Below are 60,948 nucleotides of genomic sequence, written 5' to 3' on the forward strand. Positions count from 1 at the left end.
GCAGTAATGTTGTTCATTTTAACTGAGACGTAAACGTAGACGTTAAATTCGATGTTAGATCCTTTGTATCTAATATTAAATGTGGATTACTTTCCCTCAAATTCTGCTACATTGTGTTTTTATGCTCTTTGGATACTCAGCTATGGCAACAAATGCACTATAAATGCTGTGTACATGGCTAGCCCGGTAATTAAAATGCGTTTAAAAAGAACATATGAGAAAAATTAAGATGTCAAATACTTTCTGTAAAAGCACAATGTACTTTGAGTCCTTTTTAAAGAACGACCTTTTCAATGATCTCTAGGACAAAAGACTTCAAATTGCTTAAATTCTCAACCTCCCGAGGAAAAGCCAAGATAAATGAAAGTTTTCCTCTCTAGAAGGTAACATGTAACACTTGCCATGATTGCGATTTTCAAAAGAAATTGCCTCTCCGGTTCTCTGTGCTCAGCTGCATATGAGAAGCTATGAGGTATACAACAGGGAATGCTAACTGTATCATTAAGAAACTGCTTTATAAAAATATGACCTATGAAGTTTCAACTTCCTGAGAAAATTAGAAGAGCAGTGCCATATCCTCATGAACCAAAACAAGTCAGAGCTTAAGACCTAAAGACTTGCCAGTATCCTTTTGAAAACTAGGATTAAGTTTTGCTAACAGAGAGAGGGTGAAGTAAGCTGTCATTATGTTTTAAATTACCCCCAATACAATAAATATTTGAGTAATTAATGGAACTTTGTTTCTATGTGCAACAGTTCCTGACATCATCGAAATTTTTCAAAACAATGTAATTTAATCTTCTGGGAAACTCTACTTGCACTGCCATGTATGGTCTTACACAGAGGACTGACAGTACTGGTTTGCAAGAAGAAAACTAGAAGCTGTAATGGGATTTCTCCCTTCCCCCTGACAAGCTGTAGACGCAAGTTCAAGGTCCATAACTAAGATAAATACACAGCACTCAGCTGTGCTCACCATGGCATTAATTTTGCATCAGTACAATTCCACACTCCCTTAAACAGAAGTCCCCCTGGTTTACACCGTTTAAAGCCATCACTAGGCCCACAGAATAATAGTGAATCTATATTTCGGTTTACAGTCTTAAATAAAGCATCAGCTTAATATAATAATCAACATTTACTTGAAATTACGTTAAAATAACTAAGTTGAAAAACCATATAACATAGAACAACTATAAGCCCAGAATTAATTTACTTGACTGACACTTAATTTACATATGTATAATTTACTTTCATATGTAACTAACTTCCAAATATGCTCAAAATCTGATTCATAAAATGATCACATTGATTTCAGGGAAATGTATGTATATGAACACTAAAGCATTTTGCCTTTCTGCATAATAATGGCATTTTTGCCTTTTTTTACCTCCAGATTCTTAATCAGCAAAATAACTGTATAGGATGCATTCCTACTGCACTGTTTTCTTTCTAAATAGCAAATCAGTTCTTGTAATTGAACAGCAAATAGCCCAGAATAAGGAAGGGATTCCAGTGGAAAAACAATCACTGGATCACAGAAATAAAAGCCAAGGGTCTTCGTCTGTCATCCAGCTAACTTCCTTGCCCTTCAACAAGTGAACTTTTTCCAACATACTATTTATAAATATCCAGGGGGTATCTTCTTCATTAGCAGCTCCATGCTTTAAGTGCATTCTACTTTAACTTAAAATATTTGTAAAGTCTTTAATAGTGATCAATATTTACTGTCTGATCTGAACAAATTCATTTATACAAATGGATATACACATTCTAACCAAAGCCTGTAGAAGGTTTCATAATCAAGGAAAAAAGCCAGCAAACAAATAGACATTAGATTAACAGTAAATGTTAAAATGGACAAAATCCCATTCACAGCAGGCAGCTGGGTCCTACCTTATAAGACCTGCAAGACTTCAGAAAAGCACAGCACCTCCAGCTACTCATATGGAAACAGTGACAAAGTGGGGGTGAATTTTGCACAAGCAGCAGTAGGCAAGTCAGGAGAGACACTCCTTTTGCATAAAAGCCTTCTGTTAGAACAAAGCCTAAAGCAACAACAACAAAAGTTAACCTTCCACCAAAAGTTTACACAATAAAAATAGTATGACTTTTTGCAAGGATTTTACTTTATGCCAGACCTTAACAGCATGTGGCACATAAACAACAAAATCTGAGCGAGGCTGAAGTCAGCCACTGATGCAAAACAGACTCCCTACTCCTGTGCACAGGTTAGTCATGGACACAGACCTCATGCTCGAGGTGCAAATTTGACTTTGGTTTTACATTGATGACCTTCCCACAAAAAGCACTGGAAATCTATTGATATCAAAGCACTATAGGGACAAGATATCATTTCAATAGTAGTATAATCATAGCAGTAATAGTAACAACTGATTCACATCAAGGTGATTGGGAAAAAATCAGTCCTTATAAGTTCCATAGTTAAACAAAAGTGGAAGGCATCGTATATGGAACAGAAAGAATACAAGGTCGGGACGGTTCAACGGTATTTTTGAGTTATAATCACCAGTGGAGACAGTCAGTAACCAGATCCTACAAAAACAAAACAGAAATACTAGGATTCCTGAATAGTACTTTTTTTCTTTGATTTTGTTTTTCCTTATATTTGAATTTGGCAAGTCCTCCTACCCTCCTGCTAGATTCCTCTACCAACAGAGTCACTGATGAATTCATGAGGTATGTTTAAACAAATTAACTGGAGAATTTACAGAAATGTGCAAAGGAATTCTGCAAAACAGCATTACTTCTACTGATGGGCACTCTGTCCACCTCCCATAATCAAAGTCCGATAGGAGAAATACAAACAATTAAAGTGAATAAATGTTTATCAATGCTCTTGCCCTTAAATCAGGCTGCACCCAATACTGCCTGAATTTCTTCCTGAAAAGCTGACTGCTACCCCACTTTCTGGGGAAAATTAACCATTTGGAAAAAAAAAGCCAACAGAAAAATTTCAGTGACCTGGATCTGAGAAGTTTTCTCAGCTGAGAATACTTAATGTCAAGCTATTATATACACTGTCAAGTGGGACTGGCAATGAGGACAGAGAAAATAAGAAATGGCACAGTCACCATCTTAAAAGCCAATTCTCAAATCCTTAAAACTGTCAAGACTTCTCACTTCACTCTCACTAGGAACAGGTGTTGCTCCTTTTGTGAAAGTGTAGTGCCTAACCACATCTTTCTGCATTTTCAAATTTTGGTTCACTATTTGATTTGAATTATTAGCTCTGCTGCTAACCTTCTTCATTCGTAATTCATTCCCTACTGACAAGGCTGAAGAAAAAAAACATTAAAAAAAGCTAGAGACTTACTGGTGTTTAGGACATTCAGCTTAGATACAGAAGAGTCAGGTTTGAAAAGCAAATCCTACAGTTATTTCATTATTTACAAAAGAAGATAGCTCTACCAGGAGAGACTACACAGTCAATGCAGACATTTATCACGATCTAGCTAAAGCAACTCCTTCCACAGCTTCATTATTCCTGCAAACCCAACTATTACCATGAGTAATTTTCTCTGCTTCTCATAAACTTCAAAGTGTACCTTTGGGCTCAAAAACAACAACTTCTGAACATTAAGCTGCAGTAGTGCTGCTACTTTACCCTTACATTGGCTTAAACGGGACCAGACTTCATCCCAAGATTGCAATTCTCGCTTCTTTTGCTTACATAATTGTTGCCAGCACAACTATATTAGCAAACACCATCACTGCAAGGTCCTAAAATAAACAAATCCTTCAACTTACCCTGAACTAATTTTTCCCAGGTCTTTCCAAGAAAAGGCAATCAGCTCCATCTGCTGCCAGATTTAGATTATTGATCACTGAGAACTGCACAAAACAAAGGGATTTCTTTTCCATTTCTTAAACATTTTACATGTATGCAAAAGGCAGAAGTCCAAACTGCTGCTATGTAGATACCTATCAAAGTGAAAGGCACCCCTCCTCTCCACAGGTCCATTAACACATCTCGTTACTGCCCTTAGCAGTACCAGTATCCATCCTTGGAACACCTGTCTTCAACTCAGAAGTAATTGATTGCATTTTGCCCTTGTTTGCTATGATAATTATAAACATAGAGGCCAAAGAGTCCTGAAGCTCGGGTGCCTAACAAGACTTAGCTATTTCAAATAGCTATGCAAAAATCCCTGGGGAGAAAAAAAAGAAAAAGAAAAAAAAAAAAAAGAAAGCAAGAAAGCCAGTCTACTAAATATTAACGTGCTCTCTCCATCTGACCCTGTAATAATGAAAATCCACCCACTAATTACACTGTAATAAGTTACAACAAATAATTTTAGAAATGGGTTATTGGCACCTCATGAGAAACAAATTCTCTTAATAAAGGTATATCTTCATTTAAAGAAAACATCTGACAGTGATTTTGAGGTTCCTAAATACATACTCATTATTGCTTCTTTTTTTGGTATGCATTGTTTGGGCTCATGAAATACTTCTAATGAATAGCCAGAACAGCAAAAAGATATGTAAAATGCCATTAAAATATATTTTAAAATAAGCATCTACAATTATAAAATTGTAAACCAGGCTTTCTGAACAAAATCTCGCAACATAAATAAAGCATACACTTGCATTAAAAGATTATAATCACTGAGGTGACCTGTGTAACTGACATATGGCTTACCTGCCTCCATGAAGCAATAAGAATTGGTATTAATAAAACCTTTTAAAAAAACAAACAAACAAAAAACCCCACAAACTTTATACCCTATTTCTTTTTATAGGCCTGATTCTGATATTATTTTTACAAGCGTATTTTCTTTTATCTTAATGAAGCAAAGCTAGATTTACACGGGAGTAATTCAAAACAGAGCAAGGACTGCGTGCCCATAAACAGAGCTCTCTTTATCCACTTTGGTGGGGCTTTGTTCATCTAAGCACAAGTACAAAATGCTTTAACAGCATGGTAGTTTAGTGGAAAAATAAAGCGTTCCAAAACACCTTGTGCTGCTTGTTACACTTCTGTTGTCCCTGAGCCAGTCATCAGAAGAGAGACTGACTTGTCTAACACCCTCGCCTCTTGAACAAGATAAATCAACACATCTACTTAGCCCATAGAAGGGGCAAATCCAGGAGAAATATGCTTTCTTCTCTTGATATGCTGTACAGAATGTTTAATCCACATCAATCTGGGATATATCTGTTTTCCCAATTTGTTCTTGTTTATTTATTTTAATTAAAGTAAAAAATTAAAACTGCATGATATGCAATCACCTTTCCAGAAGTCCTTTGCTGCCCTCATGTGTTTCACAGGAAAAGTAACTCTTGAAGTCTACATGCAAAATAAAATAACTTCTCCAAGCAAAACAACAGCTTCTCCTGTTACGAACAAGACACAGTCCATGGAAATAATAACTGAAAAAACCAACCAAACTTATCTCTTTTTTCTAGTAAAGTTAAGTTGACTGTTTTGGAATTTAATGACTATATATTATAAATAAGAAAATTTATTCAGTTTGAGATAATCAGAATTTCCAAGTGAAAGATTTCACAGCTAGCAGGACAATTTATTGGAAGTTGATGATCTTAGCCTGGTGGAAAATCTGAAATGCTTTTGTTTCAAAACTTACTTTTCATGAAAGCTAATTTTAGCATCTTTCTGCTGCTTACACTGACTGGCAAAGTAACTTCTTTCGTGTCCCATTATACTATACTATGCAGGGTAAAATCATGTGACTGTTGCATCAAGGCTTCCGCTACTCTCGTGATCAGAACATTCAAAGCTACAGTTCCTGTATCGAGCTTTCCTTTGACAGTCCCACCAGCCTCTGCCCTGCACTCCTCCCAAGGGTCTCGCCCTGACACAGACATTCTTAGCAGATACCCAGAGTCACAGCTTGATGGATTTTTGCACTCAGAATTGCAACTCAGAACTGCCTAGGTTCAGACCATCCTTAAAAAGGTTTCACCATTCACTTCTCACATTATTGTCTTCATCCTATCCAGTCCCCATGCTGATCCCAGATCTCATTACGTCAATACGAGCTTGTAATAAGTTGTAATAACATCTCTCATGCCGATCCTGGGTTTACAATGATAAAACATCAGAATAACCAATAAAACGTGCTCGACTAACACTTTGGCTTATTATAAGCCCTCCAAAATTGGTGATGCTTCATCCGATCTCCCAACAGCCACTCCACAGGAGGGAGAAGGCAAAAGCAGAGCTGGATCTTGACCCCCACAGGTTTGTTCAACCCTGGATACAAGGTATTGGGTGGGATCCAACCATAAACCTTTATTTATGCTACCAGGCTGATCCTGAACTCCCATGATTGTTTTAACATTGAAACAGCCACTATATGACTGCCTTTAAACTGCCTCGACTTTCGAGTAACGACAGTTTGTTAACTTCTCTCTTCACTAAAAAAATATGTAGAAATCCAGGCTATAAAGCTGAAAAATATATTTTTCTTTTCATCAAGAAAATCTACCTCTGCGATGTGTTGTGTAAATAAACACAAATGCTCCTTTATCAGTGGGAGGGACAGGAGGGAACTGCCCTCACCTCATGAATAAGGTACTGGCTTTTGTTCTCTCTTCCCCTGACAGATGAAAACTCTGGTATTGTAGTCTCACTCTAGATAAGCTTTTTGCCAAAAAAATAAATGGCAAATGCAGCATAAGTACTGCCAACATCAAAACACTTTTGCCATTCTAGTCACAGAAAACAGCAAAAAGCCTCTGTTTGTGAAGGGGGGAGAGGGGTGGGGGGGGCTGAATGCTTATGTAACACAGAGGACTCCGTAGTGCAGCTGATTAATGTTATTTACGTCCTTCTCCAGTCACCAACGGGGAGACGCCAGGCAGGAGCCAAGCACTGAAATTGCTGAAGAGAAAGAACTATGTCAACTTACACGCTTCCCCTTCCTAAAGCCTATAACCTGCATTTCTGCTGCCCCGAAGAAGCCGCCCCGCCTTCCCTCTCCCCCCGGCAGCCCGCCGTGCAGGTCCCCACTAACTTTCCCCTCAGTGAAGTCCCGGTGTTAACTTTTAAACTGGTAGATTAAGGCTCAGCACCTCTTCTCCCCCCGCCTTCCCCCACAGAAACGCTGCCAGGCACCCCCAAACACAGCCCCGCCGGCCACAGCACCCCCGAGGGCACCCACAATCACAGCCCCGAGGCCGGCGGGCGGGCACAGCCCCCGGGGGGCGGCCACTCCTTCACGCCCCGCCCCACCCCGCCCCGCTATGACATGGCGGCCAGGGGAGGGGCGGGGAATGGCGGCCCGGTAAGGAGCGGGCCCCGCTGCCTGTCGCAGCTATGGCGCGGCTCGGCGCTCGCCCCGGCCGGTCGATGGAGGTGCTGGCGCTTCTCTGCTGCCTGCTGCGGGCGGGCAGCACCGCCGCCCTCCTGGCGCCGGCAGGCACCCGGCTTGGGGAGGAGGGCGGCGGCAGCAGCGGTGGCCTGGGCCGCCCTCCGTGGGACGGAGACGGCCGGGAGAAGGTGGCCTGGGGCGCCCTCCGTGGGACGGAGACGGCCGGGAGAAAGAAACGGCGGCAGCAGCGCTCCGGGTAGGTGTCCCAGCCCGCACTTACACTCTCCATCCGCGCTACACACGAGTCCTGGCCGCGGGCTCCGCCGGCGGAGGGGTGCCGAGGTGCCGCTCTGCCGCCGCTCCCCGCCTGACCGGGGGTGAGAGGGGATGGAAGGTGGCGGCGCGCGCTGGGGCACCCCTCCCTGTCCCGCGCTCCTCCGGCCCGCGCGGGCTCCCCTCACGCGGCTGCGGCTGGGGAGTCGTTGCTTTTTTTTTGTTTTTCCTCCGTTTCCTCCGTTTCTGACGCCAGGTGTCAGCCTCGCACCGAGGGGGCTGCAACCCCCCCGGCCTGCCCGCCCCGGTGCTCCCCGGTGTTCCTGCCCGGCGAGGGCTGCCCGTCTGAGGGGGCAGCGGGGGGCTTCTCGTGGCTGAGAGGGCCGGTGCCGGCCGTGGGGTGCCAGCCCCCGGCCCTGCCTTGCCTGGCAGCCCAGCCTGCGCCCTCGGGGGTGGCGAGGAAAGTCTCCCCAAAGGCAGAAGGTGGCGTTAAGTTTTTGGTATTCCGTGTGGAGTTTTGTCAGCAGAAGAAGTTGAGGAGGTGGATGTCTGACTGTCTTGCTTTCATAGGTTAAAAACTATAAGCTAGGGTTTGTTTGGAGCGTGTCCCGAGGAGAGTCACCAAGCTGGTGAGGGGTCTGGAGAACAAGTCCTACGAGGAGAGGCTGAGGGAACTGGGCATGTTTAGTTTGGAGAAGAGGAGGCTGAGGGGAGAACCTCATTGCCCTCTACAACTACCTGAAGGAGGTTGTAGAGAGGTGGGTGTTGGCCTCTTCTCCCAAGTCTCCCAATGACAGGACCAGAGGAGATGGTCTGAAGTTGCAGCAGGGGAGACTCAGATTAGATATTGGAAAGAATGACTTTCCTGAGAGAGTGGTCAGGTACTGGAGCAGCCTGCCGAGGGAAGTGGTGGAGTTGCCATCCCTGGAGGTATTTAAGAAACATGTAGATGTGGCACTTCGGGGCATGTTCTAGTGCCTGAGATTGTTTGTTTGTGTCTGTTTGTGGGTGGGTGTGGTGTGTTTTTGTGTTCTGTTTGTTTGCTTTTGGTTGTTTTGTGATGGTCTCAAAGGTCCCTTCCGACCATGAATATTCTTTGATTCTGTTTTCATGTCTTCAGGCTGTGACACTGTTATTTTTTAATTTTTTTTGTTCTGTAAGGACATAAAGCAAGACAGGGTTAACTCTTGTCTGAAGATATTTTTATCTCTGAACCACAAGGTTTGTTGTGCTGTCAAAGAAGGGCATCAGATGAGTTTGACACAACTTGTTCTCAGCTTGCCTGTTTTGTCTGTCTTGTATCATCTTTTTACCCTCTGTGCACTGAACACTTTTTTCGTATCTTTCTTGGAGTTTCAATTAGTTTGATGGTTCTCATATTGGTTTGATAGAAATCCACAATGAATCTGAGGTGAACAGCGGTCTTGTTACCTAAGTTCCTGTTTACTGTTGCTAACCTCTTTTTCTGCTTTTAGGTTTTGTCACTACTGCTAAACAAATAATGTCCAAATTACTGTTTTTTCCTTCAGGAAAGTGCTAAAAGAATTAGATTACTGAATTCACCATCAAAAGATAATATGACTGCTTTCTATGGAATAAATCAGTTTTCTCACCTGTTTCCTGAAGAGTTCAAAGGTACATTTTTCTGGCTGCTGCTAATACCTTTTATGTAATTTTTCTTATTCTTTCCCAGAACCTTGTATCTTTCACATTTACAGATTCTTCCAGTGCGGGTAGTCAGCTAGTTTACAATGCCTGATACCAAACTGTAAGTACTTCTGAAGGATACAACAGTCCTCTTCATGTTTCTCTAGCCTTGCAAGATTGGATTGCCCAGAGCCTGAATTTGATTTAGTACACAGTGTCTTGTGGCTGCCATCTTCTTGCCTCTCTTCTCACTGGGCCTTAAAGACTTCTTCAGTTGCAACAGTTGTAAAATTGGAAAATACACAAGGTCTTGAGTACTCTAAGTTGCTATTCCCTATCCCAAGACAAACTCACTACAATCCAAACAATGCTCAGAAGTCCAAGGCTGTACAATGATAGCTATGACTTTCATGTGCAATATGACACACACTTTTTTTTTACTAAGGAAATATGATTGATACCTAACCTTCACTTCTTGCCATTAAAATTTGCTGTTATATGCTCTATTCATTGGGGAATTTCACACCTTTCTTAATTTTAAATAATTAAGCAGCTTATTTTAGTGAAAAACTAGCAGTTTGAGTATATTTCAGAATCTTTACATTATTCTCCTCTTATTTTTCCCCTTTTTCCTGATTAAAATAAAGTAATATTTTTCCAGTAAGTAAAATGTGAAAATTTTCAAACAAAACCTGTTGATGGAATAGTTGTTATACTCACATTCCCTGCATGAAATATTTCTGTTCTTTCTAGGACTGTGGGAATACCTACATTTATTCTGGAGTATAATGATTATTTTAAAATACATGAATTTTCTATGGATTTGACAATGAGACGTATTCCCGTGATTGTAACTGCAGATCAAAGTTACCTCTATAGCTTCTAGTGAAACAGTTGTTTGTGGTTTTTTGTTTGTTTGTTTTCGTTAGTAGATTTATAGATGTTTGTATTCTGTGTCTAGCTATTTACTTAAGAAGCATACCTCACAAACTTCCCAGATACATAAAAGTGCCAAAGGGAAAGGAAAAACCTTTGCCCAAGAAGTTTGACTGGAGGGACAAGAAAGTCATTGCAGAAGTGAGAAATCAGCAAACAGTAAGTCGTGGTGTTTTTCTTTCCTGGTTCTCAAGCACTGCTCAGAGGCTGTTCCAGCAGGTACGTGGTAGAGCACAGGGAAGGTTTTGGAAGAGACCAGCACTGCCTCAAGACTCCTTGGAGCACTGGCACATGTATGGCTGGTTGAACATGCACAAAGGCATATAGCGTTTTATGCAAAGTGGGATTAGACTTAAAAGCATGAGATGTAAAAGTTGTGCGCTTAGATATTGTGCAGTTATAAACTGTGTGTAATGCATTTTTTGATCTAGTTTACTAAAGCTGCAAATATTTTGCACCATGTGTATTTTGTGTTTTTCTGAAGAGATAGAGGTAAGTTCAGTACCTGACCTCATTCCCCTGTTCCACCTGGATGGGTGTAGATCCTTTGCTGTTGTTTTGTCATGACTGAATGCCCTTGCCTGGCCAACACCCATATCTTTACCATCAGACGACTCAGGGGATGTATTCGTGATAGGAAGCTAACCAGACCCCACGTGATTATAGTTTATCACAAAGTGGTTACGGTCTCTGGTAAGAAAGAAACAAGCTGTAACATCCCCAGTGTCTTTTCTGTGCTTCACATCGTGTAACCTGGACCTTGCCTAGGAATAAATTCTGCTTCCTATTTTAAATGTGTCAGTCTAAAGAATCTAGAACTGCAGTACAGGTTCTAATACTGTCTAAGAATTTTTGTATTACGTTTAATTTCAGTTTACTGTTTCTTAAACTGGAATCTAATGTATTTCTATAGAATTCTTCAGACTGTAGAAAGTTGTAGGCTGTCTCCTTAAGTGCATCCTTTTCAAAAACTTTCTAACTAATGTGGTTAAAAAATAATTTCATCCTGAGCCCCAATCCTTCTTTAAGAAAATAGGTATCTCACAGTAAAAAGCATCCTCAGACCTATCTTTAAAGGGCAAAATGAATCAGGAAGGAATCCCTAAATAAGACACCCATAACACGTTTATAGCTTTCAGAGAGCAGTACAGCAGAAAAAGCATTTCCGTATTTTAAATGGCTGATTAAATTTCTTTTATTATTGCCTTAAAAACGAAGTTCAAGGATGATGTAGTAAATGAAGAGCATTAGAATACCTTTTGGCTTTTTTTTTTTCCCTTTTCACATCAGGCTTCAAAAACAAAGGTGACTTTCTCTTTCTCCCCTGTTTCCCTTCTTTGTACCAGTGTGGAGGCTGCTGGGCTTTCAGCGTTGTGGGTGGCATAGAGTCTGCCTATGCAATTAAAGGAAATAACCTGGAGGAGCTCAGCGTACAGCAGGTTATTGACTGTTCATACAATAACTACGGCTGCAGCGGGGGATCCACTGTTAGTGCTTTGAGCTGGCTCAACCAGGTTTGAAACTTCATAGATCTTGAACTCTTCCTTAGCTTTCATATTAACTTTTTTTTAAACTGGGAAAAAGTGATGGGGAGGGTGGAGTGTACAGCTGATCTGATTTTTTTTCTTATGTAGGTGTATATATGTATGTATGCATATATGCGTGTGTGTATATGTGTATGTGTATTTATCTAGTCTGGAATTAAGAGAAAGCTTATCCAGGTTTACTGGGAAAAAATGATGGGGAAGGTGGAGTGTACTGCTGATCTGACTTTTTTCTTGTGTATATGTATGTATGCATATATATGTGTGTGTATATATGTATGTGTATTTAGTCTGGAATTAAGAGAAAGCTTATCCAGGCAGAATTGAAAGTTGATTGGAATTTTATAGTCTATATGTGTTCTTGTGAATGTAATGAATCAGCCCACAGGGGCTGAAAATAATGTTCCCTGAATGCTATGGTACTTCCACTGAATTCAATTGGAACTGCAAATGTACAGTACCAGTGTCATTTTGTGGATTTCAGTGTCCAGTTTAGGCACCAGCATCTGGGGAAAAGGACGAATGGTGAGATATTCGACTTTAAAATTTGTGGTTTCTGTTGCAAGCGCTGTAAAATCATAGAGGAGTGTGGAGAACCTCAGAAGAAATACCTTTGTTTTGCTTGCAGCCCAAAACAATGAAAATGTAGACAGTTTCTACTTTAGTTGGAGCTAACACATTTCATTCAGGGGAAATGCAAACTGTGTATTAATAATATATGCAAACAGGAACATTTTAATATCTTTGAAATAAAAAGTACTCTCTGGGATGACAAGTTTGATTTACAAGAATATAAAAAGATTTCTTTAGTTTTTTTAAGTTTTCAAAAAAAGCTGATTATCCTTTTCAAGAAACTCTGTAATCCGTGAAGATTCATGTAACCCGAGCTAATAACAGTCTAGATAACTTGTTTAAGTTTGCATTTCAAGAAAGAGGATATTAATCTGCATTCCTGTGAAGCAAAATTCCCTCTTGCATGGCAACAAATGAATTAGACTGGAGAAGACACTGTCATAAATGTACTATACTGCAGAAGACAAGAAATATAAAAGGTTGATGCAATAGCTTTATAGCTATACTTTGAACTCTGGCAACCATTATAATACATTATATACTGGCATAAGGATTTGATACTAATAGAAGAATTGGACTTAATTTCGGTATTTTATATATAACTGTTCTTGGGACAGTTCAAGAACCACAAATATCCCAAAGGGAGAATGATTTTGTGTATGGATGTCATTTGAAGAGAATGAATAGCCATTCATTAAATGAATGCATGATCTCTGTGTCTTGAAATTGATAGCTCATGAGGCTAGTTTAAACCAGAAATCTCTGTGTCTTTGATAGCTCATGAGGCTAGTTTAAACCAGAGATATCTTTCAAATTTTATTCATTATTTAAAGACTTCTGAATCCCTTCTGAAGCTTTTTCCACAAACAAGGAAACTGTAGATAGTATATAATTAGAATTGGGAATGTCATGTTGGGAAATCAATCGCGCCAAGAATGCAATGAATTTTAAGTGAGTTCTGTGGGCATTTTCAATGTGTTTTGATCTACATGGTGTTAAAGACAAATGCATTAAATTCTCATTCATTTATCTTTTTGCAGACAAAAGTAAAACTTGTGAGAGATTCAGAATACACTTTTAAAGCTCAGACAGGACTGTGCCATTATTTTGATCACTCAGATTTTGGAGTTTCAATAACAGGATTTGCTGCATATGACTTCAGGTAGCTCCTATTGATTCTTTTTTTATTATTTATTGTACTTTCCCTTCTGTTTTCACTTACTGTGGAGTAAGCTAGAGCCAATAGTGCATTGACCAACCAAAGGTTATGAGGCTGATTGCATCAGTTCTGTAGCTGTGTACTGGATAAGAATTAATACATTGTACTGAGTAGCTGTGTACTGGATAAGAATTAATACATAACATTACTTAGGGTTATGGCTTGCCACAGTGAATCCACTCAAGCCTGCCATCACTAAGCTTGATCAAATCAGAAAGCTTAAATCAGTGTCTTGCAATTAGGTCTTTTCAGTTGGCTGCGTTTCAGTTGGAATGTTGAGTCAGTTACAACTTTAAATATATGCCAAGTCCAGTTCCAGTCCCTGACTTAGCAAAGAGTGGTGTCAACTGAATTTTGTCAAGACAACTGGTAGTTTTTAAGGTTTCTGTACCAGGAAAGTGTTATTTTCAAATTTTTTATCAGTACAATACAGCTGCATACTGAACTTCAAGACAAGAAATATAATTTTGACTAGAATTGAATTACTGCCAGATACAAGTAACTAAAATTAATTGCAGCTTTACCAGTCTGCATTTGCCAAATTTAGTCATTGCACAAAAAGATTTCCTATTCCAGTATATTACATAAGTAAAACTGTATGAGAACGCTAATGGTAATGTTCATAGTAGTAATGTCCTGTGTTTTGATATGTTTGAGAAATTATACTTAATAGTACATAAAATACGTATGAGGTACGTCTGCATGTTTGAAAAACTAGTGGGAAATAATAATGGTTTATCCATTTTAAGTTGAGAAGAGTGATGTATAAAGGGTACATGGTGCTTGCCAGCACCCACTGACTTGATCCAGGAACCTGCTTCTTTTTAACAGAATCGTATCATTGGATCTACACCTTCTCCGTAGTCTATAGGCTCTGTATTTGTATTACTGTTATAGTATATGAAATACATATTTAATGATGTATGTTATGTGGTTTGTAGAACTCTTAGGACACAGTTGAATTATTTGATTTTTTAAATTGTACATAACAAGTAGATTAGCACCTCTCCAACTGCTTTAGTGTACTAACTTAAGCCACTTGGCACTGTCCCTTAATTCTTTCACAGTGGTCAGGAAGAAGAAATGATGAGGATGCTCATTAACTGGGGCCCTTTGGCAGTAACAGTCGATGCGGTTAGCTGGCAGGATTATCTTGGTGGGATCATACAATATCACTGCTCCAGTGGAAGAGCAAATCATGCTGTTCTAATCACTGGTTTTGACAGAACAGGTGCGTTTCCATCAATTGAACTTCAACCCAGTAGGTTTGGGGTTTTTTCTCTTATTTAAAACTTGTCTTCTGTGGAGCAGGTGATTAAAATCCAGAACTGTGTGTTCTATTGGGAGCTATTTGCTTTGGTGTCACATCAGTTCTGGAACTGCAGCCTGATCCCAGGAAGAAAAGCTCTTCTTGTCTGTGCTCCTTCAGTTCTGGGGCACTTCATATCCTTGTAAAGTCATGGACGTGGCTGTATGTGTCTTTACACTAGCAGAGGGCATGCCCAGTCTGTCCAACACTGGACTGTAAGCTCTGGGACTATGTGAACAGCAGTAGGCTTCTCTCTACTATATCATCAAACCATCAGAAAGTATGAGATACTAGAATGATAAATAACTCTGTAGAACGTTAGAAGTTTTTATGCTTCCCATATCTCGTGTTGTCTCTTGTTGACAAAAATGTCTCTTCCAGGTAGTATCCCTTACTGGATTGTACAGAACTCCTGGGGGCCTACATGGGGAATAGACGGCTATGTTCGTGTTAAGATAGGCAGCAATGTCTGTGGTAAGTCCAACAGAAAATAAAGTGGTAAAGGCTACATGCTGGGATATGTTTCTCCATGTAAGTAGTAATAATAATAATCCCAATATAATGGGATCTGCAGAGAGGAAATACAAATCATTGCTGTGTTTTAAAAGAGGCTCAGTGAGTTCAGGTGGAAAAGTAAATAAAGTGGTTGCTAGTTCAACCAAGCCATATAGTTGACTGAAAAGCACCATGCGATGGTAAAGCCATATTAAGGCATAACAATTAAAGTGCTCTTTGTACCTTACCATGTAGAGGTAATGGCATTGTAAAGTGTACAGTCATGTATCGTAGAATCGTATTATGCTTAGAGTTGGAAGGGGCAGAGATCATCAAGTTCCAACCCCCCTGCCACCAGCAGGGACGCTTCCCACTAGGCCAGGTTGCTCAGAGCCCCATCCAGCCTGGTCTTGAACACTTCCAGGGATGGGGCAGCCACAGCTGCTCTGGGCAACCTGTTCCAGTGTCTCACCACCCTCACAGTAAAGAATTTCTTTCTAATATCTAATCTAAATCTCCCCTTTCAGTTTAAAACCATTACCCCTCATCCTATCTCTACACTCCCTGATAAAGAGTCCCTCCTCATCTTTCTTCTAGGCCTCTTTTAGGTACTAGAAGGTCTCCCCAGAGCCTCTGTTTTCCAGGCTGAACAACCCCAACTCTCTCAGCCTGTCCTCACAGGAGAGGTGCTCAAGCCTTGTCATCTTTGTGGCCATCCTCTGGACTTGCTCCAATAGGTCCATATCCTTATGTTGGGGGCCCGAGAGCTGGACACAGTACTCCAGGTGGGATCTCTACCAGAGTGAAGTAGAGGGGCAGAGTCATGTCCCTGGACCTTCTGGCCATGCTTCTTTTTATGCAGCCCAGAATGTGGCTGGCTTTCTGGGCTGCCAGCGCACATTCCTGGCTCATGTTGAGCTTCTCATCCACCAACACACCCAAGTCCTTCTCTTCAGGACTGCTCTCAATACATTCTCTGCCCAGCCTTGATTTGTGCTTGGGGTTGCTGTGACCACAAGGCAGAACCTTGCACTTGGCCTGGTTGAACTTCATGAGGTTTGCACAGGCCACCTGTCCAGGTCCCTCTAGATAGCATCCCTTCCCTCCAGAGTGTTGATCACAGTTGTCACCAAACTTGCTGAGGGTGTACTTAGTCCCACTGTCCGTGTCGCTGACAAAGATGTTAAACAGCACTGATCCCAAAACTAACCCCCGAGGAACACCACTTGTCACTGGTCTCCATTTGAACATGAAGCTGTTGACCGCAACTCTGAGTGCAACCATCCAGCCAAATTCCTTATGCATCGAGCAGTCCATCCATCAAATCCATGTCTCCCAATTTAGAAAACAGGATGTCATACAGGACAGTGTCAAATGTTTTGCACAAGTCCAGGTAGTCATGGCCTCAGCTAGTGCTATCATAGTATGCTCTACGTAGAACAGCTGCTGTCCTTGTCTGGTGGATGCAATCATCTTTGGGCTCAGCTTAGCAAACAAATCTGGAAAATGGATCTGCCTGTGCTTGGGAATTGGGTACCCTGCTTGTGGCTTTTCTTGTAGGATGGAAGTATATACTTTTAGTGCTATTTTCTTTCCTACCCTGTTACTGTCCGCATGAGATTTTTCTTGGTGTCTGAGGGGATTTTGTGCCTAGTTTCTTCTGAGTTGCTGAAGATGGAGGTAAGGCAGATAAAGCTCCTGTTTACCAGCAAAGAATGCTGAGGCAAATTGCTGGGATTGGACTACTAGATAGTAAGTGGTGTGTTTCCATTGAATTTTTGTCTGTTTGATTTGTGCTTGGGGTTGCTGTGACCACAAGGCAGAACCTTGCACTTGGCCTGGTTGAACTTCATGAGGTTTGCACAGGCCACCTGTCCAGGTCCCTCTAGATAGCATCCCTTCCCTCCAGAGTGTTGATCACAGTTGTCACCAAACTTGCTGAGGGTGTACTTAGTCCCACTGTCCGTGTCGCTGACAAAGATGTTAAACAGCACTGATCCCAAAACTAACCCCCGAGGAACACCACTTGTCACTGGTCTCCATTTGAACATGAAGCTGTTGACCGCAACTCTGAGTGCAACCATCCAGCCAAATTCCTTATGCATCGAGCAGTCCATCCATCAAATCCATGTCTCCCAATTTAGAAAACAGGATGTCATACAGGACAGTGTCAAATGTTTTGCACAAGTCCAGGTAGTCATGGCCTCAGCTAGTGCTATCATAGTATGCTCTACGTAGAACAGCTGCTGTCCTTGTCTGGTGGATGCAATCATCTTTGGGCTCAGCTTAGCAAACAAATCTGGAAAATGGATCTGCCTGTGCTTGGGAATTGGGTACCCTGCTTGTGGCTTTTCTTGTAGGATGGAAGTATATACTTTTAGTGCTATTTTCTTTCCTACCCTGTTACTGTCCGCATGAGATTTTTCTTGGTGTCTGAGGGGATTTTGTGCCTAGTTTCTTCTGAGTTGCTGAAGATGGAGGTAAGGCAGATAAAGCTCCTGTTTACCAGCAAAGAATGCTGAGGCAAATTGCTGGGATTGGACTACTAGATAGTAAGTGGTGTGTTTCCATTGAATTTTTGTCTGTTAGAGTAACACTGTACGTCTTCTGTCGTCTTTCTGTTCCATGGATGTTTCACAGTAGCTCTCACAGTCATTGTAAAAGGTGTTAGATGATGTAAATCTTCTGCAAATAAGACTAGACAATATTCAGTTTGCCTGCACTCAGTAAATATCAGGACAATGTATCCAATCATAGCTTTTCCATGTTGCTGAAACTTTTTTCTTGTTGTATAAACAAACTATTTGGAAAGAGAAATTTAGTAGTGATAATTAAAGCAAGTCAAGCGTAGAGGTGGTCAGGAAGAACAGCAGTGTTATTTTCAAAATCCATTCTTTCAAAAGTAGCATCTTTCACATTTTCTGTAGTGTGTCACACAAAACCAATCCAGCAAAGGCCAGTATTGATCTTTCCCTGGCAAAAGTTGTCTTCTGATTTAGAGGTGTTCTGATACACTTTTGAGGGTAGAGCCATCACCCTTTGATACCTGCACAGGCTGGTGTCAGACTTTGCTTTTAGTGCTGGCAGGAGTACAACAATACATAAAGGACTGAGCATGAATAAAAAAGCCTAGTTTGCTCTGTGTGTGTGTATGAGCTTTCAGAAATGTGTCTTGTAATGGAATTTGTGATCTCTAGTCTCTTGGTGAGCTTTCAAAGCTACGTAGCTTTGTATTGTCTATTAAAGAATATGATATCAAGATTTAGATTAGATTGCTTTTCAGTACCCAGATTGCACCAATGCTGAAGCCTCAAAAAGGATCTGAAGTTTTGAAAAATGAAAGTAAAGGGGGGAGGAGTGTAGAGCACATCTATAAATAGTGTCGATCAAGGAAGAAGTAAAAGTATGAAAGGGTTGCAGCTGATTGCCTGCCCCAGCAATGACGCATGTCCATACTAGCATGGTGGGGAGGAGAGAAGACATCATATGAATGTGAATTCTGGGAACTAATTTCTGGCAAGTTTCCACTTCTGGTGTTTACTTAAAAATATTTTTTTGTTTCATTTTTAGGTATAGCAGATACTGTTTCATCGGTATTTGTTTGACCCTTACTGGTCAAAGGCAACAATAATCATTTGGATAATAGTTTGCTACACACTTTATGTGAAGATATACTTCAAAGCATTTCTAAATAAGAAATTACCCTTAAGGGCAATTCCTGCTTTTAGGCAGAGCAGGACTGTGTTGGCTGGAATTTTTAGAAGTGTTTTTATTTGGAAAGTGTGTTGCATATCAGATCTATCATGGAATAAGAAGACTCAACTTCTTTTTACATACTCTGCAGTTGATTCTATGAAGAGGGACTGAAACTGTGAACATGAACCCTGTCTGGGTGTTTGAATACTACTCCATAAAAAAAAATCAGGGAAAGAAGTGATGACAAGTAGTAAGGGATTTGGATTAAATAATCAATGATATGCGTATGACAGAATGCAATCAAAGTGCTTTGAATATAAGAAGAACCACAATTATGTCTGCTTATATTGCAGAGGAGGAATGGCAGTTGGAAGAAAATATTCCCTCTGTTTTGCTTTGATATCTGTCAGAGGTGCTAGAAAAGCCAAGATAAAAACACATACTTTTGTCTTACTCCTTTTTGTGAAGTCCTACTTTTTCTCTAAAGCTAGAATAATAGAAGAGAGGAATAGAGAGTCAAAGTTGTTTCCTGAACACACGCTCCCTCTGAAGTGCTGCAGTTCTCCACTATCAGTCTTCAGACCTTTATTGGGTAAATATAACTTCAGAGCAGGGACTGTATTTAGAAAGTGCCTGGAATATCAGTCTTCTGCATTAATTTGTTAAATGGATAGAAAAATAACAAGTAATTGTAGTTAGACAAACCAAGGTAGTTCCAGTGGTTTAACATCCTGTGTCCTGGCAGGATGCATGTTTTTGCAGATCAGCCTTTCCATGCTTTGAGACCTCTATCAGTTCCATGCCTTCTCTCTTCTGTACTTTACAATTAACAGTAAAGTCCATTGCGAAGCATAAATTAAAAACCTTATTCATTATACAAATTAACCATTTTTTCTATAATGAATAAGGTTTTTAATTTATGTAATGGTTTTTAGAATGGTTAATTTATATTTACCACCTCTAGAAAGTCAGCCATTACAGAATACTCCAAATGGAGGGGGTGTTAAATGTCCCTACATTAGTTGAATTCATAGGTGGGACTTGCTGGGAATCAAGAGGTGATTCCAGCCCTGCTGACCTGTAAAATTGCACTTGCAGACAAATGTAGCTAGAATTCACAACCAAACCTGTAAAATGCTCTGAACTTTCATCTGGAATGGTTTACCTCTATTCTTTCTGAAGCACTACCATGAAAAGTATTGAAGCAATATTGTAATTTTTGCATTCGATTACTGTATCATGTTTATAGATCAGTGTATTATTATCTTCTTATGACAAATGCAATCATAATTGCCTATTGTAAGTATTTTCATTTCAGGCCTTCTACTTTTAAGTGTTAATAATTTTATATGAAAGGAAGACCAAGTGCTATGTTTTACTACTTCATGTTCTACTGCTTACTGAATTTACTGGCTGAAAACTTCCAGTTAACAAAGAGGATATCTTCTCTAGTTTTACAGCTTTTCATAGTATGGCCTTCCCTTAGCAGTTTACAAACAAGAAGTAGAACACTTCCATAACTGGAAAATGATAGCTAAAGCTCCTAATTGGCACTGGTAGGAGTAATATTGTTCCAGCAGAATCAAACACAGATGTTCCACCAGTGTTTTTGAGGTGGTACCACCTGGAATAAGTACCTAAAGTGCTAAGATATAGAGCAACTCACCAGAAATGAAGGCCTAGGGTGTATTTCCAAGAGAAGTATTTAAACAGACGAGAATCCATCTACTGAGATTCCACACCTTTATCAGTATTATATGGCCAAATTTGCCTTGCTTTTATTAGATACCCACTTTATTCTTATTTCAATGATATTTTGAATAAAAAACACTTTAAATGCCTGTCATACTGTTGTTTGAACTTTCTGCTTGCTTTAGAAGACAACTAAAGATGAGCTTTAACACTGCTTTATTTGAAGGGCAAAGCAAGTACTTATTTGCTATTCTTCACAGTATTTCTACAGAAGGGATTTACATTCATATGTAACACATAGATGGCAACGTGATTCTTGATGGTAAAAGTTCAAGATGCTTGGGTTTCTACAGACTTACTTTTTTAAATCTAGCTTTTGAAACTCTTAACACAAAATTCCTTTTGAAATTCCAGTAACGCTCAGAAACTAATATCCTTCTGAAGGTGATGAGACTAATTATATCCTCAGCCAGAAGTAAATTAATAACAGCCAGTAGGCAAAGAAAAAAATATAAAAATATGTACAAATAAGACATGATCATGATAATTCTGTATAATTTGCTCCCTGTCTCTAGATGTAGGTTTTAAGAAGCCGACTAAGAGTTAAATTGGTCATTGAGCTGAATTGGGGAATCATTTTAGTCTTAATATAGAGAACTCAATACAGATTATTTTATCTATGAACAATTAAGTTTCTTCTATAAGCCTATGGAACTATTCACATAGCTGTCATACATAAATACATATTTACACACCCACCCCGTGTGAGAATAGCTGTTCTATTTGAGGCATAGCACCACTCAGGGTGAAAGTTCCTGAAGTTCGTTACAGCAGCCAGTCTAGAAAGGCAGGCTAGTCGGAGTCGTCGCTGCTGAAATAGGAGCTATCACAGTATTCTGCCGTGTAAAGGAATTTATGAATGGTTGGGTTCATCTTTGGTATCCAGTGTCTTGGCACTAGAAATGTTGAAAGATTGAACAAATCCACAAACACCTTGTATCTGTCACTGAAAAAGACAATTGGAACAATCAATACGGCGATGTCAGCATAGAAGGCATAATTTCAAGATCCTCAGGAATCATTCCATCTTCCATTTATCTAATTTTATAAATGGAATTATTTTCTTAATTAAGGTTTCTGCACTAACCCTCCTCCTGAATCTTCCTAAAAATCTAATCCTAACTGTTTCTGAGGCATAGCAGATTAGACTTAAAGGAAACATGGTTGCTATAGTCCACATCTTCCTTCTGCAAATGCAAGGTATGTAGGCTGTGATCTCCAGACCTCTGCTCTTGTGGTAAGTATGAAATAGAATTTATCTAGGAAGAATGTTAACCTGAAATTAAAGAAGAGCAAGAAGGCTTGCTGAAAAAGACAGTGAACATTTAATCTTCAAATTCAATCTAGCTGTCTGCTTTCTGTGACGATGGCTGTGATGGGAATCGTTGCCCGCAGTCAGCAGCTACGTGCGGTTTCTCTTTGAAAACTGTCCTCAAAGGCAGTCATCTTAGAAGATGATACTTTAAATAGCCTTTTTTGACATAATGTTGGTCAGGACATAGTTGCAGCTAAAAGGCTTGAATTGTCCAACTAGCTGAATCCTCACATTTGGTGTAAAAAGAGTTCTACCCCTTCAGAGAGTTCCATGCTCAGGCTCCAGCCACCCCTTTTAAGATCCTTTGTTGCTTCATCCAATAGAAGGAAGTATGTTTCTACTTGCTGTCTGCACAGCTGGAGAGTATTAAGTGCTATCAGGTCTAAGAGTGTATTCAAGCCTATATTGATTTACCATAGGTCATATGAGGTCATGTTAAGGAATAAGAAACTGTCATCAGTCACACAGTAGACGGGACTCACTCCCAGCCCGTAGCACTCATTAACTTGGGCTGAATTCCACACAGACTAAGCAGTGCTGGATTCATATTATTGCTATTACAGTAACACCTACATCCCTTGGCTGAGAATTGCAAATGGCACTTTGCATGAGTGACCGAAAGGAGTTCTTTTCACCTCAAAAGACTTAAAATGTATGTATGTCAACCTGATAAGTAAATGTACAACAGCCAGGAGGAAATGCTGGAGACACAGCAGCCCTGTGGCCTCCAATGAACTGTCTGAAATGGGTCTCCTGGCATCAGAGTATGCACAAACTGCATTATTGGAGGAAATGAGGGAAACGCATTATTGGTACCTGACTGTTGAGCGCAAATACTGGTAGCCTGATGAGCCCCCGGTGCCAGCCTTGCTGCCAATCATCCTGTGCACCATGCAGACGTGGTTATCTAAGGAACACAACAGAAGGACACGGTATATGTTCAGTGTCAAGATATAACCAAAGGGCCACATCAAGGCGCACCGCTGAAATACAGCAGATCCTCCAGAGATCTTTACAGAGATACCAAACTACTTGGTCTCAGCAATGCAGGAGTTAATTATGCCAGTCTTCAATCAACTAATATAAAATTATTGTTAATACAGAATGAATACACTAATTATTATACATTATTATGCTCAGTTAATACAGAATGAATACATTTGTTTATGGATGTCTAGATAGGGAAGGAACAGAAAGAATGTTTGCATATGAAGAGTCATCATGATGATGTTTTGGCAGACATTGGAAAATATATACCTGTCCCTTAAAATTGTTCGCCTAACTTAAAGCGTGTTATAGAAGTGATAGCTAGACCTATGTATCTAATGATCACAGAAGCAGCAGTTCATCTTTCCTCTTAGCCCAAGTACACAAAAATAAAAAGTCATTCCTAATGTACGAACTCAGAAGCTCAGTTCTAAAACCCTGGGTATAACTTGTCTCAAAGAGGGTGAAACAGAACAGTTTACTTGCATCTAAAAGAGGGAGCGTCACCATCAAAAAGTGAAACTTACATCTCCATTTGGTCATGAGCACATCCAGATCCATAAGGGAGGTAAGAAGCTGAAAGGGAACCTGAAAACGAGGCTCCTCCCTTGGAAAATGAAAGAAAAGACAGTGAGACCACTTATGATACGCTATATTTTTCAAAGTATCGCTTCACCAGTGCGTAACAGTGACCTAAGGTACATTTTTCCTAAATTGGTTTTGAAATGTCAATGTTCTAAGAAACGCTTCTGCCATGTAAGTCTCGATCTGTGCCTTTTCCCTCATACTTGGAAAAATAAATCATTCTAGGACACTTGGTAGAACAGTTTGAACAAGGCATTTGCTAGTTTCAATCTGAGGAGCGGTTTCTGGTCAGACGTAAAGCAGCTGCCCAGAGAAACCGTGTAACCTCCACTCACAAAGATATGCAAAACTCAACTGGACCCAGCCCTGAGCAGCCTGATCTGACCTTCAAGTTGGATCTGAGCTGGGTTTTCGTGGAGGGTTGGACTGGATTACTTTCCAAGGCTCATTCCAACCTAAATAAACCTGTGCTGCTGTCCTTAACCATCACCCCTCCTCCTGCCAGGAAGCATTAAAGATACATCTTCTAACATTACCTGTAGAAGTAGATCATTAAGGCACCCTTCAGTGCTTTATAAGACAGTCGTCTTTCTCCTGCAAAATACAAGTCTCCTTAGTTACTGAGTCTCCTGCAATTTTAATGCTATTATGTGATTACATGTATCATGTATAAAAAATAGGAAGTGCGTATTGGCATACATTAATACAACCTACCTTTACTAAGCAGATGTTCATGGCGTTTTTCATCAAATAAGGAAAGTAATACGTCTTTTTGCTTTTGGAATTCAGATAATAAGTCATCTTTTTCTTCTGATTCTGGTTTGGCCTTTAATATTTAAAAAAAAAAAAAAAAGTTTTAGAATTCAATAAGGAAAATTAAGCTCTTGAATTACCCATGATGTAAATTCTATTTTCATCATAAGGACTTTTTAAATTTACATCTCAAATGTAAGAACTGTATTTTCAAACAAAATAGATGAGTCACTGAGTCACTGTCCTTTAAAAAACACAATTGCCACAAAATGTAAATTAAATTGCTGTCAACAAAATTCAGATGAATGAGTCTTCAAACAAACTGGCAGCTTATCACTTTTCTTTAGGTCTAGAGGCCTTAAAAACACTTAATCTTGGTTTGAAGTCTGATTATTTTATTATTTTTTTCAAGGCAAAAAGAGGACATTCTTGCTCAGTTACGAGTAAGGAAATTGTAAATAAAAAAGTCTAGATAAATTAGAAAGTTGTAATCTGATATTCTCAGGAAGTTGATTAATTCTTATGTTATGGTGTTTTTTCCATTAGAAATGGAAAAAGCTACAAGTCTTACAATATTTGAGGATTTTCTTGTCCTTATTTGCCAGTGTAATTCAAATGATCACACAGCAGGAAATCGCCACATGCTGTTAAATAAAAATGGGCTGTTTATAGTGACACTCTGTACTCATAGCTCATGGACCCAGACGTGTGGAGTTTTACTCTGAACTGTAAATGCCAGTACTAACTAAAGATGAAGTTGTAGTTTTGGTAAAATCAATTTCAGCCCTTCCATTGATACAATCCCTTTCCTTTTGCAATCAAAATAATCCATGTATCACATGTTTTAAACCATTTTAGATGTTAAATTACACTTATTCAGATTTCCTGGAAAAATTTCCAATTTTTTCTGCTTCCTGCAGAGAGAGGCTGCTAAAGAATAAGTGAAGTCAGTGAGAAACTGTGAGAAGGCCAAAAGTCAAATTTATGTCAGGCTGTCATTTTGCCAGGTGTCTTTGCTTATAGGTAGATCAAAAGCACATTATATACCTGCACCAGGGCAAATTCCTCTTCTAGACCTTTTGAAACATTCACTTCAAATTGTCCCCAGAAATCAAATCCTTCTGCGTCGAGTCCTGGAGTTCTTTCCAGCCATGCCTTTAATAATAACAATAATGTGTTCCAACATTAACAACACAAGGGCATTACCCCAGAATTACAAGTTCTAGCAACATAAATTTTACTGCTAGGGTTGTTCTGGTTTAATATCCCATAGAGGTGCTTATAGCTGGAGTAAGCATGTCCATGCAGATGATTTATACCTGCGTAATGGTGCTGTGCAAACACACCTACAGGCCCCAGGTTAAATGACCAGTGCTGGAAAACAAAAGCTGTCTGATTCTAAGAGTAGCTTTAAAACCAACTCCCTTGTAGATACAGGAAAACAATCTTATTAGACATTTATAGGATAATTGTAAAGATAAATCTCAGAAGGAAGATATAGAATCATCTCTACAACCCGTTTTTATCATGCTAGACAGGCTGAATAGCAATTAAGCAGTCTGTGATTAATTTTCATCACAACATGTGATGATACAAGACACAAATTTACTTGTCATTTAGCAAAGCTTTCCCTTTGGTTTCCTTTTAATAATAGGAATGAAATTAAGGGCGGAGGTGGGGGGGAAGATTAGGAGTCTTTACGGTCAAACTGCCTTTAGAGTTCACTTAATTTAGCTCCTCATCTGAAATTTCTTATATTCTGTATCAGGTGTCACTAGACACATGGATACAGCTAATAAGAGTGGATGCTTTTACTGAGGTTTATACTGCATTATTCTTTAGAAAGTTATCTTAATTTTCTGTATGAAAATGACAAGGCAGCTAGAGAAATTACTGAGAGTCATTCGTAACTTTAAGAAAAAGTCATTTAATCAAGGTAAGTGATAATGAAACATTTGTTAAACATCTTTTCTCCTTTCCATTTTGAGTTGTCATTTTTCATTTTCTTTTTTTAACCTCTCTAGTAGCCATCAGTAACAGTAGAAATATTTTTGAAGTTCTTTTCTAAAAAGGGTTTATGGTCATGAAAAACGATTTGAATGAAACAGAACATTTATATTCTGAGCTCATATTTTCACAATGCAATTTCCTAGTTTAACAGTCAGACTTGTCAGACAAGAGGAAATGCTCTGAAAAATCAGTTGGTTTACTAATGACTAAGTCCCTCTCATGCAAAATTTGGTAAGAATCCAAAACATAACTGACTGCTAAATTGCCAGCATGCTTGCTTCTCTCAAGGAAGAAGAATTTGTCACTGACACCAATGAAGGACATTCTAGGAGACGGGAAAAGAAAGCAAGGTGCAAGACAGCCATTGTTGGTTGTCATTTTTCATTTTCTTTTTTTTAAGCTCTCTAGTAGCCATCAGTAACAGTGGAAATATTTTTGAAGTTCTTTTCTAAAAAGGGTTTATGGTCATGAAAAACGATTTGAATGAAACAGAACATTTATATTCTGAGCTCATATTTTCACAATGCAATTTCCTAGTTTAACAGTCAGACTTGTCAGACAAGAGGAAATGCTCTGAAAAATCAGTTGGTTTACTAATGACTAAGTCCCTCTCATGCAAAATTTGGTAAGAATCCAAAACATAACTGACTGCTAAATTGCCAGCATGCTTGCTTCTCTCAAGGAAGAAGAATTTGTCACTGACACCAATGAAGGACATTCTAGGAGACGGGAAAACAAAGCAAGGTGCAAGACAGCCATTGTTACCTCCACCAGTTGCAGTAGCGTTGGTTCTTGCTCTGATTTAAGCAGTAGTTCATAATCCTGTCCCTTGAAGTTATCACGATAATGCCTTCTGTTATAGGGGACTCTCAGACTTTGGGGAACACCAATTTTGTTCTCTAGCAAGCGAAACTGCAGGCTCTGAAAACCTGAGGCTGGACTTAGGTAGTATCTTTGGGAAGAGAAGAAAAGATACACAAATATGGGATATTATTTTACAATGACAGGGTTCTCCAGTTCTCAACAAAATAATAAAAAAATACATATTTCACATTTGGAGAATAGCAAATAGATATATGCACATTTTTTATGATTGCAATTAAGAAAAAAAGCCGAGCGGTTTTAATGCAGCTAGAATGGATGTATAACGTACTCTAATTTTCTAGCTATATAGTGTTGGTGCATACACATATAGGCATAATTATGTTTATGCTGTGTTTTAAAATGGTAGCTTTGTGTATGTGATGTACAGCAGAAAACATGTCCTTTCCAGACAGAATAAGCAGCTTCACCCCAAACAGCTATTACAAAAATTTCCCCTTTGTTAAAGTGAAAATGAATGCATTTTAAATAGGATTGTTATACAGAATAATTGCTATGCATACAATAGAACAATGTTTAGAAAAACATTTAGTGGGTTTCATTGGAGGGATTCATTAATGGGATTCTTTCAGAGCTAAATAGTGTGACCATGCTGAAAAAAATAATTTAATAAAAGTAATCTAAAATCCCGCATTGCTGTATAATTGTAATGGTCTTTGATTTGCAAGTGTAAGATTTGGCAGAAACAGATAATTGATTTGATCTTACATTTACTTATCAAATGACAGTATGCTGTTGAAAAGCAGAAGCAAGAATGCACCAAGACAGAGGATTAAGCCTTGGATTTGCCCTGCTGCTGTGTAATGCTAGACGATGCAGATGTTTCAGACTTCCTAAAGAAGTAAAATCGTAGTTTCATGCGCTTTTTAGTTAGGGAATATTAAAAGATAGAAATGAAAGGGTACTAAAACAATGCAGAAGTGGATGGGATGCTGGGCGGCACTGAGGTCACAAATCAGATAGGTCAGGGACACAATCAGAACAAGAACAGGAAGGCAGGCAGTGGATGAAGCTCTCACACACGGTAGTGTAGTAGAAGGTCATGGCTGAAGTGAGGGAAGAGATAGAAATGCCATGGGAGAGGTGAGGCAAGCCAAGGCATCCCAAAGAAAGCCTGGGCAGAAGAGCTACCAACTACCATCCCAGCAATACATTGTGGAGCTACTGGAGAGCAGCAGTTACTGGGGAGAAAGAAGAAGAGTCAGCAATGCTTCCTTCATCCACTTGAACCCTGCAGACCCACTGAAAACATGATGCGAGGAAACACTGTGCAAACCAAGAGAACTGAAATACCTATTCGATAATCTAGGGAGAGTGCACTTCTCTCACTCAAGCGCTTCTATCATTTTCCATAGAACATGGCTGCAACTGCACAGAGGTAAGTTTCAAGTAAATTGTTCATGGAACCATGAGCTATTTCTATTGTTTCAACTTTTTACTCTGAAACTGTTCGCCAGCACCAGTAATAAACATCAACAATTCACTTGTACCATTGCAGAGCATGCTAGACTCACACTCAATCTCAACTTCTTAATTGACCCTTGCACTCTAGGGTTACTGTTGTCTCTCTAAGGTGGGCTCTCAGCTTGCTGAATGGTGCATGTACTACAAGCTGCCAGGGCACATGCAAAACTCACAATCAGTTCTAAGGATGGGAATTATCAGTTCATGGATTGCTGTGGAGGAATACAATACCTGAAATCAAAGAAGTCCAATGCAGTCATAGTTTCTAGAACTGAGAACTGTTCCACAAGTAGTTTCAGAATCATTGAAATTCTGTTCATTCGAGTAATAACCTTCAGCATGTTCCTCTCATCTCTCACCTGTAGAAAAAATAAAGACCATAAGCAGACAGAATTGTGTTATGTTTATACTCTACCTATTTACTTCAGGACTTTTCACTGTTGTACGTCACTATAGTTCCCAAGTCCTTTCCATGTGAAACCCATAGCAGCAGAATCTCATATCAAAGAGAGACCCCTGTTTTTAAGTGAAACTACAATCTTCAAAGATCAAAACCCGTTTTTCTCTGAATGATGATATATTGCAACTAGGCCAAATATATAGGATTCTTTTTTTCTTTTCTACATTTTTGACTGAAATAGAAGTCACCACAAGAAATTAAATTCTACACCAAAATAATTTATATCATGATCAGTTTCAATGATTACAATGCTATTTTCAATGATATTTGATATAATTTGATAATTATATCAAATTATATATTATATCAAATTATATATTATAATTTGATAATACTTTCTATTCAAATCACTTCTATAATCATTTCTACTACTGTGAAGGAAGAAGCCATAAAGCAGGTTGAGAAGCGGTATAATCTGAGAGGTATGTCAGGAGAGCACATCTAAGAAGATGTTCATCAGAGACGTGCATTTGCAAGCAGAGAAAAACAGAGAACACTACACCTGGTGGGAAATCAAAAATATTAAATGGAGAAATCAGAAGCTCTCTTCTGGCTAAGTTGAACACTTGCCTGCAGAGGATTCTGCTAAAATTCCTACTAGCTTCAATGGAATCAAGTTTCTCTCTAAGATGAGGGCACACAACCAGCAAATATCAAACTACAAAAATGAAAGATTATAACCATTTCCTTAATTGTTTTGCTTTCTACTTAACCTTAGCATTGGCATTTCAAATTCTGATTATCTGCAAAGTTTCAATTTTCGCAAAAATAAATAATGAAAAATTATTCTACTTAGGAATAACTTATTTTGATCTGTTATTTGATATAATGTTCAATTAAAAAGCCAACAACATAATGAAAGCAGAGGACAACAAAGAACATTTTCATTGGACATTATGATAAAAAAGGTCCTTCTTTCAGTCTGGTCTACCTTTAAATTTTCTTCACATACAAATGCTTATTATGTTATTCAAGGTATTTCTCACATTACGTGCAGTCAGCCTTTATTTTGTGGATGTAGTATCAGATTTTCCTTTGTTATCTGTTGTTATGAGATGTTTTTAGCTTTGGGAAAATGTTTAGTGATGTTCCAAATATTCCTATTATATTTGTAATTTTCAGAAATTGTACATGGTGATTTTGATTATTGCTTTTCTGTTGGATTTCATAATAGACAAATACCAAAAAGACTTTTCCTTTCATATAGCAGGTATTGGATGGAAGGATACAGTACGTAAACTCCAAAAAGTTGAACAAAAAAGTTCAGCAAGAGTGACTTTTCAGCATCAAAATATCTGTTAGCGCTCTGTTTTTCAGTTTTGCCTCTGAGCATGCTTTTTCTGCAAGTTAAGTTTCTGCAGTTATCAGTATCTGCATTTTTCCAGATGAAATGTATGTACTATCAGGATATAAGAGGCACTCAGCCAAATTTCGATGTTATGTTTGGGTTTTTTAATGCTGTTTTCAAAAAAATAGCACATGTTCCTTCAGTAAACCCAAATATCTCAGGCTGAAAGGCAGGAGGCAAGAGAAAGAGAGGGCTGCATTTTCCCAAAATTAAAAGCTGCTCTTAACTTACGTGGCCATTTTGAAAGATCTCCCGCACAGAGTCCATTTCCCACAGAATCTGCTTAAACCAAAGTTCATAAGCTACAACAAGAAAGGCATTGTTAGCATTAGCTTCAGCATTACTTCGTTTTTTCTTCATAGTACTGAAAAAGTAAAACTTACATTTTGATTTTAAATCAGTAGCCTACATTTGCACTGCTGGTGTATAAAAAGATGCTGATACACAAATGAATGACCTGTTCCAGTATGCTGTCATTTACCTATACTGTGACATGAAATAATCTAATGTTGAGAATGTTGTCGGGTTTTTTTAAAGCATGTCTTACCGTTATTTGATGTACAGAATGTTCACTATTATTTAAAGCATACCGTTATTTGATGTACAGAATGTTCACTACAAAAGTAGGAAAGAAAATCTAGATGTGACTCCCCAGAACTGCTTACAACCTATACATCAACTACAAGTTTACTACCAATAACAGGAAAATATCATCAGGCCAGTGCCTGCAAAACATGTGGATATTTACAGTTAGGGAGCACTGCATCACTATGTTGTCTTCTAGACAGACTCTGGGTAGTTAAAGCTTGACTGAAGTTTCAGAGAAGGCATAAGCCAACACACAAAATTTGGCTTCAATAAATCACATAGCAACGTGCCACTAAGACAGGGAATGTGCTTCACCACCTTAATTTCTCTAGAAACAGAACCATCAAAATCTTGGTTTGCCAAATCCAAAGGTTATACTTATGGCTTCATAAGCATAGCGTTGATTGCAGCCTTAAAATCAGATAGGGATATATACAAACATAAATGCAGATAAAAGACAGTGCAATTGCAGGGATTGTGTCTAAAATGACACACTTTTTGTATGGCTTGTTTGAGGACTTAATAATTCTCTGTGGCAAAAATGCTTGTCAACCACCCCTGAACTTCTCCCAGCCACTTACCTTGATGCGTCACAATGAAAAGATGTTCATCATGGATTTTGTTTCCTTTCTTCTCACTCTGAAGTTCTTGAGCATTCAATATTTTGTTCAGCTTAAAAATAAAGATAGGCCTGTTATTTAAAGTTCTCGATTCTGGCATTAGCAATGGTAGTCCTACTGTGTAGAGCTAATATGTAAGGAATATTTTTTTTAAAAAATGTACATATATAGGCCTTGTATTCCAGGCTGTATGAGAAGTTAGATTGAATGGTCTCAGGTGTAATTTTTACTTTTTAATTAAAAAAAAACCAGTCTTGCCTAAAATGAAAAGTTTAGATACCTCAAGTAATAAAGTCTGGAAAATCATTTTAAGGATATTTTCAATTCTAAAACTGAGAAAAAAAAATATCCAGCATGTTTTCCATATCTTAATCTATACTGTTGTGTTCCATAAAACCAAGTTCCTATATTAAAATTGTGTAATCATACAATAACATCTACACAAGAACTCTGATTTGAGTCTATACTAGTTATTTCATGTCTAGCATTACTAATTGTTTTACTGAGTCAAATTTACAATCTAATCACAGTTGTTTTAAAAGAAATCTTCGCAAGATTTCATGTAATTTGGCAACAAATCAGTCTTCTCTTCACGAGCACAGAGTAATTCTACTCACTTCAATTCATGCTGTCACCAAAAAAATATGTCTGGATTCTTTTATTACTTATGGCATTTTATTTTTACTTCTCTCTTAATTACTTCTAGTTGTTACAGGGTAGGTTTTTTTGGGTTTTTTTTTGTGACCCTCCTTAGTCAACACTCCACCCCCTAGATTTCCGCAATATATTTTTCCTGCCAAATATTCTGGGCTTTCACGCAATAATTTGGGGAAGTCGCACATGGCCTGCTGACATGGAGAAATCATCAAGCATTGACTGCCAGACCAAAGAAAGCCTTTTGTGGTGCACCACTTTATAGTTTAGGTTTACCAATATAAATCCCTCCCAAAATCTCCCAAATATCCAGCTTCCCAGCAGTTTCAGAAGCCATCCCACGGTCCACCTGCACCACCACAGTTGAGATGGGCATCTGTGCCTGTGAGTACATGTGGTGAGCTCAGGTAGATGAAGGGCTCTTGGAGTCCTTAGTGACTGGCTGACTGCTGGGAGAAGCGTCAATCACAGGTCCTCGCTCAAGTCTTAAGAGAGACCATGGCAGTAAACATGAAATCCTTAAACTTACTTGTAGGTAATCTCCATAGACAAGTCCACCTCTGCTGGCTTTATTTATCCCTTCTTGTGATTTATCATCTTTTTCATCTTCCAAAGAGAGCTTTCTAAACCTAAGAGGAAAATGAAGTGAACATGTAAGTTATTTAATTAAAGAGCTATGAATATACCTGCCTTTTTGCTAACAGGTGCATCTACAATTCAAATAATGCTTTGTTTGGAGAAAATGAACCACTAAAGCAGTCTTTTGAGAAAAACAGTACACTTGAAATACACCTTGTCACAGTAACAGCCAGTAGCATTGCATCTAGTTCATTAAATAAGAAGTGCTCAGACAAGTTAAATCTCATTTCCTTTAGTGATAGCTACAGCTGTCTATCTAATTTCTCTCTGAGCTTTCATATTTTATGTTAACATTCTAGCACTTGAACTAACGTTATGTAGAAAAACACAGGAATGAGGGACTCACACGTAGTTGTTCCCCGCGAAGGGGCACCCGCTCATGATTCCAGGATCCGAACGTACTGAGCTGCGTGGCCAGGGAATATACTCCGTTAGTGTTCCCAAAACTGCTGCAGTTGCCTTATATGTAACCTTATCTCACCGCCTGGGCCAACCCCCAAATTCTCTTCCTTAGCCCTCAGCCCATCCCCGCTATTCAATAATTACAGAAACCATCACAGCACAAAGGTCAATAAGTCCATGCGCTGTTGGCTCTCCAGGTTTTGGGTTGTTTTTTGTTCAATCAGTCAAAACAGGAATGGCTGACATACTTGCTTTGTTCTATGGCACACACCTTTTTTGCTTTTCACTGCAACGTTTCCACCAGCTGCTTTTTTGTGGACCAAGGCTGATGCAAAGGGTAAATCAATAAGAGGCCTGTATCTGAGAAAAAGGCCATATTTCACAAATGCAACAATTGTTAAAGTAGGTCTTTAAGTTTCAGCGCTTTGTATCAAGATAGCAACATACTTTAAGTTTTAAAAGTGAAACTTACGGAAAACGAAAGAGGAGGGGAAGGTAAAGAGAATGTATTTCTATGGCAGACTGAATAAAGCTTGTAAGAGATCTCAAGTAACACACATACTTTCAAGAAATGCGCACAGATTAAGTACACATTAAGTACACACATACACCTCATGCCATTTTTTTCCAGTGGGTTAATTCATGAAAATTTCCTAATTTTATTTCCTCACACAAAAGTTTCACTCTCATTTGTTGACAGATGTTACCCAACTCTGTTTAATCATCAGCTTAACATGTAACTAGTGTGCACTGCTTTCCTGCTTGCCAGCCTTTTCTGAAAAAAAAGTTAATATTCAGTTTTACTGCAAACAAAGCTACAGGGCCCCTATGACCCCAGAGCACTTTCTCTCTGCAAGACTTACACTGCTTACTGGCATCTGTGTGGTAGTTTCAGCTGTTCTAGTCACTTAAGAGTAGTCGGCTCATAAAAAAAGTCGTACGCAGTACCTGGGTGATGGGATGTGTACTCTTCTAAGCCAGATGTCAGATGTCAGTCTATACAAATATTAGTTTAAAAATAAGCTGAGCCGCAAGAAAAGTAGGACTCCACTGAGGCAACCCATTGGCAAGGTCAAGGTGTTCTTTCCTTCATGCTGTAAAACCTGACAGAGTAAAATAATTCTCTCATCACACACATCTATACATCTGCTTAGGATGCAGGCAAGTAGAGATGAAGGTGAAGAGTGGGGGCACATACATGTTGAAAACTGTGCTTTTCACCATTCCATTTGCACTCAAACAACTTGATTAAAAATGTATAATATAAACTCTCACATTCACAGATCTTAAAGACATGGAAAAGGAATGTTTACCTTGTCATTTCTAGACACCTTCACCTGAAACATCCAGATTGAGCCTCCACAGTGAAATCAAACTTTCTGTTGCCTTTTCTTATGGCACAAGCAAAGAGTGTGAACCTACTAAATATAGGGACAGTTGAAGAATATTGAACTCTTAACCTCACCAAAGAAGTTACTGTCTGTTTTCTTGTGCACTTTTATTTTCTTCTGTGGCACACAGAGAATAATAAACTTCCAGAGCAATGGTCTCTGTCGTTCAGCCTTTGTATTGTCTACCCAGTAGGCAAAGGACTTTGAAGTCTCAAAGCCCTTTTAAACTATGCTTAACAAAACATTAACTACCCATTTAGGAAGTAATACTACCTGTAATTGGTTCAGCATTGCCAAATTCTCTCAAAATTTGAAGATACTATACAATTTCCCGTTCTGATTCTGCAACAGACAAGCTTCAGTCAAATAAATCATCCAGTCTACAACAATTTAGAAAGCTATTTCCAGCATTTCCAACACATTCAAACCCTCTGTTTAGGGACCTCATAGCTGATTGGTCCCAAAGCATCTCCATCCCAAAAAACACCAGCTTAGCAACACTTGTGAAACTTGACAATCCAACTAGAACACATCGCTCTTGTTTGATGACCATGTTCACTTTCTCCTGTTAAATTCTCTTGCACTGCTGCATTTAGAAAGCTTGGTTACACCCAGGACTCTACTGCTGAGAGCACATTCCCAAGGGTCTCCAATTCCTTTATCACCAATATCTGCCTTTCCATCAGTGCCTCTTGTATTTCACTAGCCTTATGACATACATGAGAGGATTCAAAAATATAATTCTCCAAATCATCAGAAAATGGCAAAGACGTTGAAAAAAAAAACAACCCACAAATATTTTGTTTCAAGCTCACAAGTGGGCAGCAAACACATTCCTCTAGCCATGTTTGTACAACATTACACTTTGATTTAAAATAAGAAACAAAAGTATCTTTTGTAGTGCTGTCAATACATGAAACACTTTTCAAAATATTCACTCAGAAGGTCCTAGAAAAACCCCAATGATTTAACAATGCAAAAAAAAGAGATGGTAAGCTCAAGTTCTGCATTTTTATGAGAAGCAAAAAACAAATGTGAGTTTAGGAAAAAAAGAATACATTGTAAATTTGTTTTAAAATGTTGGAAGTGGCCTCATGTTAAATTCTTGAGCAAAAGCCTTATCTCTCCCCTGCCCTGCCTCAAAAACAAGCAAAAAAAATGACACCCCTGTATTCATGTCTTACAGAGAGAAGCAAAAACAAGCAAAAAAATACAGGAAAGCTTTGTAGATTGACCATTTCCTGAAAAGCTGGGTAATATGGATAATATTATCCTTGCACCCATTCTTTTAAGGAAATTTAATCTCATGCTAGCTGAGTTCTGCTCCCTATTCAACTACAACAGACCTCAAACTGTCCAAGATCATTGGAAAAGATAAATTAATGAGGACTTGAAACCCCCAAAATAAACCCATAGACAATCATTCATCTTACTGCCTACCTTTGTGTGATTTCAGTAAGGCTTAACAAGCGTGTAATGACTTTGGTACTAAAAAAAATTTTTAAAAAGTGACTTGTACTACCTGGTTATGAAATTGTCTGTTGGCAGTGTAGGTGATAGCACAGACTTAAAGAGCCCTTAGGTTTGGTTCAACTCAGAGCCATCACCTCTGGTTTGGCTGCAGACACCCTTAGAAATAAATGTGCTTCTGCCATGCTTCTCAAATTTGGTGCTCATCGTAGGGACCTGATTTTCCTTTGAGTGGCTTGAATGGCTTTTATGTCCTGAAAAAAGATTTTACAGCTACTTTGCCATCTCTTTATACTAGCATAATCATAAATGAGCCTTGATGAAAAAGCTCTTCCATGTGAATATATCTGAAAGCAAAACATAACCTTAATTTTAGTTGATGGTATTACTTTTTTTCTTAAAATGCACCATCATTTCCCTTTTTCATGCTGAATGCTCAGAACCACATAGGAGCAGATGTAACCACACACAGTTTGTTGTTTGTGCCGTAGACGGCTGAGCAAGGCTAAGAAAACCAACAGTTTGTGCATGCCCTTGAACTTTTATTTATTTATTTACTTTTAATGCTTGAAAATCAGACAGAGAGACTTCTGTTCATCCCAGAACCATATCAGAGGACTCTAACCTTCAGCAGAGTGAGAACATTCTGCTTTGTGACTGTGCCGAATACAAGGCAAACAACAGAAAAAAAAACATAGCTTTTGAGAACTGCACTTTGTGGCCTTCAAACAACCATGGTCTTCATGACCAAGCACAGGAATTGTTAGGCACCCTTCTTAATCCACCCTCATCCTGTTATATTGTTTACCTCTCCTTTCCCAGTTGTTGACATGGGGTGCTGGTCTAACTTTGCTCATCTTGGCTGCAACAAGGTTGCAGAGCAGAGACAAGCTGAACTTGGACAGAAAAAGTGATTTGTAAGGGCAACAAGGGGAGTGTCCTTCTAGCCTGGCCAAGTGGAGGTTTCCTGTAAGGCAGAGGTGGCCTGTAGCATATTTTGTAGATGTAGCTGGAGCCAAGAGTTTGCACGTTCTTATTGTGTGGGGCTCTCCATCTAAAACACCGGTCCGATGAGGACAGGTAAGTAAGGATGATCTCCTATGTAGTGTCAAGAATCCAACAAGAGTCTTCTCTCCTGCTGAATTAGAAATGACCTGGTCGCCCAAGCCAAATCTCAAGTTACCCTATATGAAATCACTTATGGAGAAGAAAAAATGAACACACAAATGGTTTGGAGAGTGTCACCTATTCTTCTGCTCAAACTTTCATTCCGATTACAAAATCACCACAGATCAATTTGTTTTTCCAATGTTCATTAACTTGAACAAAAAGCTTGGAGACCTTCTGGTTACAAACAAGTGACGCTCGAAGCTTCCCAACACTGTTATCCCAGAATTACAGACTAGGAGTTATTCAGCACAGATGGTTTCTACCTACATAACAGTGGCTGCAGTGAATTGGATAAAAGATCCAAGTAGGTCATGCCATCCAGAAGAGCTTCTAGGAGAAAGTAGAAGATATCTTGGGAAGAGCTATTAGAACAAAACAATCAAACATCAAAAAACAAAACAAGAAACAAACTCAAAAAAACAACCCCTAAAAAGCAAGCTTGCAGTGAGGTGATTTCCCCAGTGTCTCCATCTAACTTTCCAATGTTGATAGTCCAGGACCTCCTACGACACCTGTACCTTTGCATTTAATAACCCTTGTCTGTGAATCCACAGCCTGCAGCAATGAGTTTCATAACTGAAGCCTATATGATGTGAAAGAGCATTACCCTGTGCTAGTTTCAAACTTCTGCCAAGCAATCACGTAATTTTAATTTCCATTTGATACTAAGTCATGGCTTGTGAGGTTATGAAAAATAACTGTACTATACCATTATAGTACTATACCATTATGGTCCCAGTCACCCTTTTCTGCACTTGTGCAGATTCTTTTGTGACCTTTTCGAGATGAAACATTCAAAATGGGGGTTGGACTGTTCTCTTAAAGAGATCTTAGAGATCCCTTCCAACCCAGATGATTCTATGATTCTATAAAAGGCAAATATCTTTTTGATTTATGGATGTGAGGATAGTTATTTCCATAAAATTACAGTAACAAAAGATTTATCTCTTGGACAAAACTGCAGCTGTAATAGTGAAATGTGGCATGGCAGCTGCTGGTACATTTTGGTTTACAAGGTACAACTCGATTTGTGCAGGTGAAGCACCTAGGACCTTAAGCCAGAACCTCCTTGTGCTGCTTGCCATACAAACACTGAACAAAAATCACTTCCCCAGTCAATTTAATGGTATAACAAGAGACAGAGAAGAATCAATACACATAAAAGGAAGGTAAAGAGAAAAAGATAATTTTGGCTCCAAAACATGTCATCTGCTCAAATGAGTGTTTTGTTATTTTCAAAACTGGAATTGCTACTTAAGTAGCATTTGAAATTAACAGTCTGCTTTAAGGAAAATAAAATTTAGTGACTCAAGGCTAAAACAAACAAGTTTAAGCTTGATGCAATATTAATAATCCAATCAGATATTTGTATCTGGGGGAGGAACAGAGCTCAAGGTCTTGCAAACTACAAACAAAGAGAAGAGATAGTGCTGCAAGGATTTTATTTTTTTTTTTTTAATATTGTATTTGTTCTACTTCTTAAACACAAAGAACTGCGTTGTCACTTTTCAGCATACCTTTAACTCCCATTTACGTTTCCTGCGTACCAGCACAATCCCTCCCCTGCTGCCTATCATTTGTGGCTCAGCAGAATGCAGCAGAATATCTTTCACATTGGATGGTATCGGACACTGTTAATGCTGGTACCAAATCTCATGCTCCAAGACATGCTTAAAAAGGAACTCTTCTTAGATTACCACCAGTTCCTCCTACACCAGTATTTTCCAGCTGCACAGCACTTGTGCTGATTGTGCTTTCACTGGTTGTCTGCGAGCTGTACTCCGACAGTGAAGAAACCTGCTCTCTGAATTGTCCCAGATGGACAATTTGTCGTCCTCGTCCTGACTGATAATTATTTCCCAACTATGGAGAAAATGTTCTTTCACTGTTTTTGCCAAAAATCCTTGTATCAATATCAGCCAAAACTATAAACTCAGGAAAAACAACAAATCTTGACTACGTGCCACAGAGTTATCTCAAAGCCAACCTATCCTCTTTTAATGCCGTGCAGCCACACGTTGTAAGGTGCAATTCTTTAGTACAGGAAGGCTGTTGGTTTTCTTCTCCTAAACATCTGGACCCTGATTACCAGTCAGCTACAGCAAAATCAAAGTCTGGGGCCAGAAGCTACTCCTGTGCCTCCACATGGCTCAATTCGTGCTGCTGTTTAACCCCTGGCACAGCTGGCTACCAAGTGTGAAAGGCTGGTTCAGGACACATGCTGATAACAATTTGCTAATCTGATGCTATTCAATATTATCATTAATGGCTTGGATGACGGAATAGGTTGCACTCGTCTTAAATTGACAAACAAAAACAGCCTGGAAGGTATAATAGCATACTGGCAGATGGAGGCTAGAATTCAAAATTACCTTAATGCACTGAAGTAAATTATGTGCAGCTTCAGTGATGCAAAGGGTAGTTCTTTGAACTTCAGCTGTGATAACCAAACTAGCAAATACAAAATTCATTAGAAATTATCTGGATATTTCAGTAATTAGAAAATAACATGTTAAGCAACAAAAGGCAAAACTGAAAAGAGCAAATTTTCAACTGGAAATTTTCTACATGCAATGGAAAACCTCCTCTCCTTCCAGCATCAGAAAGGATTTGTCTTGTATTGTGTCCTGGGGACCACTCTTCAAGAAAGATGAAGACCACTTGGAAAGAGCTCAAAAGAGAATGGCAAGAACAACAAGTATTTGGTGTAAAAAATATAGCCCATTAAGAGAGATGAGAAGAATTATACTTGACCTGTGTAACTAACAGAAGACTGTGGGGAAAAACGATAAATACTTTTGCTTCAGAGGGCAGAACAATAAATACATTTCCATATACAGAGGGACAGGAAAAGGAGTAACCACTTTAAACTATGGCAAGATAAGACAGACATAAGAAAACAAAAAACAAAGACATTTCTAGTATCTGTAGAGCACTAGAAAACCTTAATGAGAGCTTGTAATTTCTCCAGGCACACTTGATTCTGCCTTGATGCCAAGAGACAGGCCAAATGAGTCCTCAGAGCCCCTTTTTCTGCAGTCCCCCTCTATTGCTGAATCCACTGGCATACTCGCTTTGAAAGAAAGAGCAAGACATGCTTGCATTTACAATTAATTACATACATTTTCCATATATCCTAGCATTTGTCATGAAATGGCAATGACAATGCACTGTTACAGTCCAGGTGGTGGTCACTTCCTTTTGTTCCTGCTCCATTTTTCCTTTGTTACTAATATTTTTGTGTGAATGGAGTATAAGTATTTGCAGTTGTCTATATTTGCAAATGTATTACTTGTTTTATCTTAAAAGGAGATAATGTTTGAAATGGTTCTACTGAAAAAAGAGCACTAGGCAAAACATTATAAGAAGCATTAATATCTATAAAGCACTTGCAGAAAGAACCTCAAACAATTAAACACTTCAGCAATTTCTGGGCGAAAGAATTGTCCAATGAAAGCTAGATATGCACCAAATGTATATCTCTCTGTTTCTGTGTGTACACATGTATTTTCTCTCAGAGGCTTGTAAGAATTTCTACAAGACATTCTGCTGCAACTAGGCTATAAGGAAATAACTTTATCAGAAACACATTAGCTATTTGTCTCAGCAAATAGCTATGTAGTTATGCTGGCTGCAGCATGATTTTTTTTACTTTAGCACTGAAAGACAAAAATTGAACAGCACTGAAGACTGATTTTAAATAACATTTCGAGTACAAAATTTACAATATGCATGAGTATAAAAAATGGGGACCACCTCTGTCATCGCTTGGTTTTCCTAAACTATACTGCATTAAGTATTAGGGAATGTGCTGTTTAGAAAACCAGATACACACTGTAAGGAGTGGTTAAACCAAGCTCCCCGTGACCAATTTATAATCAGAAAGTTATTTGTGTAAGGTATTTGGGAAAAATTAATAGAAGATAGTTGGTCTTCGCCCCCTAGTGTCAGCTTAAGAATTAATGTAAAACAATCAAGAAAGAAAATTTTATAAATTAATTTATTTTCTAAAGCACAATGAGAGAACACAAGCTGTGTTTGTCTAAAGTATTACATAAGCATAAAGACTCTTTGTGAGCCACCAACTCATAGAATTAAAAAAAAAAACAAACAACAAAAAACCAAACAGTAAGATGAATTATATTTGATGTGTAGAGAGCAACTTACAGTTTGTACTTCTTAATCTTATGCACATAGCAGTATAAAAGACCAACATAATTCTCTTAAAGAACTCAAACAACTCAAACAAGAGGCGTTGTCTGGGTACCGTGAATTAGAGTGTTTTGCGTAAATAGGACTCAACGGATCTGCAAATAACTGCTTGGCAGTGCATTAGGTATGGCTGAGTTACATACAGATGTTGGAAACGAGTTTACTGTTAAGCGCTTCGCTGCTTGAGTGAAGGCAAGAGCTGTGCAAAGCTTGCCCTGGCAGAGAGCCTCATCTGGGAGGCAAAAGTGACAGACGAAGCAGAGATTTCCAAGAAGCAGACTACAGAAATCTTCTGCCTGCAACGTGGGAATGGCTAAATGGAGTTCAGTGCTTTACCTTGCAGATCCCACCTTGAGCAACACGGCCAGAAGGCAGTCGGCAAACAGCTAGACAATGAGGCACTGTGGGGCCAAGCCAATACACCTGGTAACCCAAGAACAGCGTGAGCAGTCAACTGGACCATTACTAAGAGAGCGAATGAAAGAAGCAGCAGCCATTCCCATCCGCTGCAGAACCAGAGAGGGAATGTGAAGGCTTTGGCTTTTTTATTTATTTCCTACAGCGTGAACCAAGCCTGCCCCAGGTCTGAATTTCCTAGTATTTTCTATTGCCTTTTATTAGCTGCTCAGTTCTTTCCTAAAGCAAATTTCAAATAAGATCACACCACGCATCTAACACAAAAACAGTTTCTGTCCTTTTTCAGAAGGAGTTAGTGGAATGATTGACTCTGCATGCAATTTCATCCTCGCTCACAGGGTTAATTCCCAGGAATAACAGCTCATTTTTGCTAAAGCCCACAAAAACATGAAATCTGGTTATGAAGACAGCTATTCAAAGTGTGGGTGAACTGCATCCTGCTGCTGGTGGGAACCTAGTGGCAGACAGTTATTGCCCTCCAGAGCATGGGCTCCTTATGTACTTAAAGAGAAACTTTTCAGTTCTGAGCAGCAAGGATGACTGGTCTTTCTAAAATAAAAGGGAAAATTATGAAAGAGAGTAATTTTTAAGATGATGAAACACACAAGTCAAACCCGCACTTTTGCTATTATAGTTGAAATATATATGAATATGTACACCTGATCCTGTCATAAAACTAATCTTCTCTTCTACTTTGCAGACCATGTTATTTAAAGGCAAAACATAGCAACCTTGGCAGGTAATTGCCCAGTGTTATGTGTCATCAAGTATCACCTCCCATTTAGTTTTCTATAAAAGCCATTTACCTAGCAATGATCCCAGTGATAAGGCAGCTTACTTATCCATTCCTTCCCTACTGAAAAAAGCACAGCCTCATGGACCAGCTTGGAAGATTCATTCGATCGGATGCCAAAGGTATGTGACTAGACATATTAAAGCGCTTTACCAAGAGTTTTAATTACATTTTGGTAGGTTTTTTTCTGGATTGAGAGGCAAAATGAGAAAATTTGTCTCCTTTCTCTTGTAACCTTGTCCAAAAATAGCAGCAGTGTGCATTTTCAAGATACAATGAAGAAGGGAGAGATGATAAAAGCTTGTAGGAAAAAAAAATCTTACACTTTGAAAATGTGGAGAAGCTTTAGCTATTGGTCCTTTATGCATTTAGAATAAAGCTAACATAGTTTTAACTAGGCAATTACTTCTCTGAATGATACCATACTTTAATGATTTTTAGATTTAGGCAAAAAGGTAATCACAAATCTATCTAGACTAATTAATCCTTGCGCAGGGGCCACATATAACCTCCTTAAAATACCTCCTTTCAGTTAAGAGCTCTGGCTAAAGCTGAGCTTCCTTTCAAAGAGCCATTATTTTTTAATATGTTCGTTAATGAAAATTCAGTCACAATTAAACATTAGGAATGTTGTACTGTATTTCTACTATGCAAGAACTTAGCTTCTAATTCTTCCTTCTAGGTCTTGTTACCATCTTTTCCTTCACTTGATCAAAGAGCCTATTATTATTACCTATCAGTTTCCTGTACAGGTAGTTATAGATTGTGATCAATTACCTGCTGAGTAAAGCTTTAAAAAAACCCAAAACATTTAAATTTGGCTTACAATGTAAACATTAAAGATACTGTGAATTTCTTAGGTTTTTATATAAGAGTATGTCCCTGGCCATGTATTCCCATGGAGGGAATTAATTCCTTCTTTAACAACATTGACTAAAAAAATCAGGTTTATCTGACTAACCATGATGGTTCTGTGTTCTTCTCCAGTAATTAGTGTTTCCTGAGGCAAAGCACCTGCAGCCCATCCTGAACATATGAGCTACCTTAGCAGCTCTTAGCTGAATGTTCTATATTTGGCTCCAAACATGTGGTTTGCTCCTGGACCTGGATTCTCTAATTTAGTTACCTCCTTGCTTTTTACTTTTCCATCCATTACTCATTGGATCTTGTATATTGCTTTTATTTACATCTTTGACAAAAATATTTTTATTACTTTGTGTTGCTACTAAAAGAGCATAGCCCTTTCAAGATGTTATTGTCTCATATGTTCAAGGCCTAATGTCTGTCTAAGGTCTTGCAAGACCTTACTGTCTGTCTAGAAGCAGCTTGGATACTCTTAACTCACTCCCAGCTGATTCAGCTATGTTGGTTATACAACCTTAGCCCAGATATGCAAAGCCTAAGTTTTACAGAGCACAGGATAAAGGGTTAATAATTTATTATCTCACACTCACTGACATTATTTGGCTAGTAATAAATGGCTAGTCCTCACTTTTCATACTATTTCATATTATTTTCCAATCTACCATGTGAGAAATTTCATATTAGAAATTTCACACTTGACCCTATGTATTTAACAATTTATTTATTTCTTTTTTAATTAGATCACCTAATGAAATCTAAAAGTAGGATAAGGATTCTTGAAGATGCTCATCTAGTAGTGTTAATTCCTCTGGTGAACAACAGTAGTGAAAAGAGCAGTATTATATTAGATAATCTTATGTATTAACAGCAAAACTTTCACAATGAGATGAAAGATCATGTACTACTTACTGTGGTAGCTATGCAAAAGAGCTGAAATACAGTTTAGCTACATATTTGCATAGATTCTAAGCTAAACTTCTGCTGATTAAGCTAATTAGGGTTTTTTGATGGCAATAGGCTTTTATGTGGGGATATGCTATCATTCTCTTACCTAGCACAGTGTGTATAGTAGGAATAAACGCACACAGCGAATTCCCTGGAGAAAAGGACCTGCTTGTGGTCTTTTGTTGGAGTCTATGGGCAGCAGGTGCAGACACAAGCCAGGAACATACTTTGTTCTGCTGTTATTCAGGGAACACACAAAATCCTTGTCTCACTGCACATGCTCTGGTGAGAGAGCAGCCTATGAATGGCTCCTATCTCAAATGCAGCAAAACCAGATACCCACTCCATTCCATTGCAATGTACAGAACCATACGGGGTTCAACAGCTTTGCAAAGGGATCCAATAGTCACTAAAGCTAGGAGATAAACTTTTGAAGTTTTCCAGCAGAAACATGTTTGATGATAAAAAGGGGTCACAGTAAATTATACCAGTATTGATCAAAGTTCTCACATAGATCTTTAAAGAACAACATGAAGAAAATTCTTTCCTTTCAGAAACATTTTGAAATCTAGCACCATCTGGGATTTCATTATCACAGTTCAGAGACTGTGCAGGGACCAAAGCAACTTCCCAGAGTGCTGATGTGGTCACGATAGCTTTGGCAGATAACTCTTACATCCCTTTGTTCCTCTGCCCAACAGTAACAGCCTCATATAAATCAGTATATTCTCTTCCTACAGCATATCACACACTATTAAATCTACTTTTTTTTTTTGGTTAAAAATGGAATTAGGGAAGCATTTAATTGCTGTTAAACACTGATCTAAATAGTGTATTTTCAGATCCTAATTATTGTTGTCTCACAAACTTTCTTTGATCTATTGTTCTTATGGACTTCCTTAATGACAGAATAAAGTAGCAGATAACAATCTGTAAATGAAGCACCTTGTAAAGAGACTGGTCCATTTATGACTAGATACAGAAAAGGTCTTATTAATTTCCCCTCATCTGGATGTTTTGAGAGAGAACATTCTGTTCAAATCCATGCTCAAAAGATCGTTCAGCAAAAAGCAGAAGAAAATAACTATATTTCCAGGTATTGATTATATTCATTACTATTATAGCTCTTAACTTTAGCATTTAAAATTTTGACTTTTTTTTTTCTAACATCAGTTTGTAGAAATCATGGGGAAAATGAAAACTAAGAACATTCCTGTTTCAAATTTATAGAATCAGGCTAGTACAAACCTAAAGAACAGAGAGTAGATTTCCTTTTAAACCTGTAACCTTTCAAGTTTTATACAGAAACTTTTTAAGATGAAAGAATGAAATCCCCTTTCATATCATTCCATATCTCTTTTCACCACATTTCTCAGAGCAAGTATGAAGGACCAGGCATTTAAATGGGTTGTTACTGTAAGAATGAGATGCTTAGCTTTTTACAGTAGGTTCACAGCAACCTGGTATTTTAGATCTGAGATATGTCAAAACCCAATCTTTTCCATAGAAGTAGAATGATTCTTTTATATTAATGTGCTTAAAAATTTGTGTCCCTAAAATGTTGCCAGATATAGTCTGTTCTCCAGCAGCAATGAGCTAATCTTTGCGCACACAACTCTTCCAGTGCTCCAGACTATCCTCAGAAGCAAGTTCACTACTTAAACAGGGAATTTTCAATTAAAGATAAATCTTACAATTGCTTTCCGGTATCATAATTACATGGTTTCCTTTCTTAAGTGCCATTTAAATGCTAATTTAAAACTAAAGTGTTTTCACTTTGTTCACTATTAAGGAATACTGGAAAAGATACGATTGTACTTAATACAGAAACTGCTGCCACATTTGGAAGACAGAAGGAAGTATCATCAGGAGTTTGCCTCATCCACTTCGTTTCATGGAGTGCATAATATTGTCCAAACGCGGAGCAAGACTCGCAAAGCGCTGTGGCTCTTAGTAGTGGCAGGCTGTCTTGCCATTGTTATTTGGCAAATCTGCAGTCGCTTCATCTACTACTTCAGTTGGCCAACCACAACTACAGTGGTAGTGCAGTACGTGGAAAACGTCAAATTCCCTGCTGTGACTTTTTGCAACCTGAACAGGTAAGTTATATTTGTTGCTCACCCTTGAGACACAACTCCTCTTTGTCTGCATAACATAGAGCATTCAGAAGTTATGTTTGTTGCTCACCCTTGAGACACAACGCCTCTTTGTCTGCATAACATAGAGCATTCAGATCCACAACTTGTTTGGAAAAAAAAATAAAAATTAATCACATAAAACAAGGAAAATATAGTTCTGAGGGACGTGTCTTTCACACTGCCAGACGAGATTTAAATGAAGAAGAAAACAGGAGAATCATGGAAGAGAGGTTGTTTTTTAATCTTCTGCCTCCTTCAAACAAACGATTGCACCACAGATTTTTAAGTTTCAAAATGTAAGTTGGAGTAGAAAAAAATATCTCTGGTGCTGTTTTATGTAAGAGTACTGCTTCTACAGTGTAACTAAGGGGCAGTCATCAGTCACATCCAAGTCAAAAATAAAAGACAAGATTTGAAAATAGATTCAAATAGAAACCTCATACGAATCTAGAAATTTAGGCAAAGCAGACACTTTTTCAGAGGTGCTCAGCCTTTACAGATCTAGCTGATGTCAGGAGGGAAGCAACTGGTTTCTTTGTCAGTCATGTATCTAAGCAGGAACTTCACTACAGATTTCTACATTTGAAGATAATGGCTAAGATTCGGATGTATCCACTTTGAAAATAATGTCATAAACCTATGGCCTGATTTTTAGAGTAAATATGAAATTTAGGAACAGTTTTAGAAATACGGAAAGTTTAGCCAGCAGTGTTCCCAGGTGGCCAAGAAGGTCAACAGCATCCTTGCCTGTATCAGTAGGTCTACCACTGTGGTGAGTAGGACTAGGAAGTGATTGTCCCTCTGTACTCGGCACTGGTGAGGCCTCACCTCAAATACTGAGTCCAGTTTTGGGCCCCTCACCACAAAAGAGGTATTGAGGCAGTGGAGGATGTCCAGAGAAGGGCAAAGAAGATGGTGAGGGGTCTGGTGAACAAGTCTTATGAGGAGCAGTTGAGGGAGCTGGGATTGTTTAGCTTGGAGAAAAGGAGGCTGCGGGGAGACCTTATTGATCTCTATAACTGCCTGAAAGGAGGGTGTAGGGGTTGGTGTCTTTTCCCAAGTAACAGGCAATAGAACAAGAGGAAATGGCCTCAAAGTTTAGACCAGATATAAGGAGAAGCTTTTACACTGAAAGGGTTATTGACCATTGGAACAGGCTGCCCAGGGAAGTGGTTGAGTCCCCATCCTCGGCAGTATTTAAAAGAGGGGTAGACATAGTGCTTGGAGATACAGTTTAGTGATGGTTTTTGTCAGCTGATTGTTGGACTAGATGATCTGAAAGGTCCCTTCCAACCAAGGGAATTCTATGATTTTATTTTTTCCTCAAGAATTTTAAGCTTTCTTATCTTCTACCTTTTGCTGGCAGAATCAGGCAGAAGTGCAAGTCTCAAACATCTGGAGCTGTTCTGCCTCACTATGCCTATTCCCTTTGGCCTGCATAAAGCCATCCTGGGTCATCCTGTGTGACACCCACTGCAGACAGAAGTCCCTCTTGACTACAGTGGGCCGTGTGTTATAAAAACCTCTCACTCCTTGTAACTAGTGGTAGCACTTTGTGACTAAGTAGTCAGCTACTGAGCATGGCAGTCATCTGCCTAAATGGCAGTTCGCTGCCACATCCATCTGTTTTTCATGCTGTGTTTATCTTTTCCTCTTGTTTCTGGTAACCAGGTTTTTTTTGCTGGCAGGACAAAGAGGCACAGATCTACCATTGTCTTTATTTTCTGATTCAAATTCAGTTGTGAAGAGTTGCTCCTACCAATCTTCCTTAAGTTTGGTCATTAAGATCTATTACACAGATATGCTTTTAAAATTAGTGTTACATAAAATGTCAATTCTAAAGAACATGGTATTGCTTTTAATTTAATTGCAAATTAAACCAAGTTTAATTTGGTTTTATTATCTTTTCGAACTTACAAATGTTCTATGAACCCTTACCTTTACTTCAAGGACTTCAATGCTGTACATATAGGAAAGCGTGTCCAGCACCAACATGTTTGAGATTTTCAAGTGGATTGTAGGAATATGTATCACCCTTAGTTTATACCACTGTGTCACCAGCCACAGGGCTCATCAGAAGGCAGGCTGTCTCTGCTCTGGAGTGCAGTGCCTTAATAAAGCAGGTGCATGAGATTACTGCAAATACATTTAGAAATCAATTTTCTAAATGATGGAAGACAGCATTTTTTGAAAGGAACAGCTCCTGCCAGTTAGTCTCCCACACGTAAATGCAATTGTTCAGCTTGTCATCAGTTCTACAAATCTGGCTGTTGGCTGTTGCAGATGGCTAATCTGCTCGCTTTGTTGTTGTTGGGTTTGGTTTTTTCCTTATAAACAGCCATGCAAAATAAAAATGTTTCTAATACAACTGACCAGACTAACCCTGGAAAGGTGTCCATTTTCTTTTTTCAGGTACAGAAAATACTTTCCTAGAAATTGAGAGTATATAGTTTATTCAGGTTGTAGAGATTGACATGCAATGTGGTGAACAAGAATCACTTACAGTTTGTGAGCAGACAGCAAATTGTGCCACAGATTTGGCAAGAGCAGCCTTGGCATCAGTCCTATAACTGCAGAACTCCAAGCATTTCTTTCTCCTTCCCACTGACAGGTTTCAAGCTCACGCAGTAAACAACCTCAGAATCATTTTTATAATTTGGAACATTGTGTCTGGAGTGCTCCAAAAAATTGCTATGGAAGATAAATATTCTCAAGAGCTAAATGATTTCCTTCATGGAAACCAGAACTTCAGCATCAAAGACTTTACAAGGAAAAATGGGTTTTATCTGAACAGCAGCACATTGCTAGAATGTGAATTTTTTGGAAAGCCATGTTACCCACAGGTAAATATGTTTATTTTACTAATACAGTAGCATGGAGGAGAAGGGGAATGTGTTCTTACCATTCAATTTGGGACATCTAGTTTTGCCAGCTACTCCCCCGGTTTTCCATTTACAGTCAGCCAATGGAGAAAAAAAAAGTCCTGCCCTAAATCACCTTGAGGACCCCAATTCTCCCACTGGCTGCAGAGATAGCCTGCTGGACTCTCTGAGCTGTAAAATGGGATTTCAGCCTAAATTGCTCTTTGCCTAGTGCCACTTCTGCACAGACAGCAGCCTTTGAGAGCTGTCGTACCTCCAGGCTGTATCTAACAACCTTTTCCATAAACGGCCTATAACGAAGGTCAGTTTGAATGGAGTTTTTTGCATGATTGCATAGTTTTGTTCTTGAGGCAAGAATATAGTCAGACAGGATAGCTGTATTCAGAGTCCACAGGAATTTTAAATAATGGGATTAAAATAGCCCTTCTTTGGAAATTTAAGACAACAGCAGAATAATATGGTTGTCCAATTCTCTTGGGACATATGTTAATTCCTCTATAGAGCAACTCCCAACTTAAATAGAAAACATGGGCAGAAAAGTCAGTTCCTATATTCTTTCAGATTAATCTTTTAGATATGCTGTAGCTTCAAAAATTATGCACTGGAGAGTTCTCTTAACTGAAAGACACTAGTGCTAATAACTAAAACTAAAGCAAAACTAAAACTACTCATATTAGCAAGTGTTTTCAGTTAAATGTGGGGGGAAAAATGCAAATATTGTACTTTCATACGTAATACAATATTTAGTTTTCAAACAGCCTTCACTAAACATCTACTGGAAAAATCAAACCAGGTGGTTTTGAATATATAATTTCTATGGAATGCAACAGGTATAGAAAAACAACAAGACCTCAGTCAATGATTCTAAGAAGCTCATGGGTATTAATAAACAATGTGGAATTTCTCCAATAAACTTTTCTATAGAAACGGATGAAATCCTTTTGAATACTTCTATCAATTACAACTTTTCTTATTGTAATATTTAGCCCTGCCTTTGCAGAAAAATACAAACCAGAACAGTAGTGCATCTCTTACACCGTGACTCACTAATGAAACGTCAAGTGATCTTTCTTCCCTGTTTTCCTTTATTGAAGGATTTTGAACATGTTTTCACTGAATATGGAAACTGCTTTACTTTTAATCACAATGATCTTCCAGCAAGAAGAGTGAGTTTGTCTGGAAGAGGCTTACATTTACTTTTTGATGTCCAACAGGTACAGGTATCCTAATGATTATAAAAAACAAATCATGTAATAACTTAGAGATGAGCTGAGGTGTTTTGTTTGCAGGTTTTTTTTGTCTGGTTGGTTTTACACAGATGTTCAGAATTTCATGCACAAAATCTCTATCAAGACTATCTGTGAGTGGGAGGGTATCTTTAAGGAAAAATGCAAAACAGATTTTAAAATTCAGGATTATTGACTCTGACCCAAATAAATGTTTCTAAAAGTTGTAAGTCAGTGTATATATACACAGTTTACCTACAATTGAAACACATCATCAGAGCAGTAATATAATTTTATAACGGTGCTTCAGAATAAATTAATTTAATTTTAATAAAAGGCACAGTAGGGAAGGTTGTATGGTGCCAATTTCTAAGTAGTACTGAATTTTAGTTACAGCAGCTGTAAGCGCTCAGTGCCAGCTAAGATCTGGTCTTTGCGCTGTAAATAGTCCCTGACCTTATTAGAATATTGTCTTTGACCAACAAACCCCAGAAAACTCAAGGAATGTGACCTTGTGAGATCAGGGAAGAAAACTAAAATCTAGAGTGATAAATGCCTTAGACATGCACTTCTGTTCTCTAGGAATTACGAGACAGGAGTGACAGGTTCTGGAGAGAGTAATGGAAAGTTTGCTGAAGTGTGATGGGTAGTTTCGAGTAAAAGGAAGGAATATCCAATTTATGAGTAAAGGTTCTTCTATGCCTTCTTGCTTTTGAAATTGGGAGATGACAGAAGGAATAGAAAACCTGACAGTTTATAGTAACTGGATCACAGAGGTAATCAACAAAGTAAATTCAAGTCAGTTTGCTTCTACGCTTTTGTGTAAATTGCCAAAAACATAACTAGAGATACAAGATCAAATAAAAACCATAATACTATTTTAAACATAGATAAAGCTTCAAAGGGTAAGCAAAGGCAAAACTAATTTAAATTACTCTTTTTATATCAGGAAAAATTTACTGATGAGCCTGCTCTTGGTTTCACTGATGCTGGTATAACTTTTGTTATCCATTCACCCAAAGTGCTTCCACGCTTTGATGGTTTAGGTTTATTAACACCAGTCGGCATGCACGCACAGGTCGCAATTCGCCAGCTGAAGGTAAGGACTTTGTTGATCAAGTGGAAATATTGCTTTTTACTGTCTCTAATGCTCTTCTGAACTGCGATAAAGAATTAGGCATTTTGGAAGTGATATTAATTTTCAGGCCAAAATGACTCCTAAAAATAACATTTCCTCCAGACAGAAACAATATAAACAATGTTACTTTTTTGGGGGGGATGGGGTGGGGAGAGCTATATCATTGGTCTTCATAATCTGTTTTTACTCAAGTCAACCTTTCTTTTCAAACATCTTGCAGTCTCACTGCAAGACATACAATGATACAAGGACATCACAGCAGTTTTCCATCACCACATTCTGTTTACTAGAAATGTTGTCTCAGATTCCTAGTGGAATCGCAGTGGAGTGGACTAACCTTCTGCACTAGGCTGTCTATCAGGTCCTACTTTTGCTGTAAAGTAGAGTAGATTATTTTATAATCCCAAAAGCACACACTGTAGTTGCATCCAATCAAGTCACAATGTTACTGCTTACATCTTCGACAGACTTCCTTTGTAACTTTAAAATGTGAGAAAATAATGTCTAAATCTAAAATAGAAAAAAAAAAAGTATCTTCTGTTATTTTTACCCTACAGTCAATTATCCAAGAATACCCATGGGGAGAGTGCAAGCCTGATATAAAGCTTCAATACCAAAAGATTTATAGCACTAATGGATGTTTGCAGGAATGCAAAGCTCGGTACATACAGGACTGGTGTGGCTGTTTGCCGTTCATTCTTCCAGGTATTTCTCAGGAATGTCATCATTCCATACACTCTAAGGATAATCTTGCTAGAATGTTATTGAACAGTAAAGGAGATGGGGCATATACTGGGATGGGAGAGGGAAGTCTACAGCTGGGATTAATTAAAAGTATATACATTAGTTTGGCCTTTGTTGTTTTGTGGTTTGTTTTTTTTTTAATTCAGAGAAAAAAAAAAGCAGCAAGATATTTGGTCAGCTCTACACCTAACATCTGGTTAATAGCTATTCTCAGAATACAGATCAAAAATCTTGAAAGAAAAGATTATGCCTTAGGGCTGTAAGACAAGTCTGCAGTCTTCAATCTGATGTCCTAAAGAGCTGGAACTAAATCCATAAGAAGTCATAGATTTTCACATGTACTGCAGAAAACCTACTTTACAGGTGTTTACCAGCCACAGCAATACTGATTGCCTGAGGAACAAAACTGAGGTCCCCTACATGAACTGTGGAAAGAGTTTGGCACCAGAAGAGGGCTCTGCAAAAGCCGAAAGGCTGCGTGGTGCCGTCTAATGAGCCTGAAATGCCAAGTACAGGTGTATGCTGTAATACTGTCCTTGAGAATCCAGGCATCTTAGCCATACTAGAAATGTAAAACAGTAACTCTAAGCCCTGACCACTCTCATCCCTCCCACCTTTTCAGTATTAAAAGTAATGATAACACTGTCACCTCTCTGAAATAAGAGCTGGAACCCAAAGATTTGTGCTCTCAGTTCTTTTTTCACAATTTGTGGGCCAGAAAGCCACTGTTAGGCTTGCACTTTCTGACTCAACGTATTTTTAAATATCCCCAAACAAGATAGAATATTTTCACTAAGAGAGACCCATTGAGTAGTCTGGCCACTGTCAGGCTTGCTCTTGACTCAATGTATTTTTAAATATCCCCAAACAAGACAGAATGTTTTCACTAAGAGAGACCCATTGAGTAGTCTCCAGCATGTTTGTTTGACAACCTCTTGGAAAGGAGGTTGGCAATCTCCTGGAAACTCTCATAGAAAGGGGTCTGAAATGGAAATAAGGTGGAAATTAATGGATTGGTTGGAAATTAATCTCCCATAGCCAGGGTGAGTGTTTCATCCACTGACAACTAGATGGAGGGCAACATCTTCTTTAACTATGTGCTAAAAGGCTAGGTGTTATTTCCATGCAAGGAAATAAATCGGGGTGAAACTGAGGCCATCTGAAAAATTTCCAACTAACTCAGGGTGCTATCTTACCCTACAGGTCCCCAAGTAACTCTTACATGAAGTTTAAAACTTTTGCTGAAACTTGGAGTGTAATCATATATCACATCAACTTAATTTATTTTTTCATTTCCACTAGCAAAAATGGCAATTCCTGGCCTTAGCAAGCTAACACAGAGCGAGCCACAAGCTTAAAGGCAGCTCTGGTTGGTACACTTAATACACATTTGCTCCAACAGCAAACCTCCCAGCTTAGTTGGTTGTCTCTTTTTACTATGTACCCCTTTTGGTGTTGGTAACTACACTGTGCTTAACTGAATTGTTTTCTCAAATCAGTTTTAAAATTATAAACATGAAGTGGTGAGCAGGCTCTGATGTCACTGAGTTTCAATTTAGTAAAAATAGAGCTATGGGTTAGGTTGTTAATTGAAGTTCCTTAAGTTTGCTGTTTATTTTTAAGGAAATGGAACAGAATGTGATTTGCTGAAGTTTTACAATTGTGTTTATCCTGCAATCTGTAAGTAAATAACTTCACATTTTCTAAGCCAATTCCAAATAGTAGACAATAACTATCAATTTAAAAAAAATACTGAAAGTAGTACTGAAATGGAGTACATTCCAATTCATTTAATATTCTGAAAATAGAGACCAGACAGACCATTAAATAAATGCCAGTTTAAAAAAAAAAAAGAAAGGAATTCATATTAGTAATCAGAAATGGTTCAAAATGGAAGAATGTTCAATTAATCTGTTTTCAGTTATCAAGCCTCTGGCGTGCAGTTTTCCATCGTCATGTTATCATCCTTCTAGCTCCAATGTTGTACTCTCTTTGATTGTGACAGAAAAGTGAACAGCACAGTAATTACAGGTTTGCTAACTGATAGAAAATATAATTTAAAATTCACTGGATTTAAGGTTTTATCTTTTCAAAAGTAAAATGGATTATATGCTGTCAAAGTGCTCCAAATACAATTCATTTCCATAAGCAAATAATCTGCACACAAAAGATATAAAATTTGTAAGTCACTACAACAGACTTTCTGGAAAATACCGCAACTTGTAATCTGGGAAGTAACTTCTCATGAACTTTAGAAAGCCTCCTTTTTACTTGCCTTGTATTGTCTCCCTTTTCAAAGGAAAGGAAGATTAAGATATCAAGTAGATTAACAAATTTTGGGTCACCTGTGCAGGGGTTTATGTCTACTTTGCTTACATGCGTGCAATGTTCAGGCAATATCTACCACTGTGAACAACGAGTATTTCTTTTACCTGTGGCTATTCTGAAATAGATTCCACTATGTTCACATTCTTACAATCATGATCTTCGATAGCCTGTCATGGTGGAAATACATATATTATTTTACTGAATGGATATTCCGTGATCAAGTTTCAAAGAAGTGACAAAACAAAAATAAAAATGACCCCTAAGTCCTATCAAGGGTGGATAGGATTCAGAGCTGGTCTCCAGAAAGAACTGGCATCACAGTGCTGTGCATGGTGAACCACATACGATCCTGGCTTGTACAGGACCACAAGTCAAGTCTCCTTTTACAGTGCAGGAGAGGCTAGACACCTGATAACAAAATCTCAAACGACGGCAAACTGATCCAGTACCTGCAGGAACTACCATTGGTAAGAGCATTTATTTTAGAAACTCTAAAGGCCAGCTAACCAGAATGAAATCCACAACCCCAGCATCCCTGGAGGGTGCCTCAAATCATCAACTAACAGGCTGAGCTATCTCCTGTCCTGTGGTTTACCAGAGCCAGAAGCACACACGCAGAGGGAGCAGACACAACAGCCACCACCACACCAGGGAAAATAGAGATCACAAGCAGGAGGTTATGATACTCATCTTGGAGTACCACAGAGGCTCAGAGGCTATAGTTTACACTTCAGGAAGTATTTATACCTTACCATTTTTCTTCTACATGAATTTTCTCTAACTTCTCCAGATCTCTCTAATGATTTCTTTCTGTTTCTCCCCACTTTGATGAGCAGCCAGACCTGCCAACATTTGTGACCTGTCTTTGGTATTTGAAGAAACAAAGCTGTCCCTAAATCCTCCTAGCTGTCTTAAGCCTAATTTTCAAATGGCAGTCAGGGATCAAGCTAAAGTGAACTTGGTTTACCAAAGATTTTTATGTGGTTATCAGATGACAGTAAACTACAACTGGCATTGCTCTGGGAGCTGTTACTGTGCACTGAAAGGAGCTAGGGAAACATCAAGGCATCAAGACCAAGGGTTACATATTTATGTATTATATGTATATAATCAGAAAACTAGCACAGAACACCTTCTGTGACTAGTTTTGGATATCAAGTTTTCTATTGTCCTACCATTTAACTGTGGATGAGAAATAACAAGCACATAAAATCCTAACAAAGGCAGAAACACTTATAGGTACTGAATTTCTTTGGAAAAATAGACCCAAAAATCTCAACCCTTATTACTGTGCACCAGTTTCCCAAATGCCAGTTACAAATACTTATTTGTTCCTTCAAAGCTGGTAAGAATCCATTTTTCTAAGCGTAATTAACCGATAGCTCTATCAAAGTCAGTTAAAAACAATTTTGTAAGTTTTTAAGAGTCTTAAAAAGATATGATCTTTTTAAAGAAATATTATGCAAATTCTTTCTCCTGAAATTTCAGATGATATAGAGATAAAAGGATTATGTACAGTAGGAACCCACAATTCCACTTGTCCTACCCCATGTGAAGAAACGGATTATCCTACCACTGTCACCTATTCAAGTTTTGGAGGAGAAAAAGCCATAAAATACTTTTCTACAAAACTGAAGAAAAGCCCAGAATACATTAGGTAATCTTGCTTAACACCTTGTCTAATAAAGAAATGATCAATTACTTCTAAGTGTGCTAACAGAGTGTATGATGTAAATGCGATCTTTTAAAAAGATACTCTTATGTGTGGAATTAATAATGTTGTCTGTGAGATAAGAATAATGTCTTAGACAAAACTGGTTAAGATTTATACATATTTATATATATAAAATATACATAGATATGTCTAAGACCTGCGGATATCATAAAATTATAAAGTAATGTTCTAAATTACCTCCTATAATTGATCTCTTATAACAAAGCTTTTTTAATCACGTTAGCAATTAAGAATAAAGAAAGGTCAGGGTTATCAAATCTATCCACAATCCACATAAGCAATCCATCCAATAGAAAAGACAGAACTCCACTCTTTCACAACAATGAAGTCAATGAACAACCTAAATATATGCCACGTAAAGTTTCTCATTTCCCTCAACCCATTCCCAAAGGAAGCTTCATGAGCACTGAAGAGCTAGGATTTATTAAGTAATAGTGTCACAAGCTTAATGATCTTTTCTATTGTTAGTAGAATTCACTAGTGATGTTTGCACTGTAAAAGTTAGGTAGAAAATCTTTGGTACAATATTAAATCTCATGAAGCAGCAGAAGAATGAACTAGCATAGTTCTATCTATGTGACTGAAAATGCTAGACAGCAAATGAAAGTAAGTTTATACCCAAAGAAGACCTTCTAGTATGAAAGCATGTCTCAACAGCATCAACTACATATTTTACTCAGGACATGGTGTCAGAACTTGTTATGCATAGAGCTGTGTCATTCAGTAGTAGCACTGGGTTGACATAATCTGCATACCTCAAAATTCATAGAATAGATATCCTATATGTTTATGCTTTAATAGAATATACGTGCCTTACTGTTACAATATAATAAATTGATGTCAGATTTTGTTACAAAGACAAGCATTATATATCCAAAAATAGGATGATTTCCAGGGCTTTTTTTTTTTTTGCTAGAAAGACACAGTCTAGTTGTCTGAGCATTCAATATGGTGTTACAGACTGAATTGCCTGATCCTCACAGATGTAGACGTTAGCAGTAGAAATAAGTATTAGGTGCTACATGAACTCATATTATCCACATAAAAATATGTTTATAAAGAACAGTAGAAAATTTGGCTAACAAAATAACTGTGAGTGTTTCATTGTTTCGGTGACTTTAGTTTTCTCACTCTTGAAGCCATCAGTCTGCAAAGGTTTGCATATGTTTATACATGAACAGGAACCATATGAAGAGTAGTTTGGGTTGGAAGGGACATTTAAAGGTCATCTAGTCCAATCCCCCTGCAATCAGCAGGGACATCTTCAACTAGATCTGGTTGCTCAGAGCCCCATCCAACCTGACCTAGAACGTTTCCAGGGATGGAGCATCTACCACATCTCTGGGCAGACTGTGCCAGTGTTTCTCCACCCTCAGTGTAAAAAACTTTTTCCTTCTAACTATCCCAAATTTACCCTCTTTTAGCTTAAAGCCATTACTCCTTATCCTATCACTACAGGCCCTATTAAAAAGTCCGTCCCCAATGAAAATTACAAAAATTAAACCTGTTGTTATATGCAAAAGATAATAATCCTTTGAGGACATTTTATCTTTGTTGATTATTTTATTGTCTGTAAACATCATACGTAACCCAGTAATTATTCAAATAAGCAAGTGAAAATAAAGAACATTCCCCTGTTACCAAGCCTTAACCAATAGGAATCCTGTCCACTTATTAACAAGTACACATTCTGAACTATAAAACAGAGATCTAATGATTTCTGAAGATGTAAGAAGGGAAAAGTTAAATATTTGCTGGTCAGCTCTGCTAGCAACTCCATGACAATGGTAGGAAGTATTTTATTAATAAAAGCTATGAGAATAAGGTTATTTCTGTTACTCAGTGCTACTTGGAATTTTAGAATTACCACCTAAAGAGAAAGAAATGATCATTTTGTATATCAAATACTTTATTTTCAGTGAATATTCTTAATGAGCTCATTATCACTGTCAACCCAGAAATCTGTAACTGTTCACACTTCTGAAGAATAATCACTACTTTTATTCTTAAAGGTCACAATATTATGTGTGCAATCAGTTTTTGTGTCTATTCCACAACCATTATGTTTATATTCCATGTAGGAGTTATACAGAATCTTTCCATAGCCACAGGTCTTGCTCCAAATGAGATTTACGTACTCTCCCATTATTGCAGCGGGCAAGAATATCATTAGGTAAGCAAGGCTTTTAGCAGAGGATAGAACTAAGCACCCAAGTATAGAACAAGGGCTTTTCTGCACAAACACGCTTGCTGAAATAAGCACAATTAAACATGCAGTTGCACATAAACAAGAGTAGTAGACAACTCTACCAAGCACTGTATCCACCGTGGGTCAGGATGCTTGATACTTCCACTCAAGCTTATCTCTGTGACCCTTAAAGAGTATAAGTTTATCTCATGGTACAGATCTAGAGTTACTTTTTCCTCTGATAAGCTCCTGTTATAACTGCTGTTATTAGGACACTTTTTTTTCTTCTTCAGTCATCTGACTCATTTTGGTAACTTTCATCTAATTGTTCTTTAAATATAACATCACTCTCCATGGTCCATGCTGATAAATATTGGTAAAAAGGAACAGCAGTCCTGGCTGACTTAAGTAATAATGTATGTATTTGTCATTAGGCAGAACCTCGTCCGTATTGACATTAAATATCATGATCTGAGCTACAAAATAACACAGCAGCAGAAGGCCTTGACAATATCCGAGTTGCTTGGTAAGTGAATGTTTAATATTTATTTACTGCTGGTTAATAATTAATCTAAAAGCATAAAACCCTATACAAACCAGCCTATCTTTTTATTCCTTCCCCTCCTGAATCATAGCCTATGTGGACTTTTAAACAAAAAGCAATACCTTTTATATTATAATGGTAATGATCATGTTTACCTCATGGTCATTTTTGATACTGTCTCCTGTCATTCCATTAAAGAACCCTCAGTATTGACAGCAGCTGAGAGTAAGAATTGAGTTTGGCAGCAGTTTATGGCTATATCACACAGGACTGTAAGATTAGTGAAGTTTACAGGATTTGGAGCAGAGACAGAGAACACGGGGAGGAGACGAAGGAAAATGGTTTAAAAGGCGTAGCAGTAGGAATTATTTTAAGCATCTGTTTCACAGTAGGATGTGTTGTATTGTACTTCCTTTATTTAGAATTTTAAGAAACACATTAGTCTTCTCCAATAAACATTTTTAAGAATATTAATTCTGTTTTCTTAAAGTGATGGGCTACGTGTATCGAAATTATTTAACACTTGAACCCAGCAGGGTTTTGTTTGCCTGCTAGACTAAACCAAATGCTTAGGATGACATACGTTTGTTTCCTTCTATTACAGCTGATGTAGGTGGCCAGCTTGGATTGTTTTGTGGTGCCAGTATGATTACAATTATAGAACTGCTGGAGTATATTTTTACTAACTTCTGTTGGATGTGCGTCTTTCTTCTACTGAAAGCTCCGGAAATGCCTCAATGGAACAATCCATCCCAGAACCAACCAACACACAAGGAAAAAAAGAAGGGAATACAAGAATGTTAGTGGCTTGTAGAAGCACAAAAATAATTGTTTCTGCAACTTCCCTTCCTTTTTAAAAGGCAAAGTAGACAGTAATATTTTGCACTGCCCCCTTCCATGTACTCCTTATTTTTCCTCCTTCTTTTATTACCTAGAACTATTTAACTGTGCTAAATAAGTTAGGAGAAAAAATACATACGCCAAACTAACACACACAAGTTTCTTAACCACCATAAAGGTGGAGCATTGCTATGCTGAAAAAGAAGAGTCCTTGCTAATGACAAAGTTTTTGCTAGTACGTTACCACTGTTATATGTTCCAGTGAAGGATATCATAGCTTTACTTATCAGAATTAGGAGCGTACCTGATAACAAAAACTTTAAAATGTATTATCCATTTGTCTGAAACACATCAAAAGGATAAATCTCATGAACCTTCCAACTACTACAGAAAACTTCAGGGCATCTGTGTGGATGGCAGTTGAGCAAACATAGATCAAGTTCAGATTTAATGTTACGAAAGATGATAATA

The 60,948-nt window shown here is 38.3% G+C and overlaps 3 protein-coding genes across 3 annotated transcripts; 2 read left to right on the top strand and 1 right to left on the bottom strand.

Moving 5' to 3' along the window:
* Positions 1–7,254: 7,254 nt before the first annotated feature.
* On the top strand, positions 7,255–20,440 carry CTSO (cathepsin O). The gene is made up of 9 exons (XM_014944879.1): positions 7,255–7,442; positions 7,490–7,557; positions 9,104–9,209; positions 10,183–10,316; positions 11,504–11,671; positions 13,315–13,436; positions 14,561–14,724; positions 15,184–15,276; positions 18,868–20,440. The coding sequence occupies exons 1-9, from the start codon at positions 7,307–7,309 to the stop codon at positions 18,900–18,902; spliced, it is 1,026 nt and encodes a 341-aa protein (XP_014800365.1). The 5' UTR covers positions 7,255–7,306; the 3' UTR covers positions 18,903–20,440.
* Positions 20,441–21,306: 866 nt separating this feature from the next.
* Positions 21,307–33,553, bottom strand: TDO2 (tryptophan 2,3-dioxygenase). The gene is made up of 12 exons (XM_014944900.1): positions 33,397–33,553; positions 32,941–33,040; positions 31,719–31,809; positions 30,781–30,851; positions 28,973–29,100; positions 27,161–27,347; positions 25,433–25,540; positions 24,347–24,458; positions 24,169–24,226; positions 23,575–23,654; positions 22,877–22,967; positions 21,307–21,691 (listed from the first exon to the last, which is right to left on the bottom strand). Exons 1-12 carry the CDS (start codon positions 33,429–33,431, stop codon positions 21,538–21,540), a joined length of 1,215 nt encoding a protein of 404 aa, XP_014800386.1. The 5' UTR covers positions 33,432–33,553; the 3' UTR covers positions 21,307–21,537.
* Positions 33,554–42,987: 9,434 nt separating this feature from the next.
* Positions 42,988–60,441, top strand: ASIC5 (acid sensing ion channel family member 5). Its single transcript, XM_014944891.1, has 10 exons — positions 42,988–43,027; positions 46,507–46,813; positions 49,464–49,695; positions 50,829–50,948; positions 51,910–52,059; positions 52,656–52,803; positions 54,466–54,522; positions 56,659–56,827; positions 59,528–59,619; positions 60,242–60,441. The coding sequence occupies exons 1-10, from the start codon at positions 42,988–42,990 to the stop codon at positions 60,439–60,441; spliced, it is 1,515 nt and encodes a 504-aa protein (XP_014800377.1).
* Positions 60,442–60,948: the final 507 nt, after the last annotated feature.

This window comes from Calidris pugnax, unplaced genomic scaffold (genome assembly GCF_001431845.1).
Source record: "Calidris pugnax isolate Ruff unplaced genomic scaffold, ASM143184v1 scaffold15, whole genome shotgun sequence".
Lineage (NCBI taxonomy): Eukaryota > Metazoa > Chordata > Aves > Charadriiformes > Scolopacidae > Calidris > Calidris pugnax.

Coding starts and splice junctions, on each gene's coding strand:
- CTSO (XM_014944879.1), top strand. CDS start 7,307: ATGGCGCGGCTCGGCGCTCGCCCCGGCCGGTCGATGGAGGTGCTGGCG. Junction 7,443..7,489: donor GGAGGAGGGCGGCGGCAGCA/GCGGTGGCCTGG, acceptor GGCCGGGAGAAG/GTGGCCTGGGGCGCCCTCCG. Junction 11,672..13,314: donor CTTTGAGCTGGCTCAACCAG/GTTTGAAACTTC, acceptor ATCTTTTTGCAG/ACAAAAGTAAAACTTGTGAG.
- TDO2 (XM_014944900.1), bottom strand. CDS start 33,431: ATGAGCGGGTGCCCCTTCGCGGGGAACAACTACGT. Junction 24,227..24,346: donor TGAACATCTGCTTAGTAAAG/GTAGGTTGTATT, acceptor TGTATTTTGCAG/GAGAAAGACGACTGTCTTAT. Junction 23,655..24,168: donor TTAATGATCTACTTCTACAG/GTAATGTTAGAA, acceptor TCATTTTCCAAG/GGAGGAGCCTCGTTTTCAGG.
- ASIC5 (XM_014944891.1), top strand. CDS start 42,988: ATGGACCAGCTTGGAAGATTCATTCGATCGGATGCCAAAG. Junction 43,028..46,506: donor CATTCGATCGGATGCCAAAG/GTATGTGACTAG, acceptor TTCACTATTAAG/GAATACTGGAAAAGATACGA. Junction 52,060..52,655: donor TCGCAATTCGCCAGCTGAAG/GTAAGGACTTTG, acceptor TTTACCCTACAG/TCAATTATCCAAGAATACCC.